The 72,089-nt window shown below is 35.4% G+C and overlaps 1 protein-coding gene across 3 annotated transcripts; it reads right to left on the reverse strand.

Moving 5' to 3' along the window:
• Positions 1-32,615: 32,615 nt before the first annotated feature.
• On the reverse strand, positions 32,616-45,328 carry LOC145046526 (P-loop containing nucleoside triphosphate hydrolases superfamily protein). 3 transcript variants are annotated; one of them, XM_078994812.1, is made up of 23 exons: positions 44,870-45,328; positions 43,897-43,963; positions 43,566-43,786; positions 42,597-42,663; positions 42,209-42,486; positions 41,649-41,715; positions 41,286-41,512; positions 40,598-40,664; positions 40,364-40,486; positions 40,104-40,285; positions 39,852-40,019; positions 39,453-39,764; positions 39,077-39,289; positions 38,912-38,971; positions 38,760-38,839; positions 38,404-38,675; positions 38,229-38,320; positions 37,028-38,140; positions 36,709-36,959; positions 36,470-36,637; positions 36,221-36,394; positions 33,244-33,278; positions 32,616-32,720 (listed from the first exon to the last, which is right to left on the reverse strand). In XM_078994812.1, exons 1-21 carry the CDS (start codon positions 45,098-45,100, stop codon positions 36,277-36,279), a joined length of 4,377 nt encoding a protein of 1,458 aa, XP_078850938.1. In that variant the 5' UTR covers positions 45,101-45,328; the 3' UTR covers positions 32,616-32,720; positions 33,244-33,278; positions 36,221-36,276. The 3 variants fall into 3 exon arrangements, with proteins under 3 accessions (XP_078850938.1, XP_078850936.1, XP_078850937.1); XM_078994810.1 differs by having other exon boundaries at positions 43,566-43,819; XM_078994811.1 differs by lacking the exons at positions 32,616-32,720; positions 33,244-33,278 and having other exon boundaries at positions 36,154-36,394; positions 43,566-43,819.
• Between the last annotated feature and the right edge of the window lie 26,761 nt (positions 45,329-72,089).

The raw sequence follows: 72,089 nt of genomic DNA on the forward strand, positions 1-72,089 counted from the left end.
TTAGATAATGGATGTTACCTGAAGTAGAGTCATACATCTTGGCTCTCCCATCTCTTAGATCTCTCAGGTAGTCAGGGCAGCTTGGTAACCAATGCCCCCTCTTTTGGCAGTACAAACATATGGATTCTTCTGGAATTGTACACGGGACTATCTCAGACTCAACCTTTCTCTTACGATTACCATCTCCTCGAGAGCCGAGTGCCTCACCTGGTACTCCCTCATTTCTGTTCATGCGGTGGTGAGGTCCTCATGGTGGCGATCAATGAGATGGCATGTCCGGGAGTATTCCCTCTCCAGTAGTCAAGTGCATGCGCCAGAGGCCTCAACAGCGGCCCCAACTCCATGATTTGGTTTGCCAACGCCCTGTTCTGATCTCTGAGATACGATATTTTCTGAACCATGACGGGGAGGGCCCTGGCTACCGGTCCTCCATGGCAAAGGTTATAGAAATCTCGCTACATGTTGTAGTGTGAACGCTGGTGTTGCTTCCTGTTCCATCCCCCAGGTCCTCTGCCCAACAGGACGTGGATCCTTGATAGTTCTGACGAGATGCAGGAACTCGGGCGGCGTAGGGTGGATTAAGGACTTCAGTCTCTGCATCTGAGTCCTCTTCTTCCTCCTCATCTGGATCCTCTTTGGGAATCCACTTCGGGTTCTTCTTCCATTAGTTACTCAGGATCCTTTTCGGGATCCTCTTCAGTCCACCCACCATTTCCCTGTTTAGGGAAATAGGGGTCTCCTGGCTTGTGAAATCCTGCCCTGATGTCTGTGCGAGAATAGAGATTTGAGAATTACATGAAGGGTTTAAGTTTGTGATCCTATGGTATTCTAAAATACTCCTACAGTATTTTTAATCTTTATGTTTGATTCTAGAGTTTCTTGGTATATCAGGTTGGTAAGTTTTAGATTCGTTGTCCATCGTGATCATTCCTAAACACATGTTGGTCATATCTCGCATACATATAGTTAATCAAGCTATATTTATCGCAGATACGATTACATAACTATTTAGGCTTAATCATAATGTCCAACTTATCTAAATACTTTTATATGTTTCTTATTACGACATTGTCCTAGTATGTATGCATGTATGTATACTTTTATAAAAATACTTATATTTTAAAAGTATAATTTTAGTCAGAGTGTTTTAGCCCCACTGTATTTATAGTTGTATATCTTACATGGTTTGATATACTTAGTTTAATATAAACAATGCTCTGATACCAATTTGTCACACCCCCGAACCAAAACGGCGAAAGCGTCCGGGGGCTGATAACGTCATTTTATATTATCACAACAATTGAATAATAGAGATCAAAGCATTACCACCATTACATTGATAAATAATATCTTTACATTGTATTCAAAACATTGTTTACATGAAATCATATGCATATGAAAAAAAATAACGTGATGTGATGACGTCTCATCCACCAAAAACTCTTGTGGTTACCTGTTTACTGGTTTCCTGAGAATACAAGTGATTTTGGAAAGTGTCAAAAATTAAGTTGGTGAGTTCATAAGCGTTTTGTATGTGAGTGAGTTTGTAATTGTTTCGTGAAGAATGACGGTGTATACTTCCAGAAAATCCAATATTTTCTTATAAAAATGAATTGCAAGTCTTAATCCGAAGACTAAAATGTAAGCAAAGTTGTACCGAAAATGGTGTTATGAAGTTTTATCTTTATATAAAACTACTTGAATATATGTGAAACTGTAAACCAGTTGTTTTTTAATACGCTGTGTGAGTTATTATAACCATACTAACGCGACTAGTTGTCTGAACAACGTTCTTCAGGTGTCTGAACTGTTTACGGCATTTGTCACCCCAGACCTGCCGGTCTAACTGTAGCTAACAGTTTAGGTGCGTGGTTATCAATCTCGTATAGATCTATACATAAGTGTCACACTCTCCCTCCATGAGACTCTTGTGATAATCCTGGTCTTAGTTGTGTAATCCGGTAGGTACGATGAAGCTTAATGTCTCACAACTCGTATCAACCAATTTCAGTGAACTGAAAACTCCTTTTTCTTCTAAGCTAAATAATTATATGTTTCTTCTGAATGATAGTAAAATGTTTGTAATTCCCAAACTATACATATTATAGTTTATCTTATTTGTTTGTTGAGACTATTTATATAAACTTTTATATACATACGAAGTTGTTATCTAGTCTAGTTTCAAAATGTAAGATCAAACATCATATTTTTGGGTTGTAACCCACAAAATAGTGAAATGGCTAGAATGTAATCCATTTTGTTAAAAAGACTATATTTTGGTAAAAAGTTTCCAAAAACCTTATAGTTTTGCAAATCATAATTTTTCTCATGATTTTTATAACATAGATCATGTTTTGTTTTTGTTAGTATTGTACTTAAAAACTATTACATCACAAATATTTGTACAAAAGCTAGTGATAACCACATATTATGCAAATAATGGCTTATACTTTAACATAAAGATGAAACATCAAATATTTGTATGATAAACAAATTTTGACTTGTATTCCCCCCACCCCCCCTAAAACATTAAAAAAAACTTGAAAATGTGGGGGTATGAACTCACCTTGAGTGGATTTGTGGGTTGTTTGAGGAGATGATGTGAAGATTTCAAAGCCTAAAATCTTGAATGGGGTTTATGAACTCTTTGAAGATGATATTTTCGTAAGAGTTTTTAACACATAATAATGTGTGTAAATATAATGAAACTAACATAAAAGTGTATAAAAACACTAGATTAACAAGAGGAACTTACCAAAATACTAAGAATGAACTTAGGGAATTTGAACTTGCAAAATTCTTGGCTTGCTTCTTGAGAGAGAATGGAGTAAATATTTAGAAGTGATTTTGGAAATGTTGAGGTTTTTGGGGATTATCACGGCCAAGGATAAGGAGGCAAAGTGATGGGATTTTTACTTCGGTAACTGTTGCATATTAACATTGATATTTGTTGAGTAATTGCGTGGGATACTGCTATGTAATATCTATTAGTGGAAATGGGTGAAATATCAAGTCATAAAGTCAAAACCTTCATTTCTCTTTATCACCACCAAAAACCCATTGAATTCCCTTTAGTATGACCGAAATCACATGTGATTTCTGTCCTAGTGCTTTCCTATCTTGTGATTTCGGTCCTAAATCTTCTCCCATGGTGTTTTCGGTCCTAGTGGCATTAATCTAGATGTGTTTTCGGTTTTGTAGTCCCCACTAAAAGGTGATTTCGGCCTTAAGCAACCGAAATCACTAGGGTTGTGGGGTCCTAGACCTATAACACTTTAAATGCAAAAATGAAATTTTGTATACACCTATACAAACAATGGCCTTTTGGGTGTTCAAATTTTTATTGCAAAAAAATCATGATGTGGTTGTACTTATACATAGCTACATTTTAAACCTTGCCTAATCCAAAATTTCCCAGTTGTCACACTCTAAAGCCTAAAGGATGTTGCTGACAGCTTTGACCCGTTGTCAGTTTTTTTACCATATCTCATGACTCGTAACTCTGATTGATAAGATTCAAAATGTTCCGGAAACTAGACAAAATTTCGGATGACTTTTATGTTTGTGAAGAAAGTATAAAATCAAAAATGCAATCGTGGAACCCAAAAATGCGATCGTATTTTCACTTCAAGGTTGTAAAAAGTTCAAAAATACAAGCACACTTCATAACATGACAATTCTAGAAAGTTTAATGCGATCATGAATTGCCTTACGTGCTCCAGAAGCTTCTTATTTGCATATAAATATAATCTCTTTAATCAGTTTGAAGCCTAGCCAATTCATGAAAGTCCAACTGACGAAAAAATTGATTACTGAGGCAATTTCTCTCTGATTTCAGCGATTTCTAAAGAGATGAAGATTGTAGCTCGTGTTATACATTTAGTTTACCAAGATTAATTAGTTAGTTTCTCTTTTTACTATTCCAGAATCAGTTTTAGCCATGTCTGGCTAAAACCCTAGTTTTCAGTTATGCAAAAGACTAGTGCTTTTCATGTGATCAGTTATCAGATTTGTTTTCATTGTGTGCTTCTATCTAGTTGTTACAGTTTTGAGCTTAATGAATGTTTGATTTTTAATTCTTGTTAGTGTGATCACCTAGCTAGGGTTTAATCATTTAATAGAACTTGTAATTGTTCTTGTCAACTGGTATTAAGTAACAATCACTACCTCCGTCCTAAATTAATTTTCTACATTTCACTTTTCAATCTTTATTTTTCAATTTTGACCTTAAATATTTTTCTTTTTGATAGATAATACTCGATGCTAAATACATGAATTAAATATATTTTAAATGTCTTTTCATTGTTATAAGTTCGATCAAGTAATATATAACACAAATAAAAATATTTAAGGTCAAAGTTGAAGAAGAAAGACTTCAAAAGTCAAAAGTGGACAATTAATTTGGGAAGGAGGGAGTATCCGATTAGTTCAGTGTTGGGATTTAACTCTGATATAAACTAAAATTTCATATCTTTACACTTCCAAGCTTATGAGAAGTATTGGGTATTGCTGGGAATTTTACACAGATCTTAATCAAACTTTTATGATCTTAATTAAAAGCTTGTTTAATTAGATAGTAAAAAGTTAGGGTTAACTAAACAACTTGTTTTGGTAACTAGGTAAATGTAACGCCCCAAAAATTATATGGTTAAAATTCATTTTTAATTCAACTAGAAATACGAATTATCTTTTTTTCTTTTTCAATCATTTGAAAGTATTTCAGAATAAAAACAGTTATCAGAGTACAATTCCAAAATCATATAGTTGCGGAAACATGGGTGGATGTGTTGCGATCCAGCTAGGTCTTTCCCTTTCGGATTGGAATTACCTTAAACCATAACCATAAAATTGTAAGCACAAAGCTTAGTGAGTTCTCCAAAATACCACATACCATACATATCATTGGGCCTAGCCCTTACATTAGGCCCAACCCGCAGTAATGGGCCTAACCCATTATAAAATAGGCCTAGCACGACATATAATGTGAGAGTCACAGAGACAAATAACATCCTACATAACATACCATGCAAGAGTCACAAAGACAACTAGCATAACAAATTCTATTGGGTCAACATTACTGCCTTCGACCCATACGTACAGTAAGGAGACTCACCTGAATCACAAAGCCGACCACAACAATTTGCTCTCATGCCAAAATATGGGTGCTCGACACCTCCTATCAATCCAGATAAGTGTAAACCCTAAGTTTACCTTCTAAAACCAAAATTTTACCAAAAGTCAACCCAAGCCAAAAGTCAACGGTCAAAATCAAAGTTAACAACGTATAATGTCAATTATCCATCCTCAGGTCGTGAGCAGCCGTTGGTCACGTTGTGAGATCTCACTGTTTGTGATTCTAACTCATCCCTACTCACTTTGACCGACTCAGTCAAGGAAAGTCAATTGAGTTGTCCTCACAACATGAGCAGCCTTATCTCACGTCGTGAGCTCCAAGAACTTACCTGAACGGGATCATCCACTCCTCACGTCGTAAGAATCAGTCTAAAGCAAAACTCCAACTTTTAAGTCCTTAATCCATTAAGCCTTACAATCCTACTTTCCAGAAGGCCTTATAACTTCTTAATACACTAGAAATTCGATGATTTTAAGACATATATGTCGAATATTTCTAGATCTCATTTGGATCAAAAGTTGAAGAAAAGACATCCAACTTTCATGCAGGGTTCCAAAACCTAACCATTCTCTAGATTTGAACTCCACGACATTCTGAAGACTCTTATAACCTATAAAGTTGCCAACTTTATGGTTTCCATTCATTTAACTTGCTCAACCAAGGAGAAAAGTGGAACAAAACTTAGATCTAGCCTCATATAACAATAAAAGTGGAAGCTTTGACACTTACAATGGTCTAGAAACAATGTAAGGTGACGATGATGATGATTCCTTGCAAGCCTTCACAAAAGATCATTTTTTCCCTTCTAATTTTATCCTTCTTCCAAACCAAAAAAAGCTCCAAAATGACTAAAGATCAAGCAAAGATGAACACTATGGTTTTTTTGAGGTGAAAGAGGGTTTAGAGGCTGATAAGAACCCTAAAATGAGATTATATGTGCTTAAATACGAAGGAAACCCTAAAAGATCATGGGCTTGGGATGCAACAACTCTCACGTCCTAAGCCTCTATGTCTCACGTCTTGAAACCAGTCTCGAATAAAGTTTTTATCTTGTCCCATCTTACGTCGTGAGCCTCTATGTCTCACGTCGTAAGGCTCCTTTTCTTCGAAAATCCAACCTTTTGACTCCTTGAAACCCTAATATGATTTATCCAAAAAAACGGGTGTTACAGTAAAAGAGATTATACTAAATCTTGTTAGTTTTTCTCAATACCAGCTTAGATAGAAAGCATTCTGAATAACCAGATTTGGGTTGATTGAATGATTAGGAAAGTAGTATCAGAACTGAATTTGTTTTTATTACTGATTTCATTTAGTTTATTTCACTACAACTTTTAGTTTTAGTTTTAAATCAAAATCCCCCTTTTATATTTTCTATTTTGACTATTATGTGCCTTACGCAAAGAAGCATTGACCATTAGGTAGTGTTCCTGAGGATTCGACCCTATTTTCCTGTGTTATCCTTTAGTGCAATCAAGTAGTGAAAATATTATTTGCCTAAATCGTGCGCAACAAAGGTTTAATAAACAAAATTTGAGGATGAAATATAATTTTAAGTGGGGGAGAGTTATAACACCCATTTTCCAGAACGAATCAGTTAAAGAAATAGTGGAGTCCATGCTATGGTTTTTGGCGGAAACCACATGTCGTGACGTGGAGGGGTGATGGACACGATGTAGCATGGAAACTTAATGGGGTTCATGTATGGCTTGGGTGCCACGATGTGGTAGATCTTGTAGCCCAAACCCATTTTTTTAGGGTTTTTTCCATACTTCAGGACCTTAAATTTAAGTGAGTCTAGACCCGTTAGCCTTATTGGTGCCATATACAAGATTTTAGCTAAGGTCCTTGCTTCCCAGCTAAAATCTATCATTGCTAAAATCATTAGAGTACCTCAATCTGCTTATGTTGATGGGCACAACATACTGGAAAGGCCTTTGATCATAAATGAAGTATACTTGCGGGATAAATCAGTGAATAAAAAATACTATTGTTCAAGGTGGATTTCAATAAAGCCTTTGATTTAGTTAATTAGGAATACCTTGATTCAGTCTTACTACAGATGGGCTTTGGGTGTAAATGGCATAAATGGATTGAAGGTTGCCTCTCTTTAGCAAGAGCCTATGTAATCGTTAACAGGTCTCCCACCATGGAATTTGAATTTGGTATAGGTGTTCGTCAGCAAGACCCCTTGTATCTGCTTTTATTTGTAATAACCATGGAAGGCCTAAACATAGCCATGAAGACTGCCTGCGACAAAGGAGTATTCAATGGTGTTAAAATCCCTAATAACGGACCTTTATTGTCTCACTTGTTTTATGTGGATGATTTGCTATTTGTTGGAGAATGGTCAAGATCAAATCTCAAAAACCTCATGGCATTTTAAGATGTGTTCATATCTATTTCGGACTGAAGGTGAATTTTAGCAAATCCAGAGTCTTTGGAATCGAGGTAGATAATAGCGAAACAACTACTTGATCAAATCTTCTTAGATATGAGGTGGGTACTCTGCCATTTAAATACCTTGGAGTGTCAGTTAGGTCAAATATAAACCTTCTCACAAACTGGAAGCCGATCATTGATCACTTCAAATCCAAATTTTCCATTTAGAAATCAAAAATTCTATCTTTTGGTGGTCGGTTAACACTTTTCAAAGCGATACTTGGGAATCTTACTACATATTATCTCTCCTTATTCAAAGCCCCAATAGGTATTCTACATACCCTTGAACGAATCAGAAGTCAATTTCTTTGGGTGGAGATCATGAGAAATCAAAAATAAAATGGGTCTCATGCGCAACGGTAACTGTCAATAAAGATCATGGGGGCTAGAAATTGGTTCACTATATACCCTTAACATCTCCTTATTAACGAAGTGGCGGTGGAGACTTATAAAATATGAGATTGAACTTTGGAATCAAGTCATTACTAGCATCCAAAACTTGGAAAGGAAACCAGTTGACTGTCTATCTAAGAGAGCGTTAACGGGAATATGGAACAACATTGTTAGGGCTAAATCTGAATTACTCAAAGATGGGATTCAATTCAATTGCATTCTAAAGAAAAAAATTGGTTCTAGGGAAAATATTCTTTTTTGGCTAGATGAGTGGACTGGTAGAGGAACTCTTAAAGTACAATTCCCTGAACTATACAAGATTGAATGCAAGAAACATTGCTTCGTATCAGATCGTATCACTAATGTAGGGGTTCATTGGGACTGGTCAATTGATGTTCATTTGATTGGACTGTACAATGAATTGTCCTCTCTAGTTTCACTTATTAGCTCGTTCACCCCAAACATGTCTAGAGACACTTGGTCTTTCATTCTCTCATCTGATGGCGATTTCACAATTGAGTGAGTAAGAGAAAAAATGCGTACTTCAGATCATCATTTGGTGTACCACAATATCAAATGGTTGAATATAGTACCACGGAAAGTCAATACGTTCATTTGGAGGGTAAATATGGGGATAACACCTTTAGCGGTTGTATTAAAACACCATGGCATAAACATTAAAGATATTAGATGTAAGCATTGCAGCATGACAGAGGAATGCTTACATCACCTTCTAATCAGATGTCGCTTTGAAAAAATACTAGAGAATGGGTATTTAACAAGACAAAAGTGGGTGAATTATTAGACTTTGCAGCCAAATTGGGACATTGCCCCAAGAAGCGAGAAATCCTATTCACTGTTTGCTATAGTATGTGTCGGTGGATTTGGAAGGTGAGAAATGATAGAATCTTCACACATTGAACCATTAACCCTATAATGGTAGCTAATAACATCATGGTAATGGTGTTCACTTGGTTCATATGTAAGGGAAAAATAAGGGAATTTATTGGATTGATTGGAGTATCTCCCCATTCCTAAACATGTAATATGTTTTTTAGCTTCATTATTTTTGTTCCTTTCTTCAATGTAGCTGTTCATTTGACTATTTTGCTCCCATCTTGCTAGTTTGGGCTTCTTGATACATATTTGCAGTTTCCAAAAAAAACAAAGTATTAATTTGAAAACATATCAGGTAAGTTGGATCATATGTGATGCTTAATAAATATGAGTGATCCTATGTTGAAAAGCCATGCTAACTTTTTTTTTGTTCCTTTTAGATAAAATTGCAAGTTTGGTCTCTGTGGTATGTTAGAAGTTGTAAGTTTGATCCAAAATGCTTCATTTGTTATGAATTTGGTCAAAGGGCTTAACAACTGTTTATGACTTTGTTTAGGTGAGGGTAAATCTGTCAATTCACATATTCTTATTTAATATCCAATTAATTTAATACCCATTACCCCTTATTAATATATGTCGACATCTCTTTCCCCCCTCATCGCTATTTAATCCTAATTTCCTTCTTCCATTCTCCTCCTTCTCTTGTTACACGAAATCGACAATGGTAAGGTGCTTTTGTGGTAAAATGGTGATAGTGCGAACGACGTGTACTGATAAGAACCCAAGGAGGCTTTTGGAGATATCCTAAGGAGGTTAGTATTTATGTGTTGGGTTGTAAAGATTTTTCACAGACCACTCAATTTCTTCTTATATTTTGCTAGGATTTGGCATGTGGATTTCTGGGTTTGACTTATCCACCAATGTGTGAACATTCAAAAGCAATAATACATGGTTTGTTGAGATCAATCAATAAGATAAAGTATGCACTGGAAAAAAATGAAGGAGGTAACTGTATGATCCCTTCAATCTCTTTCATTGTTTAACTTTTCATTCATTTTACAATTTTCATAATTAAAAACAAAAAAAAAAATATAAACCTAAAATAATACCCACATCCCATTGACATCCATTCAATCTTTATCTCTCTCTCTCTCTCTATTGTTCACCAGAGACCACATATACCGTCGTTGGAAACCACCGGTGTCATCGCCGGAAACCATCAGTATTGTCAGAAATCGCCTCCACTAACTGTTAGGATCTTTCTTTCTCCATTCGAAGGCGACTTCCAGATCTGGAAGGCGAAAAATGAGAAAACCTGTCGGAACCCTTGCTTTTAGGCGATGAAAATGAAACCCTTTCTCGATTCCAGTGAAGAACGAAAGAAACCCTAGCTTACGATTTCGTGTTTTCAAAAACCCTAGCTTTGCCTTCGTCTCTATCCTTCGTTCGCCACCTTTCCGATAAGGGGATTAAGAAACCCTAATCTGAAGCATTCTGCATTTCCGCTAGCGATGCTAGAAAGATGTTGCAGATCCCACGCTGGAGAGTGGGGTGAAGTGAATGCCGAGATAGTGGTGCTCCAGACACGATAATCGATGGAGCCGACGTTTGTGGCTCGAGTTTCCAGAAAAAGTCGCTATCGAATTTCCGATCTTTGTGTTGTAAAATGAAGACGCCAGAAAAACGATGACATTGAAGGCGACGGCGAGAACGGTGATTGGATCAAGGGTTTACAGATCGAAGTTGGTTTGGGTTGTTCGGAGTCATCCGTAGTGTTGCTCTCTTTTACCTTCTCCGACGAGAGGTGGTAGTCTGACGACGATGGTGTGCAACAAGAGCTAGTGGCTCGGTAGCATTGGAGTGAGTGAGAGAGAGAGAGAGAGAGAGAGAAAGAGAGAGAGAGAGAGAGAGAGTGTGTGTGTGTGTGAGCGAGTGAGAGAGAGAGAGAGATGGTGTTTGTGTATTAGAAGAGAAATCTAGGTGGGGTAATGTGACAACCCAGAGAATACGTCACCAACCGTTGTTAATATTTAACAATGGAACGTAAAAATATAATAATATATTCGAATTTTTCATCCCTAATTACGCCAACCATTAGGCTAAAAAATAAGTATGCAAAAAATCTCGTCACTTTGAGTTAGACTCTATAGGTTACCGCGATTCCAGAAATAAAATTTTCGTAAGAATCCGACACAATATGGATGAGATATGATATTTTTTGTAAATAAATATCTACCGTGTTAAAAAGATTACAACAACGAAAACTACAATGAGATTGGTCGGCTTTTGAAAAAAATCACCAACTAGGCAATAATAATCCTACTTAAAGTAGGAATTACGAGGCAAGTTTGTAATTTTAAATAACAAAAAGAAATGAAAATGAAATTATAAGGGGCAAACCTGTTATTTTAAATAAAATTAAAATAAATTAGACCAAAGTTTAGACCAAAGTTTTTTGGACTAAAAAACAATTGTTAACTAACTACAGGGATTATTTTTGTAATTTTATCAATATTTTAATTTTATGTGGTATTTCGTGAGAGATTCGAAGTGGTGGTATGACAGCCTTGTAAAGTTAGTGGGACGATGCTTAAGTTAGTGGTTTAGCAGTCCAACTGTTTTGACCACAAACACACACGAAGACCAATTAATACCAATCATATAAATTTCAATCCCCTCGCTTAGAATATGTATAACAATAAATGATTTAATGGTATTATTAGTTTATATTATGATTTAAGTTAGATATTTATGTTGATAAATGTTGTCCACAAGTGTATATAACACTTAGAATATGTTTTTAAAGAAAGAAAATAGTTGTGTAAGAGAAATATGAAGATATGTTGGGAAAATAATGGAAATCTATAAAAGAATGATGTAAGGTTTCAAAATAAAACAGTAGGAAGTTGTGCGTTTATATTAGATAAATATAAAATGTATCCACTTAATTACATATTTTTGATGGTTTCATCTTATCTTAGTATTATCTTTATCTTACCTTATTTTTTATTATTCTAACAAAAAAAAGGTCAAATTATGATGCATGCTATTTTATGATTTTTTTTTTCATTTTATTAAATTCAACATAACATAATATAATAATTGTAGTAAATATAATAATAAATTTAATTAATGAAACTTTTTTTTTAATTTTAAAATTTCTAAATTGATACCAATTATTTTGTTTTCTAGGTATCTAAAGTATTTATTTAAAATTACAATATAAATAAAAAAAGTTAAAAATAACAAATTGAACATTACATTTTAATAATTCAATATTTTACTTTCTTTTTAAATTCAGACTTTCTAAATTTATAGATCTTTATATATTTTTTTAATAAATATGTGTAGTAAACGGGTCTCACAACTAGTTTAATATAAAAGTAAGTGTGAAACCCCGCTCCACGGAGTTCGGTTGAGACTACAGCTTTAATCTTTTGTTTATCTGTTATGTATGTGGTGTAGCGATAGGTAGTGTGTTTTTATTTGTTATGTTTAAGTTTTTGTTATAGAACTCTTTAACAGAAACATATGATGATGGTATGTGGTAATATATATATATATATATATATATATATATATATATATATATATATATATATATATATATATAAACGTTATGTTAAAAGAGCTTTAAAAAATTGTTAAAAGAGAAAAATATGATTTACGAAATCGCCATTACACCAATTATGCTAAATAAAAAAAATAAAAAAATAAAAAAAAACTGGTGTTATTTTTATAAGGGAAAAACGACAAATATAACCTTTTCTCATGGAAAATTGAAAAAAATAAATAATTTTTTTCCAGTTTAACTAGTCTTTTTCTAATTAATTAGGTTATCACACAATTATAAGAAGTTGTTCATCTTTTCTTAGATCAAACATGTTTGTATAAAGATCAAGGGTACTTTAATTAGTATAGAAAAAAGTTACCAGCAACACCAAATTGTATTTTCCGTAATAAATGATCATGTAATGATGAAGAGCGATAATAACAACTTCACTTGAATCTCCACCTAACATATAAAATCAGCAATTAAGAGTTGTTGAATATAGCTACATGAGGCAACAGCAACGCAGGAACACGTTAAACCAATTACATGGTCTTTGAATCACCAATAGCCACAAAAGAGAATGAAACAATCGCTATTATATGTCATCATGTAGTTGAGTTCAATAACCATCAAGAAAGAGAGCATAAAGAAGAAAAGAAACCCATTTGGTATGTCATCAAAATTGTTGAAGAAAAAATTTCAGAAAATACAGTATATCCACTGCTATGAGTAAGAAAAAGCATCACAGTCACACTAAAGAGATACTTGGCAGCAAAAACCAATTTATAATTGAGTCGTTACACGCATTACATATATGAAAGTATTGTAAAGGCCAAATTCAAGAAAATCTTACTATGTTCATCTAGGGACATTTGTAAAGAAGTCTATTCTATATTATTCTTAGTATTGGGTGAGTTTTGGTTCAACCACTTTGAGTTGCGACATGTACCTGTTAAATATATTATCAGTTCACAAAAGCATGAGCATAACCAATTTGGAATATTGGATCTCATTACTGTTGGAATAGTGTCTAAGTCCATAACTATTTTGGTATGTACTTGACCCGATGGTGCATGGTCCTTTTGGGTTGCCTTCACCGAAGCAACTTGATTGGAGAAATATATAGAGAGAGAGGATAATATGATTTATTAATATGTTATAAGAATAATATATTAAAGGAGAAATCATATTTGTTTAATTACTATTGGTCAATAATTAATTAAGAATTAATTTTGTGATCAAGTGTAATTAATTAAACTAGAGGGGCTGAATTGTAATTATGTGATAGTTACAAAATAAGGTAAGGATTATCTTAAATATATGGTGAACGAATTTAAGGTGATAATGCCTTAGAATTCGACTAGGATAAGGGTTTCTAAGACTTATCTTATGGTTGCTTGGTGGACAAGCAACTAGATAAGGATAAGGACTAAAACCCTAATCCTAACCCTATATAAAGACCCCTAAGGCCTTAGAATTCGTGCACTTGATCCCTAGAGCATCTAAGAACGAATTCTAACCTCTCTCCTCTCTCTTTATACCTTCTCCATTTGCTCTTGGTGTTTGTAAGCCATTAGAGGAGTGACACTTGTGACTCTAAGCCTTCCAAAGTCAATACAAGGAGATTTGGGATTGTTATTGCTACATAACAATCAAGGTAATATTATAAACCTATTCTTATGTTAATATGATTACTTATATGCTAGTATTAGGGTTTCTTTATGTGTTCATAATGTTGTGTATCTAATAGTGAAAACATAGATCCAATTCTAGAGTTGCATGCACACATAGGATTGTTTGTACAAAACCCAACAGTGGTATCAGAGCCTTTGGTTAACTTGTTTTCAATTAGTATTATACAAATGTATGAACTTGAAAAATTAGGGTTTATGGCCAATAAACCCTAGGAAGCTTGGATTTTCGAAATTAGGGTTCTTGAACCCTGATTTTCGAAATTGGTTAGGGTTTCCTAAACCCTTTCCTTAGCCATCAAGTTTTCGAATTCTAGGGTTATCCAAACCTTGATTTTCGAGATTATCCTCCTCCCCAAGATAAGATCTTAATTTTTAGGGATTTGGATTATCCCATATCTTGTAATTATCCTTTAATGGTTATATATGGTAATTAAAGATTATGAATTATCCTATCCCATGATTTTCGAAATCTATAGAGATATTTAAGGGATTAGGATATCTTAATTGTTTAATTGGTAATCATCCTTTATGATTTAGATAATCCCTTATGATTTAATAATTTAAATTAATAGTTTAAGATAATTATTAAATCAAGAGTTTAAATATTTGAAATTTTAATTTAAATGGTATTAAATTTCGAAAATTTTAAAGTGAGATTGAAACCTAATTGTTTTGAAAAGTTTCAAAAACTTGCCCTCAAGTTTTGGAATTTAAATTTAAATTAAAAGTTTAATTTTAAAATGTTAAATTCTAAAACCCTAGTTTTGAAAAGTTCAAATTTCACCCTTATGGTTTTATTAAAATTGATTAAATGTATAATTAAGAGAGAGTTAATAAATCCATAATGTTATGGTTTACATTTAATTAAATTAAAAGTGTAATTTATAAAATTAAACCACCTAGTATTTTAAAAGCATAAAATACACCCTTATACTATGTACAACATTAAAAGTCTAATATTATATATGTATAACTTAAACTGCTAGTCTTACTGTTAGTAGGCCTCATTCACGAAGCTAGTCTATAAGGGGTGTTTAAGGAAATTGCCTATAAAATGGCGATTGAATGGGTATCCACTCTTACCCACCGCACTCTTGACTAGTGGAGGGTCGTTAGCCGAACGGGTAGGATAGGACGAAACCTTCTATTATAAGTATAATGAAGTACAAAAGTAACTAAATGTTTTTCAAATTCCCAATCTTAATTACTTAGGCAAAAGTGAATTGATGCAATTCCATGAAATTACACTTTGTGCCCTTGTGAAGACGTTAGTGGAGCGTGTGTGGTTTACCGGCACACTAAATGGTTCTAAGCAAAGGTAGTAAAGGGTGACTCAATGTTTGTCATAGTTCAGTGGAGCATGTGTGGTTTACCGGCACATCGAATAGGTGACTGTAACATGTGAGGGCACCATGTAGTTTGCATGGTTATTCACACCCGCTTTGTGATCCTCGGCATCCCAGTCACAAACTAGAGGGGCATATCGAGATTTAAACATGCAATTGAAATGTTCAATGAATCTCAAAGAATCTAGGAGTTTTCATAGATTTAAAACTTAAATTTATTTTTCGTTTTTCATGGTGGAAATTAGTGAATCGTCATTCACTTACCTTCAAATATTCTGCAACTAGATTACGGCATCCCTTTTCTAGGTTGTAGCATATTGTGTTGGGTCCTAGCCTTGAAATTTCATTTGGGTGATTTACCAAGGACTCAATCAATCAACTAACTTGAATTCGTTTTTCTCCCGTTTTGTAGATGTCAAAGTTCGACAACTATGGTCTTCCCGAATCCCATGGAACAAGTATTCCACATGAAGATGATATTCCACGATTCGATCGAGGAACAAGAAATCATGCTTCACTTCCTCCTCCTCCTCCTCCAATTATTCTCCCTAACCCACAAAATTGTAAAATTGAAAGGTTCAATATCACTCAAGCCCTTTTGGCAAGTAAACATAAAGAAGGAAAGTCGGTGTGTGCACACGTCCTAGGGATGAAGTCGCACATTGATAGACTAAGAATGATGGGATCCGTTGTTAGTGAAGTGATGGCTGTTGATTGGGTTCTTCAGTCACTTCCCAACTCGTATAGTGAGTTCGTAAGAGAGTACTATATGATGAACCACGACGTGACACTTATAGATCTCACCTACATGCTTATTGCTGCTGAATCAGCAATGGTTTGGCGCAATAGAAAAGCAAAGTTGATTGGTGAATCTGCCGTCAAGACCTCTATGGATATAGACAATGGCAATGAAAGACATGCAATGATCGAAAGGTTGATCATAAGAGAAAGGCGATGTCTGAAGTAGTTCCATGTGTTGTTCCAAAAGAGTCAATTTGCTTTTATTGCCAAGAGAAGGGGCATTGGAGACGAAGTTTCCCTAATTACCTAAGAGATCTAAGAGATGGGAGAGTCAAAAGTATGACTTTACTTTAGGTAAAATCCACTATATAACTCCATTAAGTTCCTATTCATTGATTCTTAATACATGATGTGATAAGATTGCATTTGAATGTTTTGCAGGATCGGTGAAAAGAAAGGAAGCTCGTTGAGAGAGCAAGACGAATCTAATCACCAAGAGATGGATCTCGATCACATGGACTTGAAGATTAGATTTTGAGCTTAGATAGTTATGATAGAGTTGTTAGAAATTTTCTTTTTACATAGTTTTCAATGGATTTTGCATTGTAACGACAAATATTTCCGCTGCTTTTATAAATAAAATAAATTTTGTTTGACTTATTTATTTATTTGTTTATTTCCTTGAAATGAAATCGTTATGAAAATTGATGTTTGCATATTTCTACAACGAATGGATATGATTCTTAGTTATGTTATTTATGGAAATGTCAAGAATTTACCAAATAGGGAGAGTTTCTCATCGCCCAAAGTTTCAATTGGACAGAAATTTGGAATCACGCAACTTGGTTGCATGATGAATGAGAAATTTCATATTTGGAAATTAAACTAATTCGTTGACAAAGTGTCAAGTGAAACTAGGAAATCAAGCACACAAAGTTGCGTGTTGATTAAGTGAACCATAAGAGTAACAAAGACTTTCGTCATGATTTACTAAAGGTTTAGTAAATATGGTTATACTTATTGGATTAAGTGTAATTTTGAATTGATTGAAAATGTTTAAATCAATAGCAAAACGAATAAGAAGAATCAAGTAGGCAAAAAGATAAAAGTTTCTCCATTCTAAGAAGAAGGGAGAGTAGCTTTTATACTTTATGATAGGTCTTAATGATTAAGAACCATATCTCAATTGATCCTTTAAGTGAGTCTTAGTACAATTGTATGTTTAAGAAGAGGAATCAAGGATTGAAGAAATGGTTAAATCAAGAATTCTATCATACTTCGTTCCAATAACAAGTCTTAAAGTTAAGATTGTGACAATAAGTGAAAGGTTTGAAAGGTTTATAACATTCATCAAATGTGGAAAGTTGTGATGTCTTGGATAAGACAAAGACCAACTACGACCAATTTATGAAGTGTTTTGATAAAAACTACACTAACTCTTGAATATTTGTTTGTCAAGAAATGTTTATTGACAAAAGAAGCTTATATGTCAAGGAGTCAGTGGGAGTCTTAATGGTCTTGAAAAGTTTCAAGAACAAATCAAATAAACCTTAACGATCATCACTAGCACACGAGTTGAGGTTTACAACCTATCGTGTTGACATTAATTTGTTTCTGTGCTATTCCAATTGAGTTAATTATGCATGTGAGTCCTATGAGTTCTCATTTGAATGCGTAAAAGGCAAGGACCTTGATCAATGAAAGGTGCATTGATAGGAAAAAGGTAAGATGCCTAACTACTTGGAAGACGTGGTGGGCAGCTGTGCTACCATAAGGCAAGAAATCAAGATTAAAGGAAGTTCGATCCATATGAGTTTGGATTTGTCGTAAACTTTGTTTTTAACAAATTCATTTGGATAGGAACACATACACCGTTTAAATCTAAGTGTCATAAGATTTCCTCCTTCATGAAAATGATTGTGAGGAAATGCTTTCACTAAGAAAGATTTTAAGAAGATAGTGATTGTAAAATTGCATTCTCGAATTCGATCATGGTTACGGTATCCCTTTCCATAATTTGAATTGTGAAGTTTGGCAATTAGTCTTAATTGTTGAGACACACATATGAACTATCTAAAGGCAAAGGTGTATAAGTTCAAGAAGCCTTGATAAAAGATTATCAAAGAATTAAGTATTAGAAACATGAACTTAAGAATTTCAATAAGTATTGTTTTTCTGGAAGTTAAGATGTTTATGAATACATGTCGAAGCTAGTGGGAGCATAAGTGTTATGTTTTATAGTAATCATCATGATAGTGGGAGCATAAAAGTTATGATTGTATGATTATTATGGAATGTATTGCAAGTTGGCAATATTAATTATAGAAAACAAGAGTTATACCTTGCAAGGTCGTAAGGGTTATAAAGTTGTTTTGCTATAATTAAGGGAGAGAATATTATGCTTCATTTCAAATCTAAAAGATTAGGTTGTGGAATGTTAATAAATTTAGTCAAAGGTACATAGTGTGTTCTTAAAATTTCGATTATGATTACGGCATTCCTCTTCACAATTCGAATTTTGAGAACATGGCAAATAAAACATTATGCGTCGTGTTCCATACGCTTCGGGTATAGGATCGATTGCAAATGTTTTAATGTTTGACCATTCTAAAATTTTTCCAAATGTCTAGCACATTTAGAGGGAAAAGCGACTAGAATTGATTTTGACTAAAATAATTAAACAACTATCAAAGGACAATTCAAAGTTCGACGAGAATTGGTCGCTTGTGAGTAGTTGTAAGTATAGTATTGGAAATTATGGAAATGTTTCCATATTGGATGGATCATATCGGCATCATTACAAATAGAAAAGATTTTATTAAGAATGAGTTGTCATGAGGAAAATATGGAAGCGTGTCCATATTGGGAAGTAAATATTGAAAATCTATGACTAGATTAGAAACTTTTATGCAAAAGGATGTTCAAAGGAATGTACTTTGAGTGAGAGACATCATATCTAAGGAATTGTCTTGTAACAATCTCTGTTAGAGAACTTTGTAATATCATTGGCAATAGTCTTTGTGACTTTGGTGCAATGACATTACGAAAGGATCGTTGCATAGAATGTTAGAATCTAGCATATTCTGTAAGTAGCAAGAATTTGATATTCTTACACTTATGAAAAAGGATTTGGAGTTGTGAAATGAGAATGATTGGAAATGTGCTCAATTTGTCTATTTCACAAAAGTAAGAACCATATGTAAACATTGTGTGCATGGTAGGAGCATGGGATAAGTGTAATAATTCAAGTACGAAGTTGATTACCCGAAACGACAAATAATGAGTAATCGGTATGGTGATAACTAAAAGGAGTTTTATTTATACTCAAAAGCTTGAGGCCATATGGTATTAGTATTATTCTTGTGTTTCACTTTGCATGTTTTGACTTCCAGAATAATTGAGTTTATTAAGAATAATCGAATTATTCGAACGGGCCATAGTCATTCATATGTTGGAAGTAGATATGAATGAAGACTGTCATGAATTAGTGTGTGGATTGTCTAGAAAAGTATTAGACATAAGCAAATGTTTGCTGCAACGTTCATGAGTGCTTACGAATATGATTTGAGCATTAGATTAAACCCACGCTCACTTGGATCACTCCATGAATTGTATCACGAGTGATTTGTGAGACGATAACATTTTATATTCTTGAAACCGAGATGTGTGAGTTGTATCTTGCGAATCGGTTGCACATTAATAATATGTAAACGCAATAGTAACTTGGTGTTATAAAACATATTGTTGTGTGTAATTCGGTGAGTGAGTGCAAGCGAGCATTGTATCAAAGTTTATCCGTTCCTTTTATCCAAAGTAGGATAAAAGTGATATCTTTGGTCCCCTCGATGGTTTAGTGATGACATACGTAAATGCTCGGTCGGGCTAGGGCTAATTTGATTTGTTCAATTAGTCTGTCGTCATAAATCAGAAATCGAGAAGTAGTACAAAGAGAATGATTTGAAATCATGTCTCATATGATATCTAGAATGGAGGAATATATGATCCCTTATCAAAGGACACGCGTATCTGATATGATCAGAGTTGACAGCGGCTTTGGAAAGCTACGATTGCAGATCAGGATCTAAAGTCATACGCAGAATAGTTATTAGACTTATCCAAGTGGGAGACTGTTGGAATAGTGTCTAAGTCCATAACTATTTTGGTATGTACTTGACCCGATGGTGCATGGTCCTTTTGGGTTGCCTTCACCGAAGCAACTTGATTGGAGAAATATATAGAGAGAGAGAGGATAATATGATTTATTAATATGTTATAAGAATAATATATTAAAGGAGAAATCATATTTGTTTAATTATTATTGGTCAATAATTAATTAAGAATTAATTTTGTGATCAAGTGTAATTAATTAAACTAGAGGGGTTGAATTGTAATTATGTGATAGTTACAAAATAAGGTAAGGATTATCTTAAATATATGGTGAACGAATTTAAGGTGATAATGCCTTAGAATTCGACTAGGATAAGGGTTTCTAAGACTTATCTTATGGTTGCTTGGTGGACAAGCAACTAGATAAGGATAAGGACTAAAACCCTAATCCTAACCCTATATAAAGACCCCTAAGGCCTTAGAATTCGTGCACTTGATCCCTAGAGCATCTAAGAACGAATTCTAACCTCTCTCCTCTCTCTTTATACCTTCTCCATTTGCTCTTGGTGTTTGTAAGCCATTAGAGGAGTGACACTTGTGACTCTAAGCCTTCCAAAGTCAATACAAGGAGATTTGGGATTGTTATTGCTACATAACAATCAAGGTAATATTATAAACCTATTCTTATGTTAATATGATTACTTATATGCTAGTATTAGGGTTTCTTTATGTGTTCATAATGTTGTGTATCTAATAGTGAAAACATAGATCCAATTCTAGGGTTGCATGCACACATAGGATTGTTTGTACAAAACCCAAAAATTACAATATCAATATGAACAATAAATGTGTCCACGGGAAGGAAACTTACTGATCCCATGATACTACTAAAGGGTCAACACCCATTCCAGTGAACAGTAAAACATTTGTTGCAAATTTCGGTAAGCTTTTCTTGACACCAGATTCAGTAACTAAGCTTGAAAATCAAATCTTTTATAAACTTTAATTCAAATCATTCTAATATAAATATTAAAATAGAACTTTAATTCTAACCTTTCCACATGTCATCAAAGTGTTGCCAAGAAGAAAGCATTCACTAATATTCACTAGAGGTGAATTATTGTTATTTACTACTTACTTGCTTTCCCAGGTATTACCAAAACTTTTTCCAACCTGAAACACAAAAAATGGATCAAATGCTTACCTCCTCTATTCACAAAATAAGTTGTCACACCCCAGAACCGGAATGGTAGAAACGCCTGGGGGTTTGGGTGACTTCATCTTGTAATATCATCACAGTGTAAATAATTGAATCAAGACAACATCATCATCACACATACAATAATACAACCGTCATTGTTTACATCAGTGTGTTAGTTTACAAATTGCATTCCCAAAATAATAAGTGTATGATGATAACAAAAATACAACGAAAACCATGAGTTCTTGAAGACCAACCCGCTTAACGATTTCCTGAGAATACAAGTTATTTTGAAAACGTCAACATATATAATGTTGGTGATTTCATAAGCATATTTGTATGAAAAGTTTGTATCACTTTGTAAACACCATAAAATCCAATATTTTCTGTAAAAATGGTTTGAACTCTTTGTATCATTCTTGTATTAAAGCATGTGTGTTGCTGTTTTGAAAATGTGTCAGAGATTATTCAATGAACATCCTATATTTTTCTGTTGTAAGTATAAGGTAATGTAAAATGTATGTTTCCCAGAAAATCTGATATTTCCTTCTTGTAAAAGTGTTATGGTCTTAAACCCTAAGACTGTAAAATGGTTTATATGTATAGTATCGTAACTGCAGAAATGTATATGTATTCCGTAAATTTTATAGTGGAGTTAATTCTTATGTGAATCATTATAACCATATTTGATATTGACTGATCTGCATGTCATGATGTTTTTCAGGCATCGACTTGTTTAAGGTAAGATATTTGTCAACCTAGACTCGCCTAGTCTAGCTATAGCAAACAGCTCAGGTACGGGGCTATCAACCTCGTATAGATCTATACACAAACTCTCGCTCTCCCTCCAGGACACTCTGGTTATAATTACATAACTAAAGGTTGTACGCTAGGTAGGTACGAATGAAAGAACGTCTCACAAGAACCTTAACTATGTTTACGCGAATATTGTAACACACTATTTAATGTTTTAAATAACGTTTTCATGTATGTATTTAGGTTACAAGGCCCAATGAACATGAAATGAGTATACAAGGTCCATCAAGTATGTGGATGGGTTAACAAGGCCCAATAAACATGTAAGGAGTATACATGACCTATCAATCATGTAAATGGGTCGCTAAGGCCCAATGAACATGAAATGATTATACAAGGTCCATCGAGCATATAGATGGGTTAACAAGGCCCATAAAACATGTAAGGAGTATACAAGACCTATCAAGCATTTAAATGGGTCACTAAGGCAAAATAAAATTTAATGAAAGTGTCAGACCCAATAAGCATATAAATGGACCACAAAGGCCCAATAACATGAAAATAGGTAAACAAGGCCCAATAAAAATGAGAATGACGTAACTAGCCCGTTTTTTATTTTATTGCTTGTTTTAGCTCAAATATTTATCAAAATAACATAAAAGATCCACTTTGTGTGAAAAAAAATGACATTCTTGGCACATAAGTCGAAAATTTTACAACTAAGGCACAATTTTTGGTAAAAATGACACTTTAGGCCCATTAAGGCCGAAAGTTTACTTTTAAAGGCTCATTTTGTATAAAAGGACATTTTCAACCCAATTTTGATAGAAATAACGTTTTTGGTCCAAATTTAATAGAAATGACATTTTCAGCGCAATAAACCAAAAATTTACATTATTGGCCCATGTTTGTTTTAAAATGACAATTTAATCCATAAAAACTTAATAATTACCTTTTTAGGCCCTTGAAAACGTGAGTAGCTAAATAAGACCCATTTTTGTGAAAATTGACATATTTAGCCCATATAAAACCGTGAAGGCCCAATTAGAAGCCCATTTGTGAAAATTTACACTTTTGGCCCCTTTGAAACCATGAATATCATAGAGATCCATTTTTATTTGAAAATGACTCTTTTGGTCCTCTCAAAACCGTGAGTCAATCATAATAACCTCACTTTTTGTTTATTTTGTCAAATATGGCCCCTTTATGCAATTTTATTTAGTTTTCTTACATTTTTAGCATGTTTAATTCTTTCCGCTTCATAGTAAGTCACATAAGATGGTTCAGTTTACAAACATCACCAAGTATGGTAGATATTTCAAGTTTAGTAGAGATCTAGCATGTTTTCATAATATAATCACAACATATAACATGAAAACACACATATACATGCATAAATACATAGATCTAACACAAAGAAATTTGTATCCTCCCCCAAAGCATAGTAAAAACCGAAAACAAGGGGGTATGAACTCACATTTGGTAGTTAAAGGGGGTATTTGAAGTGATGAGAAAAGAGTTTTGGTTTGATGAACTTGTGAAGATTATGACACCTAGAGTTGTTATCACATAACATTGTGTGTAAGCAAGAAGGATTTCAACAAATTAATGTGTAAGATCTCTAGCTAGGCACGAAATACTTACAAGAATCTAGAAGAGTTTGTGAAAGAATAAGGTTCATGGAACTTGGCTTGAATTCCTTGAGAGTGTTCACATATTTCTCAGTAAGTCAAAATGAGTTTGGTGGAATTGTGTTACATAGCATACGTTACCAAAACGATCAGGGTTGTAATTGTGTTACATAGCGTACGTTAGTTGCATTAGGGCATGTTCTATCAATGCCATATGTCACCATCCTACCAACATGAATCTAACAAAACCCACTCTTTCCCATCTTCCTTTCAATCATAGTATTTTATCAACTTGTACCCTCTGATGAGCTGTGAGCAGATTGGGTACGTAGAAACTTGTTACTAAATTACCAAATTCACTTAAACTTACACTAAAGAAATGAATAACTGAAAAATCTATTGTTAAAATTAAAGTCATATCTTATTTAGTGAGCAAATAAAACATTTTAGCTTTTTGACAACCCAATTCAGTAACAACATAAAATTAATGGTGTGAAAACATGGAAAAAGCAAACAGGGTCATGGTTAGAGGTCAAATATGGACTAGCATAAAATATTAATAAACTTACTCTTCTATATAAATCAATGAGTTTTGCTTCATCAAGTGTTGAGTATCCTGTAATGAGGACAAAAAGGAAAACTCCACAAGACGATATATCAGTGGCTGCACTATTCTAACCTTTTTGAATGAGCACCTGAAAAAGTAAAAAAAAAAAAATATAATTATCAACTTAATTAGTTTCTCACAACATTAATTCACTGAAGCAGATGTAATTTTACCATACAAAATTCATCTATATCAGAACCTTAAACTAACTGCTAGGGGAACATAAATAGGGAAAATCAAATTTGAAAAGAAACATAGGTTAAAGGAGGAGAATATAAATTGAATTTAGGAATTCCACCAACAAAAGATGCAAGTATAAAAATGACACAATTAATTAGAACTTACTCAAGCCATGGTTGTAGAGGATCTTCATCCTCTCACTCATCAATGGATTTAATTAGGTCTCTAATACAAGTTAAAAACAATAATAACTCAATCTATAATACTCATTTTGAATCATAGCTTCACTCAGGCATTTCGCCAAACACCTAATATGCAACTGCAGACACAACGACACGGTATATAGAAATCAAATGAAAATTTTTACTCACTCTTCTGATTTCTAAACAAAACTGGAACCGGACATAGCCATGACACCGCTACAAAACATTGTCCTACTTCAATCAAACCCCGACAAAGAATCCAACAATTTATGACAACAAATTAATGTGTATTTTCCATTTCCATTTCCCATCTTAAATAATCAAAATAAAGTGCATATAATTTAATTATATATACCAATTAAATTGCAAAATGGGTGCTTGTATCAAATTTAAATTGAAAAAATGGGATTTTTATGTACCAAAAAATCATCACTTCTTTGCTTCAGAATACCCACACACTATTGGTGTTGATAACTGCTGAAGGCATCGCGACTGTCAGCTCGGTATGCTTTCATATCGCTACTGCAACATGGATTCATTGAACTAATGAAGTAGTTCACAACAATGTCTGAAGTAGTTATTACCCCTGCACACAGCTAGTTTTGTTACCATAGTGTATTACTCAAGAAATTGAGCAACCATGGACATTGTACTTTATGGCACATGCGTTTTGATGCTTCCATTTAATGTCATGTTATGTTATCATAGTGTATCTAGAACTAAGCAGTTAACATTAACATAGCAAAATGAAGATGTGTGACAACCCGAAAGTTCTATCTTGTATGAACCCTACATTTCAATCAAAGTCAAACTTGCTTTTATTAACTTTTAGCACTTTTGGAGCCCGTTTGAGCATTCTGAGCTTAAATACATCAAAGGAATAAGTGAAAGGGAGTGTCAGTTGAACTTGTAAACTATCAAACAAGCCTTAAGCCCGCAAGAAAGGAGTTTACGGCCAAAACCTTTGAGTTTACGGCCGTAAACTCAAGGTGCCCGTAAACCCCTTGGTATATATATGGACCTTAGTCATTTTTTCTTCATTTCTACCTTTCAAATCCAAGAACTCGGAATTCTCTCTCAAGGATCTTGAGACTTTTGCTTCCAAATTTTCCAAAAATGTAAGTAAATCACTTCATCTTTGTGTTATACATCACTTCTTCTTGATTCACTCATGATTTCATCCATGAAATCCTTTCATTTTCATAGATCTTCAAGTGTTCTTCATTTCACCAAGAACACACACTAGTGTTGTTGGACTTTAAACACCCTTACAAGCTTCTATATTGTAAGTACTCGTACCTAAGCTTGTTATATGACTAAATCACTTAGTTTACAACTTGAAAACAACACAAAATCAAGAACATAAGAGAGTTTACGGCCAAGGCAATCTCCTTGGGTCGTAAACTCTTATGTTGGGTGCAGAGGAGCCCTAATTTCCTTCCTTAGCCTTAGAACTAGGTCTAGAACACCTCCAAAGTGAGTTAAGGATCGTAAACATCAAAATGGTACAATTTACCATGAGTTTACGATCATAAACTCATTAGGGCCGCAAACCCTTGGCCGTGAACTCATGGGGAGTTTACTATTGGGCCGTAAACTCCAAGGTACACCCCTACAACCCTTAGATGCAACCCTTTTGTACTTATAACAATTGAATCAAAGTGTTTTCCATGTTCTAGGTAGTCTATACTTGCTATATTATTTGTTTAATCACTAATTAGATGCATATATGTGTCATTATGTTCTAACTAGGATCTATGTGTGTGTGCTCAAGTCTTCACTTGGCACCTAGCATCCAATACCACTTGTTCATCCAATCTACTCACTACAGGTGAGTTCATACCCCTTAATCAACCTTTTAAATGATTTTAAATACTTTTATGGGGGGATACAAGTTGAAACATTACAGTTATTATATCAATCACATGTGATTAATAACTATCAAATAAATGGATTTACTATACTTTTTAACAGTTTTATCAAACAAACTACTTCAAACTATTTACCAAACTTGTTTTACATGTTAAACTCTTTATCAAACTTGTTTTTATACGCCAAACTGCTTTTAAATTGCATTATAAAATGACATCAAGTCATCAATATTTATTTAAAATCTTCAAAAGGTTTTACAAAACTTCTTTTTAAACTTATATATATTGTCAAAATCATGTCTAATGCATATATGGTTATATAAGTAATGGTTGAAGAACTTAGGACTAATAAATCACTTTATTTCATGTTCCTCGTTTGGTTGTGGACTTAGAGTACCCGGTTGTTTTTCTGAGTGTCGTTTGATCCTTAGTTATATATTATGTATATATGTATAAGACATAAAAGCTTTTATCTCAGTCAATACCCTTAGTCATACAAACAATTCTTCTAGTAAACTATAATATGTATAGTTTAGAAAAAATACTATTCATTACTTCTAGTTCAATGAAGCATACAAAGAGTCAGTTCATTCATGAGTCAATACTTACTATTATGAGAAACTATACAACTATACTATGATGATAAACTAAGAGAACTTACTATTATGAGAAACTATACAAATATACTATGATGAGAAACTAAAATAACTTACTATTATGAGAAACTATACACATATATTATGATGAAAAACAGATAGAGAATACTATAACGAGAAACAATACTCTAGTACATACAATACATATACAAGTATACTATAACATAAATGTGAACCACTGTTTCGGGGCATGTCATCACTGTCATGGCTCGATTTGTATCCAGAGTCTCCTGGAGGGAGAACGTGAATTTGCGTATAGACCTATACTGGATTCACTATCCTACACCTTGCTACTAGCTACAGTGGGACCTGCAGGTCTTCGGGTTCCAAATGTCATTACTTCTGGCGTCTTTCATCATCGTGTTTTAGCTGATAGTATAGTACAATCAAATCACATTTTACCTTGATAAAAATCCGGTTTAAGGTAGTTAGTACATCAGTAGTTACTTTAATACAACACTACAGTACTATATTATCTTCCTATTGCATTCACTTTGTGATCTTCTCACATAAACGGTAATGTATAAACTATATTTTGATAATGATAGTCACACTTGGGGAAAATTTTACACTTTTATAAGAAACGAACATTCAAAACAGTCGGGCCTTGGTAGAAGGCTACTTTTAGTAAGAAATATAGGATTTTCTAGGAGATACAAACATTTACAAACTTTTTCTACAAACATTTGCAAACTCATGTTTCAAACACTGTTACAAACATTTTGATACAAACGATGACACTAAAATGCTTATGAACTCACCAGCTTTAAAGTTGATAAACTCTTTCAAAATAACTTGTATTCTTAGGTCATCAGTAGACATGTACCGATGCCAGCTTTTGAGAAGATCGAGCACATGCAAGACTCATCTTGTATTTTGATTTACATTTTTGGTGACTCATAAACTATACAGAACACACTTGTATTAAAATACATTATTAATGCAATGAATGATGTTGTTTGCTTGTTTACTATTATTCTGTGTTGTGATACTGCACATGATGTTCTCCGCCCCCGAACGTTTCCTCCGTTCCGGTATTGGGGTGTGACAAGATGTTACTACTGATGGATTTGAGAAGAAAGTCAAGTCATTAAACAAATAAAACAGAGAATAGTTACTCATTGCATAATAATTTTTTAAGGTGGTTCATGAATATGAACGTCCATTCAATGTTTTCTTTTTGTCAAACCGCATGATTAAATTGTTAATCAAACTGAGAAAGCATCATTAACCTATTTCCAAGTACAGCATCGTCTAGGGGATAAACGAAGGGGTATTTTGACATTTTAATTAATACTTCACCTGAAAGTACCCCTTAAAGCCTCCTGCCTGTTTCAAATATCAATTTTCTTACATCTCATCGAACAACCAAAATTTTAAACCAACTACTCAAAATCCAAGGCATGAAATTAAAATCAATTTAATGTAAAGAATATATCGCTACTTAATAATTTGGGCATATCATCAAAAACTGTACAGTGCACATGCATTATGAAATAATCGTTTATGAAATAATTGTTACTTTCAACCAAAATAGATGTTGTTACCTTAGCAACAACAAAGTTTTTCAATAGACCCTCAGATAAGTGAGCGATATATGTATAGTCAGCCCAGAGTTTTTAAAAAGAAAAACATTTGCAGGAGATTGTGGGAAGAAATCAAGCACAAGTCGAAATCAGAACATGATTGAGGCATAAGTACCGGAGTCGTTAACGGAGGTTGGTTTGGACCCGCATATATTCCGACATCTTGAAGTTGATAACAGAGAGTAAGATCAAAAAGATGCTGGAAGAAGATATACATGTATGTGTCGGAAGGGAAAGCGTCTAGTGGTAGAGAAGGGTATAACTAATAACGAAAACAACCCATCGACGATTGTGGTGATCAGAAGGATTCACTTCAGCTTGTAACATCAGCAGGCGGTGGAGCAAAAAGGGGAGGACACACAGAGGCAGTGGAAGTGTCAAGAAGAAGTCTCTGAGGCAGTGGAAGCCGATGGGTTAATATCGATAAGATAATTGTGGATGTATCCAGGGTCAAAGTAGAGTTGTACGAAATTAGGGCTCGGTAACTTGTATAGTGGTGGAGACAGACTCATCGGAGTGTTCTCTAGCAGAGGCGGACTCGACGGCGTCAGCTATAGCAAGTAGAGTTGCACAAAATTAGTGCTCGGTGACTTCTACAGTGATGGAGGCAAACTCGTGGGAGTGTTCTGTGGTAGAGGCGAAGTCGGCTATGGCAAAGTCATAGAAACAAACAGACTAATCTATCGGTTGCACTCTCTGGAGGTATCATAGAGGAATCGACAACTCAGAACTCCTATGAGTTGGATTTGTGTGTGGAAGAAACCCAATAATGGAAGCTACTAGAACAGATATACCACGGATACAAAACACGATAAGATAATGATGAAATACAGTAAAACAACAGCAACAATGAACAACACATGTACAAAGAAAGCAACTAATTCCATAGAACACCTGTATGAGAAAATCAATCCCAAACTGCAAAACCAACAATAATAAAGGGACCATTTGTGCCAACCCCTTAGGAGGTTTACTGCTCCTAAGGGGTGCACAACTTATATATATATATATAAAATAAGGAATATGACTTATTAAGGTAATTAATTTTTCAGTTTGTTCCTTGTGGGCCAGGGAATTTGTGCCTTTGGTCCCTAACTTATTTTTTTAGGGAAAATTTCGTATATACCCTTATTAAAAGTTAAAATATCGTATTTGCCCAGCCTAAAATCTAAATATTATATTTTCCCTTCTTAACCATTTAAAATATTATATTTCTCCAAATATGTTTTTATAATAGTTTTTAATATTTTATAATCCTTTTTATATTTAAAAATCATTAAAATTGAAAAAATAAAAAAATAAAAAAATAAAAAAAATAGGACCACATTGTCATTGCCTTCTAAATCAGAGGAGCTCTTAACAGGATAGTAGGATTTTACCTCTCTACATCTTCTTCACAATCATTGGACCTCTCGGCTCTTGCTGTCTTCCCGCTTTAATATGATTTTTCACACCTCTCTTCCATATATGCCCTTCGTTTTTGGCAAAATAATCTGTCAGAAGAGATAGAAAGAAGCTCGATTAGACAAGAGTGAGAAAAAGTTTGACTTTTAGGTCCAACACCATGTACGTTCCATGATTATAATGTTAATAATTGACTTAAATTCATACTAACATGTTCGCATTATTCTTTGTGTTGGTTTCAATAATTACAACAAATGAAGAAAACTAGTAGCAAAAATGTGTTGAAGAATACTCAAATTTCAAAAGAGAGAAAATTCAGCATCAAGTCTAATTCGCCCAAAATTCAGATAGATCAAAAGCACATACCATAAGCATTCCTAAAATTTAATTCACTAAATTTTAAAAATAAGCTTAAATTGAGCCCCTAAACCAAATCCACTTAGTTTAAACTTTAAACTATCAAAGCTAATGCTTTTTGGGATTTGACATGATGGATGAATGTGCTCCTCTGTAGTGGTGTTTTCATTTGTCTAATCGGTAAACTAAAAAATTAGGACTTTAGATAATGGTGATGATTCTACTACTTCTTGAGGCAATATGTTTTTGCATTCATAAAAAACATGATTTAGAAAGTTTTCATTTTGTAGTGATTTAATATCTATAACTTTGAGTTCTTGGGGGAATACCTGATTATACATAAATATCATCACATTCAAACACAAATTGAATAAAATCATGAGCGCATATAGGAAAAGGGCAAAAAGAAAAGACGGTTACCTGCTTATACTCGATTGTAAGAAGAAAGATGGCTAGAAGGAAAGAAGGAAGACGACCAGAGGTAAAATCCGATGAAGGTGAGGAAGACGTCGAGGATATACTAAAATCCAATTATCTTGTTAATAGCTCGTAATTTGGAAGCTAAGGGCAATATGGTCCACTATGTTTTTTTTTTCAATTTTAATAATTTTAAAATATAAAAAATGATAGTAAAATATTAAAAACTATTAAAAAACAATTTTTGGTAAATATGATATTTAGATGTTAGACCGGACAAATATGATATTTTCGCATTTAGTAAGGATATATATGAAATTATCATTTTTTTAACCCGAATGGTCTCACTGTTTATTTTTGTTGCGTGTTTGGTCTCTGTATTACCTAAAAAAACTATTGTATCCTTATTAATTTATTTTTCAATTAATTTTCTTATTTGTGTATTTATTTTGTATATATTTAAAAAAAATTAATAGACCACACATATCTGTATCGCATTCTCCCCAACTTCTATTTCCTTTCCATCTTTAGTGACATCGACGTCTTCACCGTCCCTTTTTTTTCGGTCCTTCAACTCCGACGAAACAACATCATAACCCATTGTCTCTTCATCGGATTTTCCACCACCACAACCCAATGCATCACAAAAGGAAGGGATGGTCAGTTGTAGTGTTAGTTCGCCGAAGTTGAAGAACTGAAAAAAGAATGGATGGTGAATACGTCGATGTCACTAAAGATGGAAAGGAAATAGAAGTTTGGGGGATGAGATACATATATGTGGGGTCTATTAATTTTTTTTAAATATATAAAAAAAATACACAAATAAGACAATTAATTAATTAGGGCACAATAGTCTTTTTAGATAAGACAGAGACCAAGCATGCAATAAAAATAAACAGTATGGACCATCCGAGTTTAAAAATAAAAAAAAATAAAAAAGTTAGGGACCAAACGCATAACCATTATGTTTTGTTCATATTTAAAACGCATTAAAAAAAAAAAAAAAAAAAAAAAAAAAAAAAAAAAAAAAAAAAACTGTAATTTTTTCAAAAAGACTGCAATTTTTTTAAAGAAAACAGCATTTTTTTCAAAAAAAAAATTAATTTAAAAAAAAAACTATAATTTTTTCAAAAAAACTACAAGTTTTTTTTAAAAAAAGTTGCATTCTTTTCAAAAAAAAAAACTGCAATTTAAAAAAAAAAAAAAAACTGCATTTAAAATAAATTGTAATTTTTTTTTAAAAGTTGCATTTTTTTAAAAAAAAAGTAAATTTTTAAAAATCAATAAGTTTAAAAAAAAAAAAAAAAACTAGAATATTTTTTTTTAAAAAATACTAACTTTTTTAACAATAAAAATCAAAGTTTTAGGTGCATATATGCATATTTCTTATTCTATAATATTCATAAGTAAATTATAAAAAATCTCATTTTTATTAATTAATCTATAAACATAATAGTATAAATATTTTATTATATACAAAATAAATTATAAAAAAAAATGTTACAAGTTACAAAGTGGTTTCATGTCTTCGTGTCAATATTTCCTTATTTTCTTCAATTTATCATTTTTCACCTCTTCAATATTCACCATGATTTCTTCAAAATCTACAAGAAAATTACAAAAAAAAATTGATTGATGCAAAAACACTTAACAAAATACATATATGATTTTCATGTGGTTAACATATGAATTACATATGAATCACATTTACATATGACATCATATGTGAATTACATTTGATTTTCATATGAATCACATGTGATTCATATGTGATTTACATGTAAATCAAATATGATTAATATGTGAATCACATGTGATTCATATGTGAGTTATATGTGATTCACATGTGCATCACATGTGATTCACATATTAATCCTTTTTAATTTTCATATGAATCACATGTGATTCATATGTGAATCATATGTGATTTACATGTGAATCATATGTGATTAACATGTGAATCATATGTGATTCACATATAAATCATATTTGATTCACATCACAAGTATACTTATGTGACTGCATCTATGGTTGACAGTATAATTGGTTTTTCTCTTACACTAATTCACAAGAACCAAAAAGTATGGAAGTGTAACTACAAAACAAAATAAAAATGATCTCACATACCTCATTATGCTATAAATAAATGACTGGAAGTACACCTACCAAAAAAAAAAATCCATATAAGAATTAAGCATATGAGATAGAGGAGCGGATTTATAAAAATATTGAATATATAAAACAGAATCCCATGGTTGTACAATTTTGGGTTCCGGAAATAAATCAGATTTGTTTCAATAAAACAACTATATGTGATGACTAATTTCTAATAAGAAAGTCGAATCTCTAGTTACTAAATCTAGGAACGTCTGAAAACTGCATGACTAGGGACAATCTTGCTAAACCAAAGAAGGTATATGAGAAACCTTTGAATGTTTATAAACGAAGGAAACAAAAACACGATACAAACAATGAAAATTTAAAACCAGATAAGGAAGTTAAAACCTTTTCACCTATGGCTTCTCGAACCAAGCGTAGGTCATCTGTAAAATGTTCATAGGGGGTTGTGGATGCAACATATAATGTTAAGCAGATTAATGTATTTCATAAAAGAAAATTGGGTGATTATAAGTTTGATATATAGAAGTGGCCCAAAAAGAAAAGGACATGTAGAAATAAGAGACAAAATGCAAAACTAACAAACACCTGTTATATCTTTTGTAGGTAAGGGTGGCAATGATGAAATGGAAAAAGGGAACTTCACAAACACCTGTTCTATCTTTTGTAAGTAAGGGTGGCAATGATGAAATGGAAAAAGGGAACTTCAGGGAAGCTTTTTTCATGTCAAGTCTAAAGATGAAAGCACAATTTGCTTCTATATACAGGTCAACCATCTGGAAAGAAACTTTTCAAAGAGTTGCAAGTACATAAATCTGATGTTAGCGGCACTAAATGTGTTTCAATGAGGATAAAGATGATTCCAAAAACTTTAAATGAATTTGAACACTCATTCGGATCCATACCGGCTTTAGGTGGTGAGGAGAAGATAAAAGATTTATCATCAAATGGAAAGAACAAGACCTATTACAGATTAATGTTGTTTAGTTGATTTTTCTTTGAAATTGATGAATAAATTAAGTATAAACGTCAATTTATCGATTTTGAACCAGTTCATTCATTATCAAACTCATTAAAATTCTATACATTAACATAAGATCTCTATTTTCGGGCTAATGCATGTCAACTAAATCAGATTATAATGAAACCCAAAACTAGAAACAAATCTATACACAACAGGTGAGATTATAATGTTCTATGGAAATAAATTAGATAAGTAATTGTAAAACCTAAGGTGGAGCTGGAAATAAATGAGGTTAGATGAGAAGCGAGCATCCCATGGTCGTATAGTTGCAGGTTTAGGGCAATAATCAGATTAACGACTTCCTTTAAATCTAGCGATTAGGTTTTCTGATTGTTAATGTGCATAAGGAGGCAAGCAGAGAGGAGATAATCGATGAAGAAATGAGAGCGGGAGAGATCGTTGACTGATAATTTAGTTTCTATCATATCAAAAACCGATGGTCGATGCATTTATTACACATCTGGTGATCTGTTACGAATCTGACGATCTGTTACAAATCCGTCCAGGAGACTGGCAGCAACAGATCAACTACTGATGGTCGGAGCATCAGTTACAAATCAAACGATCTGGAGATTAAAGAGTGTTCCCGGGGGCAGGACGAAGGGGAGAGAGAGAGGAAGGGAGGGTAGCAGTCGGTCTGATAAAAGGTTTAACCTTTTTATGCCTGAAATGCCCTTGATTCAATTTTAATTAGATGCCCCGTGTCCTTTTTTTCCCCAAGTATTACAAAACTGCCACAATGCATCCTAATCTATTATTATTTTAATCTAGCGATCCTTGTTTAGTTTTCAGGTTCTTAGGAAACTATGAGTTGTCAAATAATCCTATATATATATATATATATATATATATATATATATATATATATATATATATATATATATATATATAAAGGTTAGGATGTTTATTATACATGAAAATCCATTGTTGTTTATAAGCTAAAAAAACAAATCTATACCGAAACAAAAATAGTTCTACTTAAACACAAATGAAAAACCACAAAACCAAGGATAACAACTTTTTTGTACACAATATTTTTCAAAAAAAAAAAAAAAACCTTATAAATTGTTTAAAAAGAACATTGCAATTTTTTTTGAAAAAAAAAACTTTTGATATTTATTGTTCACATTTATTTTTTTGTTTTTGTACATCATATTTCATCCATCTTATTGAAACAGCTCACATTGTTTTTGTCACCGAAATCATGAGATGTAGGTTACAATTTCAACTAGTTGAATGGTTTATTTTATTACACACACAATAAATAAATAAGAACAACTATATTAGTTTTACCTTACAGTTTCAACTACAAGGATAATATATAAACATTTAAAACGAATTAAGATATTAAGAGATCAATACAAAAGTTCATTACCCTTATAAATCATTTTTCTTCTTTTCAATGAAAAAATTGATTTTGTTTAAATTTAAATACATATTATATCATATCGTCTAATTTTACTATTCTATTCTTTTGAGCTTGATCGGTTAATATCTTAATTAGTCTTAATCAATTATGTATAGTACTTCTGTTATCAGTTTTTAAAATATAATAAATAATTTCTTGGACATTAAAAATGAATGTGATTTTTCATTCAAAGAGACGACTTTTTACTTTTCAGAAACGTTGAGCATCGGCCCTCCCTTCTGACCTTGACCATATCACACTATTGTACACCGTATCGCATGGGAGAAGACCCGATCTTCATATTTGTGTCATTTATTCTAAATCTATTGTGAAAAAATCATTGTACCCTTAGATTTGATTTCAAAGTTTTAAACAAATTGATTCACAGATTTTGGAAGAATTTTGTTTGTTTTTTTCTTTTGTTGGAGTTTGGTCCTATTTTGACTTGGATATACTTTTATAGCGAGGATCTTTGCATTAAGTTGCATATTTTAAATAACAAAATTACAATAAAAAAATGTAAGAGTAAAACAATGGTGAAAACAAAAGTTTACCTTCTATCATTAATCCGTCGACTTTTCTCCATCTTTTATTCTTTAATATTTCTACACTAAAATTTTGTTTCAGATGATTGTTTCTGGCAGCAACTATACTGCTCTAGCAACGAAATATCTTCACTTGATAACGATAATCCACCATTACTCAAGTAATTTCGAGCCACCCTCTTTCTGCGCAATATACATCAAAATGCTTAAATAAAAATATGATTATTGGGCAAGATATGCTTAAATTTATCATGATACCTTCTTTGGTTTGAACTGTTTATGGCTTCCGAAAAACGCAAAGATTCTGATCTTGAAATTTGGGAGAGTGTGGAGAGGTATTCATGGAACACATAGCCTTTCAGTGATAATTGTGACTTTAATGGAACTATCGATTGAACTGTATTGCAAATTGGCGATTCTAGTATGCTGGTAGATAATTTAGATTATTAGGTAAAAAAATAAAATAAATAAATAACCTACTCGAAATGAAATGCTACCTTTTCAAGGAGACTCCGCTGTTATGAATTTTGTTGTTTAAATTGTTTTGGTTGATTAATTTTCCCAAAGAAACAGCGTTATTCGATGCTGCCAGCATCTCCCGACTCAAATCCAGTTGACCATTTGACCCTTTTTTTGCATATAAACAGAATCCATGTTGACCTGTTGTTGACCCCATTTGCAGTTGGTCTTCATGCCAGCTGGATGAGTGTGATTTCTCGGGTGAAACCATCGATGGTTTTAAATAATCCTGTGATTAAAAACTCTTATCAAATTCAAACGATAATACAAAGTTTTAATAAATATATGTATACTTACACATGTCAATAACTGGCAATCTGAAAGTAATAAATCAGCTTCCGAGATTAAATTAGTTATTCCATGAGAAATTTGTAAAGCTTCTAAACTATCTTTTTCCTCATTGGAGACGTATTGCCTTAACTCATGCTCACAGTTACGTAGTTTTCTCCATGTTTCTTGTACAATATCTACGGATTCCAATTCCGATTCCGGTTCCAATTTCTTATTGAAATCAATTCGGCTACACTCATCCATCATTTGATATTCCCTCAGGAGACCCGCCATCGGTTCAACATGGGAATCACCCATTTCTTCCCCGTGAATTGGTGCCGAATCCAAACCGGAATCCGTTGCAACCGCCATTGATGGAGCTTTATCTTCTTCACAAGAATTATGAAACTCCATTGCCACAGTTCTTGATGTAATATCCATGCTCATGGCACCATCTTCGATTCCACCATCAGAACACATTCCATTCCCGAGTTCTGTCTCGGGAACAAAAGTGGATTCCGGAACACATGACACATCAAAGCACTCATCTTCGGAATCGGACAACATAACGGAATTGTATTTCCTCCTAATCCTTTTTTCAACGGCCACTTCTTCAATTACATCCTCAGGTACATCCAGTAAGCAATCTCCGGAATCAGACATTCCGGGGTCATGTTTTTTCTGAAGGGATCTTTTGGTGAATGCAACTGGGGAACTCGAGCAACTTGGAAAGCAATGAGCTGAAAATTTATTTTCATCTTGATCGGAGCAGTGTCTGCGTAGCATTTCGTCTTTTTTGGCCTCGATGTTTTCGTCTTCTTCCTCGATTATCTCCATCATGGTATTATCATATTTTTCTGCTAACAAACTTGATTTTGTAATTTCTTTTTCAATAATTTCAGAAAGCTTGGAAGTGTGACCAGATGGGATCAGTTGTGGTAGAACATGATGACTCGCATTAGTATCGAACAGCAGTGGAGCATATGTATTATGCATTTCATTATCGGGAACTTTTTTCCGAGTTTGCCCCTGGCACCAAAACTGGAGAAGCATAATGGTTTTACGAATATCGCCTTGGCAGTAGTCGATAAATCGTTCCAACAGAGAAGGGTTAATTTCGGCTTTTTCTGCAGTGCAAACCTGAAAAAAAATAACTGAATAATATTAAATAAAAATCAAGATGGACTGAAGATGAAATCATGAAAGAATATTTGCCAAAGTATGTTACCATTTTTGCAAGGCTGAGAAGGTCGTCTGATGATGGTATTCTAAAGCTAACCTCTATCCTATCTAAGTTATTCGGTAGATCAGGATCATCACCTATTAAAATATTAAATCAAACAAGATGATAATTAGATTCAGCAACTAGTTTTTATAAATATTTAAATAAATTGGTTTCTTACTGTTGCTGGTTAATATCATTGGTCGCTTTGCTGTTTCTGCAAGCTGTTGTATAGTGGAAATAAAACCACGATCTTCATATAGAGTTGCATCAATATCCTCAAAAAGAATTAGGGTTTTGATTCCGTTTTGAGAAGAGGAAATTTTATTCTCCTTGTCTATTGGTTTAACATCTTTTGAATCCTCATCATCTGATAATGGTATCAACTCAATAACATCATCTGATGACTTCAATTGATTCTTGTTATCTGGGTTTTCATGATTGGGGGCAGAACTGGAATAACATACAAATATTAGAAGAAATTGTTTCATAATCATGCATTTTATATACAACTAGAATAAAATAAAGTTGAGAAACCATTTAAGCCAGTGTGATTCTACAGCTTCACCAAACTTTTGCTTCACAAGTGCACCATTTCTCCAATCTGATGTATTCACCTGGATATTTTCATCATTAAAGATTGATTCGTATGGATTTCAAGATCTTTAAATAATTAAATATTAACATACCTCAATAACTTGAAAACCTTGCTCTTTGGCACATGCATAAATAGCTGCAGATTTCCCACTCTGAAAAAAAAAAAAATAATAATAAAACTCTTTGAAACTTGGAGATAATTTTGAAAGTAAAAAGAACCATTTAAGTAGATTAAAAAAAAAAAAGGAAAGGCATACCCCAACTGGGCCTGTAACTAAGAGGACATTTTTTAAACTGGTTTCTTCATCAGTTGACTCTGAATCAGAGTCAGTTGGAGAGTAGTTAAGGTCAACACCTTGCATGATCCAATTATCATTATCTGTAGAGCATTTACTGATTCTTGACCCTTTTTGATACCATAGACGTAACCATTCACTCAGAAACTTCACAGATTCAATGTTCCCACATATCTGCAGATCACATGAAAAAGGTGATAAGGGTATTTTAGGAAACATGGATTTTTGCTTGATTTCAAAGCGGGCAAGAGACAAAGAGAATGTAGCTTTATGCAAAATAAACGTTAATAAACTAATCATTAGAGTGAAACTGTGGTTTCAGATATCATATTCATACCTCAATGGCCTTTTCAGGCTGATACTTGGTTGTCCATAAGCTATTCTCAGGCTGAGAGTTACAATCATGATAATTTGGAGGTATGGAGGAGATTTCTTCAAGTTGGATAGGAAATTGACTCGAATACCCCTTGTTCTGACACGATGATATTTCAAGTGGAGGGGCATCAAGGAAATTATCAAACTGCAAGCAACTGACTGATCCTTCATTGATCAGCTGCAAACAAGCATCTTCTGCTTCTTGACTAGTCCTCATGGAGACACCTTCAGAAAATGTCCAGTTTCTCCAATCAACAGAAAAAGTTTCTTCACCCTGCACATGTGATATTCAATATTCAAGGAAAAAAAGATAGAAGAAAACACTGAAAAAATAACAAGTTAAGTTAACCACATTGTATACCTGTGTTTTCTCAAATATATGGAAAGTACTGAAATCATTGCTGCTTTCCTTTCCCTCAACATGACACCATTTGATCTCTAATCCAGTACTCTCAGTGTTTTTCTTGCCTGTTTTCCAAGAAGAAAAGAAGGGATGTATTTGCTTTCCTGCAAATATACGTGAATTTTCCTGATAGAGAATGATAAATATTTCAGAATCTAGAAAGAAAGAAAGAAAGTGATACAAGAATATGGTCATACAAGAAAAGGTTACCTCTGCAGTCATTTTTGCCTCCAGACGTAGATCAGGAAGTGGCTTAAGTGGACTAGTCAGCACTTTCTCTGATAAATCTTCATCTAAAGCTCCATTAACAGCATTTCTAGATGGCGTTGAATTCATTTTCTTTTTTGGTGTAGAGCTAGCTCGCCTTCTGAGCTTCCTAGGGCTCTTTGAATCTTCAAAGACAAATGAAATGAATACCACAAGGGTTTTAGAAGAATTAAAAATGATAAAATTGGAGAAAATCATCTTACTTGTAATGACATCTGATGGTGAACAATTCAGCTCAGCTTTTTCAGGTGTATGGGTAGGCAACTGCTCCTTTTTCTGTCTCCGTTGATGGCATCTCTCAGAAACTTTTAAGAAGAAATCACCTTCTGCATAAAAAAGGTATTATTTATAGTGAGATGCAATCTTGATGTCCATTGTCAATTTCACATGAAATGCCAACTAGGGTGTGGAACTTGTCCAGGTCAGCAATCACTTACGAACAGTAGCAGGAGAATTTTCTTCCCCAGTATTCTTTCCTCCAACCTCATTTCCATTTACAGCAAGCTGGTGTATAAACAATCATCATTTACAAGTTTCAAACACAAACAAAAAAAACAATGTAATAACATGTTGCAACTTGTGATTCCAAACAGTTAAACTCATTTACTCTTCTGATGCAATGGAAGTATTTGGTTCTTATGCAATATGTTGAGTAGTTTCGTATAACGTTCTGGTTGTGAATGGCTGAAGAGAAAGTCTAGGGTTTTATTCCTGGATCAATTTGTTGCTTGATAGCTGCATGTATGTAATTGCTAATCTTTATTCCCATGTGCTTATTTTATAATTATGAATATGCCGGGATGAGCTCACATTTGGAGTGATTAAACCCTAAAGACCTTTATGTGTTATTTGTTGTATGGATACACTAAATTATTTTCATTAGCATCAATAATCAGTTTTAATGGTAAAAAAGTCTAGTGTGATTTAATAATGTCATATTAGCTTTTGTCCAATATTAGTTTTGCAAATACCTAAGAATTGACAACCTTAGGATTACAAATATTATTGTGTGTGATCGTTATTGTGGAAACTAATCTACATAATGGGTATATTAACCGAAACATCAATTAGGGCCTCCATAGTACTGTAGTAAATTGTGTTAGATCCCAATAAAAAAATACGAACCTTTCTTGAAGCTTGTGATTGGGACACTGCTTTTGGCTTTCGCTTTTTATTTTTCTTGCCTTGACTCTGACTCCCACAATACTCATCATCATCATCATCATCTTCATGATCTACATCAGGTTCAAGATCTTCATTTTGTTCATTTTTATCAGATAAATTGATAGGCAACTGCTCCTTTTGGTGTCTCAGTTGACGTTTCTCAGAAACTTTCAAAAAGAAATCACATTCTGCAAAAAAAAAAAAAAATTAGAGTGAGCCACAATGTTGATGTCCTCTATTTATTGTCAATTTCACATGATGTACAGCCAAACCAAAGAATATATATGGAGGGTGTGGAAATTGTCCAGGTCAGCAATCACTTACTAACAGTAGCAGGGGAATCTTCTTCCTCGGTATTCTTTCCTCCAATCTCATTTCCATTTACAGCAGGCTGGTGTAAAAGAACAATCATCATTTACAAGTTTTTTTTAAAAAAACATATAACAAGTTTAAGCCCCCTGTGTCAGCAATGCAAGTACTCAGCTTTTATAAACCTGTTAATTGGTGTTCTTATAAACACGAGACACATGATGAGAAGTTTAAGTGTGTTTTGGATCTTGTTTAGCTAAGCATTAAATTCTTCTTCCATGAAACAATCAATTAGAAATATAGGGTGAAATATGCAGCAAAGCTTTGAATAGAATGGTCATGCTTTAATGTATCAATTGAGAATGGAATGGTTTGAATGTGATATTTGATTTAGATATTTGCTCACACTCCTATAAAAACAATCAAACTATCTCTTTGGTAAGTAAATAACTAATAATTCAGACTCTAATCTACTAGAATAAGCTCAATTACACTCCCTGATGACCTATTTATGTAAATCATATAATCATTGAACTCGGGTAGTTGTCAACTTTATTAAATCTAACATTGGTTACCTCTGCAGTCATTTTTGCCTCCAACTGTAGATCAGGAAGTGGCTTAGGCAGACTAGTCAAGATTTTCTGTGATAAATCTTCAGCTAAAGCCCCATTAACAACATTTCTAGGTGGTGTTGAATTCATTTGCTTCTTTGGTGTAGAGCTAGCTCGACTTGTGATGACATCTGATGGAGAACAATTCAGCTCAATTTTTTCAGGTGTATGGATAGGCAACTGCTCCTTTTTCTGTTTCTGTTGATGGCGTCTCTCAGAAACTTTTAAGAAGAAATCACCTTCTGCATAAACCAATATAACTTATAGTGAAATACAATCCTGATGCTCATTGTCAAATGCAAATGATGTGTTAAGTAGGGTGTGGAATTTGTCCAGATCAGCAATCACTTACTAACAGTAGCAGGAGAATCTTCCTCCTCAGTATTCTTTCCTCCAATCTCATTTCCATTTACAGCAAGCTGGTGTAAAAACACAATCATCATTTATGACTTTCAAACAAAAAGCAAATGCAATAACATGTTGGAGGATTTAAGTGCTATTTTCATTTTACTTCTCTTGGTTGATATTTTGTGTTGTGGAATTTGTTATTCAAAACCATGAAACTCATTTACTCTTCTGATGTAATTGAAGCATTTGGTTCTTTTGCGATGCGTGAGTAGCTTCTTATAGGGTTTTGGTTGTGAATGGTTGCAATAACAGTCTAGGGTTTTACTCTTGGGATGAATTTGTTTCTTGATAGTTGTATATTTGTGATTGCTAATCTTTATATTCTCATGCTTATTTTATAATCATAAACGTATCCTGGATAAGCTCACATTTGGGGTAATTAAACCCTAAACACTTTTATATGTTATTTGTTGTAGGCTACATTATTTTCATCCGCATCACTTGGTAAGAGCATATAGTGTGATTTTATAATGTCATATTAGCTTTTACGAAGATTACTCTTGCAACTACCTAAGTATTGACAACCTTAGGATTAAAAATATTAATGTATGAGTGTTGGTGTGGAAATTTAATTTACTTAATGGATGTCTTAACCAAAACAGCATTAGGGGACCTCACTAGTTAAGTGTTGTCAACTCGAATCTGAATTTGGTTATATATTTGCTCACCCTCCTTACCTATAAAGATACTCAAAACTCTCTCGTTTTATAAGTAACTAAAAGTAATGATCCAGACTCTAATGATCTAATCTAAAAAACCATCTCAACAACAATCCCTAATCTTTGGTGACCTATCAATGTAGATCATATGACTCGCACTTCAAGCATCACAACTCAGCTTAGGTTAGTTGTCAACTTCATTACATCTAACAGGCTAGTAAAATGTGTTAAATCCAATAAAAAAAAATCCACACCTTTCTTGAAGCTCGTGATTGGGACACTGCTTTTGGCTTTCTCTTTTTATTTTTCTTGCCTTGACTCTGACTCCCACAATACTCATCATCATCTTCATGGTCTACATCAGGTTCAAGATCTTCCTTTTGTTCATTTTTATCAGGTGAAGTGATAGGCAACTGCTCCTTTTGCTGTCTTAATTGTCGGCGTTTCTCAGAAACTTTCAATAAGAAGTCACATTCTGCAAAACAATGTGAACCACAATGTCGATGTCCTTTATTATTTTTAGTTTCATATTATGTGCAACCAAACCAAAGAAGACATATGGAGTCAAACTTAACAATCACTTACTAACAGTAGCAGGAGAATCTTCTTCATCGGTATTCTTTCCTACAAGCTCATTTCCATTTACAGCAAGCTGGTGTAAAAAAACAATTATCATATACAAGTTTCAATCAGAAAAACCAAAAAAGCATATGCAATAGCATGCTTAAGCCCCTTATGTCAGCAATGCAAGTACTCATATTTTATAAACCTGTTAATTTGGGTTCTTAAAGACATGGTGTGAAGTTTATGTGTGTTTTGGATTTTGTTTAGCTAAGCACTAAAATTCTCATGAGTCATGCCATGAACAATCAATCAGAAAACAAGGGTGAATTATGCAGAAAAGCTTTGAATAAGATAGCATGGTTTAATGTAGCAATTGGCAATGAAAAGGAAACTCTCAACATACACATGCTTGGCACGCAGTCATGTTGAATACAACATTTTCTCCAAGTAAATTACTTCCTGCTGATTCAAGAAAGTAACCTGGCAAGAAGTTGACATCTAACAGCAAATCATTGATGTTGTTATGATGTCTAAGTTACTTTTTTTGTTGTCCTTATGAAGTCTTATACGTTCTCACTGATTAGCATTGTCCATGACATGCTTCTTGTTACTTGCTAGTTGGTACTTGTTTAATATGATAATATGCCACATGGCTCAAAAAGTCAAAACACAATAACGCGATATAGTACAAGTGGGTGGCCAATCTATTTCTTTGTCGCAAAAGTGCAACCACTTGGTTTGTGGATGGCACTTGTTCCCTTAAGCTTAGATTGTTAACTAGAATCTAATATTTGATTATATCTTAAGTAAGTAAATAACTAGTTATCCGAACGCTACTCTATTAGAATCAGCTCAATTACACTCCCTGGTGACCTATTTATGTGAATCATATGACTAGCACTTCAGGCATAATCATTCATCTCAGGTGTTGTCGACTTTATTAAATCTAACATGTTAACAAACCGTTCGATGCAACAAAAATAAATATACGGACCTTCGTTGAAACTCGAGTTTGAGACACTACTTTTGGCTTTCGCTTGTCGTTTTTCTTGACTTGAATCCGACTCCCGCAATACTCCTCTTCATCGTCTTCGAGGTCTACATAAGGTTCGAGATCTTCGTTTACACTGACCACATTGTCTTGAGACTTGTGCGGGACCAGTGTCGATTGAATCAATCGCCGACGAACAGGGAGTTTGGTCTCCGAATTGGAGGAGATCTCCATCCAATCAGCTCAATTTAGGGTTTTAGAAACTTCCACGTTTTCTTCAAATTGTGGGATTTTGGGGTTAGAGAGAGATGTAGCCACGAAGGAATTGTTTGGGAAATTGGAATGGAGATTGCAAGGAGTCACGCCCAATTAGGGCTCGTTTCCCGCCTTTTTATTATCTATAGACGGATTGAAAGGAATCAGGATATTACAGGAACTAGGATAAAGCCCTAAAATCAATTTTGGGGATTTTAACATAAACAATCCGAGTCAATGGAGGTAATTGGTTTCGATTTCCCGCGCTCCTGCGATCAATACATATTTAATTTTTTTTAAAAGCTAATAAGTTTGTTTCCAATTGTTATTTTGAAAACCGTTGATATTAAATTAATAAATAGGGTATTGTCATAGCAGTCTTTTATGTTTACATAAAATGTACGTTTATGTACTATGTCGGTTTTCATGTTTATTAATATCTTATATTCGTCAAAAAAAAATATTCATTTTAACATTTTTATTAAATTTTATATCTTTTTAATCGGTCATCATTATGGTAAGATGTTAAATCCATCAAGCAAATTATACTTTTTGTTTGCAAATAAAACGTAATATAATAGTAAAAGGGGCATTGATCCTCGGATAAATTGTTGTATTCAATCACTAATGCAATCCAACGGAACTAGTGTAAATAAGCTAACTACAATTAAACTAAAAGGAGAGTGTTGTGATTGTTTGAAAACTAAATGACTTTAATAACTAAAAAGCTTGCAATTAAGTAAGATGGTAAGATGCTCAAATATTTGAGAGAATTGGTTAATCAAGGCAATTCAACAAAATGAACATTTGTGTGTTTATCATTAGGATTTAATACGAAACTTATCATTCATCCCAAATTGGTTATAGCAATCATGAAACATGATATGTCAGGATTCCTCATGGGTAGTATGGAGGTTGGGAAAACCCACAACACACCTTCTTAATCAAAATCAATGATTTAATTGAAACAATTAAATCCAAGAAGTTGATTAGCCTTAATAATGAAGGAATCATCAATTCCTAGAGGATGTCAATGCTTACATATCCATAAAGGAGTTACGATTCATAAGTTATAAATGATTTCTACCATCATAAAGCCCTTGTTCTAAGTAAATTCAATGATTCAATGCTAAACCAAAGAATAAACCAACGATTGCTCATTCAAGTACCAAACTCATGATCAAAGTATTAAACAAACATAAGAAATATGAACTAGAATCATAAACATAAGATAAATGATAATTAAGCATGAATCCTTCAAAAACCCACAAACATTCAAGGGTTTTAGCCAAAGTTAACCAAAATAGAGAAATTAGCTAGTCATGGCAACAAAATAACAATTATAAAAGTGTTTTTGCATCAAAATTTTACCAATTAATTAGAAAGATGAGAAGAATGAGTATCCAAGCTCCAAAATCACCTCTAATGCTCTTCAATGGTGGAAAATCGAAGCTTCTCTGAAAGATCCAACCCCCAAGGTAAATGATAAACAAAATGACCAAAATGCCCAAAAGTGTGTAGTTGCGCGGGTACTCGCGCAAGTGTTGCGCGACTAAGACTCCACCCTCGCAACTGTTGCTGGAGTGTTATTGGTCCATTTTTCTCCACTGCCTAATATTCCTTTGGTCCCCTCCGTGACTCACATGATTTGAATTTGGTCAATCACCTTCAAGCTTTAAATATGGATAGTTCATGTCCAAAATAAGAGTTCATGACCCATCTTCAAAAGCCCACTTCATCCAAATCTTTAACTTTTTAAGCCCAATCTCCTTTGATGGATCCATAAAGCCCAATAATGCATTGAAAAGCCCACCAAGCCCAACTCCAATCGAACCGCAACCGCAATAAGCTCCAAAAACCTACAAAACATCTCATGCAAAATAGAAAGTACCCGACACGATCCATGAAAAGAAAATAAAGAATATACAATGCAATATTAAAAATAAAAATAAAATTTTTTAAAAAAAAAAAAAAACTAAAAATACTAAAAACCTAACAGAAATAATGAAATAAAATAGAGTAAGTTACTGAAATCGTCCTTGTGGTTTGGTTAAAATTGCATATTTGGTCCCTACCTTTTATTTTGCACTCGGATCGTCCATATGGTTTGATTTTGTTGCATTTTTCGCCCCTATGGTTAGGTTAAAATTTCATGTTTGGTCCCTAAACTTATGTATGTAAGGGACGAAAAACGCAACAAAATCAAACCATAGGGACGAAGAATACAACAAAATCAAACCACAAGGACGATCCGAGTGCAAAAGAAAAGTTAGGGACTAAACATGCAATTCTAACCAAACCATAGGGACGATTTCAGTAATTTATTCAATAAAATAAGCCATGGTCTTATTCACCCCTACAACCCTACCATTACATCCTAACATTTCCCACCCGAAAACCACCATCAACGTCCCTACATCTGTCACCATCTGACACCCCTTTAAAAACCAAAACCTAATACCATAAGCCACCACACAAACACCTTAACACCATTCTTAACCTCCATTACAACCATCGTCCACCCACCTCCATAAACTTTCGATGATATGAAAAAAATGATAGATAATTTGTTGAATTATTATTATTCATTGATATATATAATTACCTATAATAATAGTGATATTAGATTACTCAAAAATTATCGTATCTACATTATCGTCATTCATTTTATGGGTTTTATGTAACATCCATAAAATCATGCCAAATTTGAACTTTTTCAAAACATTTCAATCCATTAGTTATTACAAAACTTGTTTTCAAAATAGTATAATATCATAGTATCCCATGAAGAAGTCATAAACATGAGGAGTTGTACGATCACACATTTGCCTTTCCGCGATCATCTGGTGTACCTGAAACAAAAACTGAAACTGTAAGCCCAAAGCTTAGTGAGTTCCCCCAAAAACTGATACATAACAACAATACACATAATAACAGCATGTAATGGGTCCACTGTCCACTGCTCTACAAACCGGATTACCCCATGGGCCCACAGTGTGAGTCTGACTTGCCTTTCACAACTCACATATGGCCAGCCTCCGAGCCCACAACATCAGTCTAGTTTGCTTCCGAGCCCACGTCTTATGACTAGCTTGCCCCTGCAGTCCTAAGACTGAAACATAATTGATCTACCCTCGGTACGAGTCTGGCATACCACTTGGTCCTCAGCTTGTATCTGGCATGCTAACGAATCCTCAGTATGAGTTTGGTATGCCTTCCCGACCCTCAACTCATATCTAGTATACTCTAGGGTTTTGTAACAACCCAAAAATCAAGAATAAAAATTTCATTTTTAATATAGCTAAAACATTGATACCATTTATTTCAAACGTTTCAAATCATCGTAAAGTAAAACATTTATCAGAGTTCATCCCAAGATCATTCATTGCGGAAATCATAGGTGTGTGCATTGCGATCAATCTGATCTCTTCTTTTCCAAATCGATGATACCTGAAACCAAAGTTGAAAACCGTAAGCACAAAGCTTAGTGAGTCCCCCAGAGCATACCTTACACACAATCCACATAACACATATCATATTAGTTGTAAAGCCTATCTCTACCACATAAACCCTGCATATAATCATATAAGGAAGTCATGGAAACCCTCAAGGGTCTTACACCTAGTGCCACAGGAACCCCCATGTGGTCTTATCTGCCATGGGAACCCCCACATGGTCTTCCTGCTAAACAAGACATAATGCAAACTATACATACAAACATATGAGCTAAACATACAAACATATAAGGATGCCATGGAAACCCTCCAAGGTTTTACATCGGATGTCACTGGAACCCCCATGTGGTCTTAGCCAGCTGCCATGGGAAGCCCCACATGGTCTTAGCATGGAAAACCATGGTAACCCCCACATAGTCTTATATCCGACTGCCTCGGGAACCCCCCCCCCCAGGGTATTCCATGCAAGTATCACAAAGACAACTAGCATACCAAATACCACACAATTAACTAGCATACTACATATATAACTATTTGCCATGGGAACCCCCACATGGTCTTCACATAAATACATAATGTATTAATAGCACCACAACAATCATCACAAATAGATAAATGGGTCGGCCTTGGTGCCTTAGACCCATTGGTATGGTGAGAAGACTCACCTCGCACTGTAGAAGCTTCCCGCATGAATTCCTTAGTTGTTGTCCCGCCAGCTTCCCGAGCTATCACTACCAATCAATATACCCAATTATCAATTGGGTCCCATACCATAATCCTTAATCCATGTATGGGGTAAAATGACCATTATACCCCTGGCCCAGTATGGTCCAAAAATAAGGCCCAAACCCAAACCAAAAGCCCAACAATATAATGTCCATAACACCATCAATGACCCAATTTTCCAAATTGGGCCCAAACCACTACATGGTTCTTGCCAAGAGGCCCAAACATTCCCAACACACTCATAAATCTGTTGGTCCAAAAACCCACAATCATCAAGGCCCAGTTGTGGCCTGTTTATAGCCTAATTTTCCAAATTAGGCCCAGACCTTCCCGATGGGCCTTATCGTCAAGTCCAATAATTTTCCAACTGGACAATAAGGCCCACAACAACCTAGTCCAAGAAATGGCCCAACCCGAAGCCCAAATATGTGAAGTCCCATCTGACTGAGTACGCAGGGCGTACCCAGCACTACGTTGTGCGTACTCGCTTAACGGCTTGCACGTTGTGCGTACCAGCTTGTACGCCCATCGTACTTCCCTCTTAGTCCCTCTTTGCCATTGATCACTTAATGTATTAATCCATGAGTCAAAACCATAGATATAAGTACCAAATAACGTCTAAACCCATAAAGTAACTGACTTGGCGACTTAACATGCCCCAAATGACCAATTAGCATTCTACTTTCATGAAAATGACTCAAACTCCAACATAGATGGTCTTAAACTCTAAAGTTGACAACTTCATAGACCTTGAACCTCAAAACCACTAAGAGGGGCAACTCAAAGCTTTTGGAACGAAATTAAGACCACTAGATCTCATATTTGGGACCAAAATGAACCAAAACCCATAAATGGTAGATCTAAGAGATGAATGACCAAGTAAATGAGTCCCAAAAGCCAGATCCATAATCTCCTCCTTGATCCCCTTCTATGGAACAAGCACCATCTTCTTGAAAATGAGCCAAATACTCCAAAAATGGACTCCATATGCTCCAAAATGCCACCATATATGATGTATGACAATTTATAGGGTTTTAGAGGGTGGAAGCTAAAATAGGTTTCTGATCTGACTGGAGTACGCCCAGCGTACTCCAAAGAACATTCACGACCATCCTGGTCAGTACGCCCAGCGTACCGCCTTTTTCACTAGTATGCCCCGCGTACCCTTCGTTTACACCCCACGTACTCGGCTAAGCCCGAAAACCATGAAACTTCCAAAGGCCATAGCTTCTTTGTTATGAACTTGATTCCAACGATCCTTATATCTACGAAAAGGTAACGAGAAGCTCTACATTTTTATCAACTCATCCCTTTCATAAGACATTCCCAACAAAAATCCATTTTCCACAAAAGGCCGAACTGACACTTAACCGAAATACCCCTAGGCTCCAAAACACAAACAGAACACCCCAATCCCTTCTAATACATCATCTACATCCCAAATGGGCCATTATCTTGCCTTTTAAAAAGTCATAATCCTTATGATGACTGATCTTCGGGCTACAACCTCATACTAGGAATATATTTAGAACATGATGTTACAGGTTTGTTGGTCACTACACGAGGCAATGCAACCTCAACCCTACATACACAACATGTCTACATATACAGTTAATTGCACATACAAACAATCAAATGGTAACACATGCAGTCCTACAGATCTACCTAACCGACATGGTAAAGTAGCATGTATAACTATCTCATACTCAACACATCATCAAACAACTGGGATATCAAATCCAATGGGCCGACCTTGGTGCCTTAGACCCCTTAGTATAGTGAGGATGAATCAACACTCAACTGTCAAATTGAAGTGATAACTTAAACTCTCGAACCACGACCACGAACTCCACCACCTATATTTACTATAAGACCTTTTCCATAAATTTCCAATTTTCCATAATACACCATAAGTCAACTCGTCAACCCTTGGTCAAAGTCCAAGTCAATGGTCAAGGTCAACAGTCCATGTTAACCCGACTCGTCGAGTGTAGTTCATTGACTCTTCGATTCCTTCCTAAAATCGAGAAGTCGTGAAATCCCCAGCTGACTCGTCGAGTTTCCCTGAAACTCGTCGAGTTCATGCATGTCTAAATGTCGGGGAAACCCTAGCTAACTTGCCGAGTCACCCTACCGACTCGTCGAGTCCATGCATAAGTCCTTGCACGACAATCTTCATTGGACTCGCCGAGTTGGCCATGTAACTCATTGAGTCCCTTCATTCCTTTATCCATTAAGATGCCTTTTAAGCCATTCCACAACTCCATATTCCATATCAAGCTTCCTAAGACGTATTTATCACGTAAAGTTGCAAACTTTACGTTCATGCAAGGCTCTAAAGGCTTAGAATGTCAAATCCAAGCTTGTAATGGGGTTTACCTGACAAGAGAAGGTTCATACTTGATAAATATGGAGACTTTATAGACTTAGAGACCAAGGTAAGCTCATATCTGAAGTTGAAACTTCAGATCATATCCCATACCCAAAATGGCTAACATAAATATGATAAAAAAGCCCTAATCTTCAACATAATGAGATCTATAAGGAAAAAAGGTCAAGGTAACAACTTGTTACCTTTAAACTGATGCCAAGAAGCAGAAGAGTCAGATCCACTAGCTCCTCTTGCACTACTCCTCTTATACTTCAAGTCTTCTCCTTGCAAAACACCTTCCAAGCTTGAAAATCACACAATAATGGAGCACACACACGAATTAGGGTTTTTGGACTCACAAGGGGCTGCAAGGGAGACTAAGGAGGCTAATGACCCTTTAAATAGGGTGCAAAACCCCGAAAATTAGGGTTTCATCCTCCAGCTCCAAATCGTCGATTCATGTCTCTGACTCGACGAGTTGGTCATTTAAAACACATGGTCTTAAAAGTTCATACTCGACGAGTCAGGGTATCAACTCGTTGAGTATACCTTTCAATATGAAAAATAAAGTTGTAAAAATTAATACATGAGAGTCGGTGAGTTACATTTTTAAATATTTAAATGTTGGTTTTTAATGTTAAGCTATTATATTCATTTGTGTAAAATTCCAAAAAGTGTGACAAAAGTTTTCACTTTTAAAAGACATTTTCATAAAACCATAAGATAGTAAAACCTTATTCTCAATAAAATACATATGAATCAAAGTATTAAAATGATATCTCAAAACATAAAAACAACATAAATATGTGTAAGATCACGCATTCGCCTTGCACCGATCATGTAACATCCTAAAAATTCCAATAAAATTTAAACTTTTCAAATCAACCCTTTAATGAAAGAAGTCTTTACAAAAATTGTTGCTTCCAAAACATCATTTAAAAATTAGAATCTCTTTCAACATAGTTTTCAAAACATTCACATTATCAGAGTTCCCCAAAATTCATAAGTCCAAAACGTGAGCAAGTGTACGGTCATGCCTTCACCTTGCCATGATCCACTGAAGTACCTGAAACCATAAATCAAAATTGTAAGCACGAAGCTTAGTGAGTTCCCCCAAAGTACCAACACCCAACCCTATAACATATACAAATAACAACATACACACAGAACCTTTAGCATGTATGGATCGCTTACATAACCTTCAATATGTCTGGTCCGTCTCACCGGGCATTGAGCCTGTTTGGACCATTCTCTAGGTCTTCAACCTGACTGGTTCACCCTACTAGCCTTCAGTCTACTCGGGATGCCCTTGGTCTGTTGGCCTTCAATACTAAGCAGGTCCACCTCAACCCAACCACACAACCATATCGACATAGACATAACATATAAGCAACCATATAACATACAAATATAAATATTATAGGGTTTGTTGACTGGCAACACAAAGCAGTACAATCTCAACCCAACCACACTACATCAACACATGCTACTAGAAAACATATAGTCGGAACAGATAACAGACAGATCTAACATATCACTAAGCATAACATCATCCTATCTACCACGATACCGATCTAATAGATCACTACAACATGCCAGCATACGATAAACCAGGATAACATTCCAAAGGGTCGCCTCGGTGTCTTCGACCCATAAGTACAACGAGGAAAACTCACCTCGAATGCAGAAGCTCACTGAAGAAATCCTTAGTTGCTGTCCTACCGGCTTCCGAGCTATCAATACCAACAACACCCCTAATCTACAATTGGGTTCCATGTCATAATCCATAATCCATACTTGGGGTAAAATGAGCATTTTACCCCTGAGCCAACATACACCAAAAATGAGGCCCAAAACCAATAGATCCACAATAGCCCACTAATGGCCTAATTTTCCAAATTGGGCCCAACCTCATATGGGTCTTATCCTAAGCACATATTTTCCTTAAATCCAAATCAGGTTATCACAAACACCCCTCAGGACAAACTTGGTCAATGACATAAATCGAAAGTCAAAGTTAACGATCTAAGTTGACCTAACTCGTCGAGTTTTTCCATCAATCTGCACAGACCGGGAAAACCCAAGTTGTAACATCCCAAATTTCAAGACCAAAATTTTCATTTTTAATTTAAAGATTTATAAAACAAATTACTAAAAATCAGAGGCGGAGCTTGAACGTATAGATTTTTTTTTTTTTTTTTTTTTGGGGGGGGGGGGGGGGGGAAGTATTAGAAACTAAAATTAACGTTACTTAATTTCAGCAAATAAACACCAAAATACCTAAAATTACCGTGATTGTATCTATAAAAATCAAAATGGAGGAAAAATTCATTCAAAATCAGCCCTATAACTTAAATCAAATTTAGGACAATAAAAATCAAATATTAGATAAACAAAAGAAATGATCATAATTCATCACTCGTCAACTCAATTTAGACAAAACATTACAAATTTCTGCAAAAGAGAACATCAAATTGTGTGTGAAATCCTAATTAGTTGATTCCCAAATTCCAACGTAACACCGTAAATTTTCAAATAAAAATTTCATTTAAAATCGCATAATTATCATAACACATTTCACAAAGTCTCACTTATTTAATTTACAAATTCGCAACTCCATAATTGTTTGATTAACATTCAGGATCTTCAAAACATAACAATCTCACTGGTGTGTACAATCAGGCCGGTGTCTTCCCGCGTTCCTGAAGAAAACCTGAAACACATAACACGGTAAGCACGAAGCTTAGTGAGTTCCCCAAAATACCACATACAACACATTAGCCACTCGAGGCTGTAACTCTGTAAGACCCTCCGGTCTATGTGTCTTAGTGGCACCCTCCAGTCCCACGGCTCGTTAGACCCTCTGGTCCGGTCTCAATGAGGACCCTCTGGTCTCACAGCTCGTTGGACTTTCCGGTTCGGTCTCAGTAACACATAATATAGCATATATATAACACACATACAAATTCATAACTCAAGTAAGAACATAAATGTCACACCCCCAAACCTGAACGGCGGAAACGTTAGGGGGTGGATGACTTCACGTGGTAGCGTAACAAATGAATACATAGTAAAGAAAGCAGTAAAACCATCATATATATATATATATATATATATATATATATATATATAATTGAAAGTTTACATTTGTCAAAAGTTACATGTTCAAAACCAATTACAATATGATGTCAAAATACGAGATTAAACTGGCGCCGCAACATCCCTTCATCAAAAGCGAAATGAATACCTGAAATTACTGATTTCCTGGGACATACAAGTAATTTTGAAAGAGTAGCTCAACATTTAAGCTGGTGAGTTTCATAAGTATTTAAGTGAAAATGTTTGTATGTTATGAAATGTTTTGTCCTTGTTTGTTTGTGTTTAGAAAATCCTATATTTTCTACTAGTATAAAAGTAGCCTTCACTCAAGACCAATGTTTGTTTCTAAAAATGTATGTAAGTGTAAAACAACCAATGTGTTTGAAAAACTTGTAAATCAATGCATTTTTAATACCCCATGTGAGTTTTATAACCATACTATTGACTCGGAATGCCTATACACAACGTTCTTCAGGTGTTGGAATGTTATGACGTTTGTCACCCCAAACGGTGGACTGCAGCTAACAATCAGGGCGCGGGTTGTCAAGCCCGTATAGATCTATACACAAACACCATGCTCCCCCTTCAAAGGATTCTGGTATATAATACAGGACTTGAAATGTGTACTCGAACGTACATGAAGTTAGTGTCTCACAAAACCGTGGTATAAAAGCAGATCTACTTGTTAAAATGATACGTTTGTTCTTGTATACGAAAGTGACTTCTTGAAATTCATGTTTCTAGTACATAAGAGTTAGAAATTTGTTCGTAAAACTATACCTATTATAGTTTTCTAAAAGTGTGTCTCGTTTGTTTAAAAATACCAAGAAAAGGAATCATTTGTTATGAAAGCACAGATTTTCGTTGTAGAGTCTAAGAATGATAAGTATAATCTAAGAAAGTTTAGTTTATACATGCATTACAACAAATTTATATTTCAAAAGATAGGATGCTAATTTAACATATGTTATATATATATATATATATATATATATATATATATATATATATATATATATATATAAAGTTCCTTAAAAGTTTGTAAATCGCATGTGATTTGGATATATAAAAGCATATAAAAGAGTTCTTTATGTAACACACGATAATACTCGTGTGTTTTACTTGTAATCCCCCCCCCCTTGAAAGCATATAAAAGAATTTATAGAACCTTTAAAAGGTAAATTAAGGGGTATGAACTCACTTGAAAGTTTGGAGATAGCGAGATGGAAAACCGGGCAGAGTTTCGTCTCGGGAAACGGATTTTCTCGGGATTCTCGGGAATCTCGGGAGTAAAATCGACCCTCGGGACTTGAGCAAAAAGACCAGAGCTTCGGGTTTGAACGGGCACGGAAAACGAGGCAATATCGTGAAAGAAAGGAGAGAAATGAGAATTTTTCTCGGAAGCCTTCGCATGCTATTTATAGGGGGGCCTGAGAAGCCTCGTACGCGGGGCGTACGCTTGTACGCAGCGCGTATGCGTACGTCATGCGTGACCGAAGCCTCGACTGCCTCGGCTTCGGATGGGACGGATCAGTCTGCCGGGTCGGATGGGACGGCGGGTCGGACGGGCGGGTCGGTAGCCTCGCATAGGGCGATGTGGACGATTTGAGACCAAGTTCCTCGGGTATGCAGGGCATACAGGAGTACGCAGCGCGTACCTCGGATGAGGACGCTGACTCCTCTTCGGATTATGCTTGAATTTTGAATTAAATAAATATATAATTTATTTAATAAACTTCAAAAAATCATATCTTCTTCATACATACTCCGTTTTTGATGGTCTTTATATCCACGCGTAGGTGAGACTACGCTCTACAACTTTCGTTTAGATTCCGTTGGCAAATTCCGAAATTATTTTTATTATTTATTTATTAAAAGGACGTGATTAAGGAATTTCTTTCAAAAATTCATAACTTCTTTATCTGACGTCGGTTTTTGCCAGACTTTTTACCGTTAAAATACCATTGCCGAGACCTTCGATTCTCGTTTAGGTCATTCCGGCCAAATGTCGCTCGATCTCCGATTCGAGTTTTTAGCTGTCTGTTGCTAAGCTGAACTTGGAAAAATCATAACTTCAATATACGAAGTCGGATTTGGGCGTTCTTTTTACGTACGGTCATGGTTTAAGGATATTTAAACATAGAAGAATTTAAATAGAAACTTTTTGGATATGTTATTATCAAAGTTAATTTTATTAACTCAAAAACGTTTACAATACTTGACCTATTAGGCCATTACAAAGAGTTGAAATATCAGGTTGTCACATCATCCCCCCGTTAGAGAGAATTTCGTCCCGAAATTTAAAGTAGTAAAGATACTAGTGAACATGAAAGAGATGAGGGTACTTTTGTTTCATCTGATCTTCGCGTTCCCATGTGAATTCAGGTCCCCGCTTGGCGCTCCAGCGAACCTTCACGATGGGTATGCGACTTTGTTTTGTTTGTTTGACCTCTCGGTCCATGATTTCTACGGGTTCTTCCACAAAGTTGAGGCTCTCGTTGATCTCGATCTCGTCGAGTGGAATAACAAGAGTCTCGTCGGACAGACACTTTTTCAAGTTTGAGACGTGGAAGGTTGGATGGATGTTACTAAGTTCATGCGGTAGGTTAAGCTTGTAAGCCACAGGGCCGATTCTGGCAAGAATCTCGAAAGGTCCTATGTATCTTGGATTTAGTTTCCCACGCTTTCCAAAGCGTATTAAACCCTTCCACGGTGAGACTTTTAATAAGACGTGGTCTCCTACCTGGAATTCCAAAGGTTTCCTCCTTTGGTCAGCGTAGCTTTTCTGTCTGTCTCTAGAGGCTTTCAATCGCTCACGAATCTGAACGATCTTCTCTGTCGTTTCTCGTATGATTTCCGGACCGGTGAGAGTGCTTTCAGGAACTCTTCCTTTAGCTAACTGGGTATCGCCAACTTCAATCCATCACAGAGGGGATCTGCACTTTCGACCATAGAGGGATTCGAACGGAGCAGCCTTTATGCTTGTATGATAACTATTGTTGTATGAAAATTCTACAAGGGGTAAATGGATATCCCATGCCTTTCCAAAGTCAATCACACAGGCTCTCAGCATATCTTCTAAAGTCTGTATCGTTCTCTCACTCTGCTCGTCTGTTTGTGGGTGGTAGGTTGTACTCATGTCTAGCTTAATCCCCAGGGAACCTTGTAGTGACTACCAGAATCTTTAAGTGAATCTACTATCTCGGTCGGAGATAATGGATATCGGAACACCATGCAGTCGCACTACTTCCCTTAAGTAAGTTCTTGTAAGCTTTTCCATTTTGTCAATCTCCTTGATGGGTAGGAAATGCGCGGATTTGGTCAACCTGTTGACGATGACCCATATGGTATCGAGTCCACCCGTCGTCTTGGGCAACTTGGTTATGAAGTCCATAGTGATCTGTTCCCATTTCCATTCTGGTATCTCCGGTTGTTGTAGTAATCCTGAAGGTTTCTGATACTCGACCTTAACCTTAGCGCAAGTAAGGCATTTACTTACAAAGGTAGCAATTTCTGCTTTCATGTTAGGCCATCAGTACAAGTTTTTAAGATCCAGATACATCTTATCTGAACCCGTGTGAACGGAATACCTCGTGTTGTGTGCCTCAGTCATTACTACGTCTCTGAACCCGCCATGTTTTGGCGTCCAGATTCGGTCCATAAGATAATATGCTTTGCCACCCTTGACTTCTAGATTCTTTTCCATTCCCCGCAGGGATTCACCCGCCACGTTTTCAGGTCGCAAAGCTTCCATTTGTGCCTCTTTAATTTGGGTGGATAAGTGGGAATGGATAGTCATAGTCAGAGATCTGACCCTCCGACCAGTGTATTCCTTTCGACTGAGGGCGTCAGCTACCACGTTGTCCTTGCCAGGATGATAACAAATTTCGCATTCGTAGTCATTGAGTAACTCAACCCATCGTCGTTGCCGCATGTTGAGTTCCTTCTGATAAAAAATGTGTTGAAGGCTCTTGTGATCGGTGAAAACAATGCTCTTTGTTCCGTATAAGTAGTGTCTCCAGATCTTCAGAGCAAATACCACTGCTCCTAACTCAATATCGTGTGTCGTATAGTTCACTTCGTGTGTCTTAAGCTGTCGGGAGGCATAAGCAATAACTTTCCCTCTCTGCATAAGGACACAACCAAGTCCTTGGTTTGACGCATCGCAATACACTACGAAGTCTTCTATCCCTTCGGGGAGGGATAGTATCGGTGCGGTGCACAAGTCTTGTTTCAGTGTTTGGAACGCCTTCTCTTGTTTTGCTTCTCAGTCGAAGGCTATGCCTTTCTGGGTTAATGTAGTAAGAGGTTTCGCAATGCTAGAGAAGTTCTTTATAAATCTGCGATAGTAGCCAGCGAGACCTAGAAATTGACGAATTTCTGTAGGTGTCTTTGGTGCTGGTTCTCGATGGCTTTGATTTTGGAGGGGTCCACGTGTATCCCTTTCTCGCTAACCACGTGGCCCAAAAATTCGACTCTTCGAATCCAAAATTCGCATTTAGAGAACTTCGCATAGAGTTTCTCCGATCGTAGTGTTTTGAGGACTTTTCGTAGGTGTTGACTATGCTTTTCCTTACTTCGGGAGTAGATAAGTATATCATCGATAAAGACGATGACGAACTGATCTAAGTAGGGACGACATACCCTATTCATTAGGTCCATAAATACTGTTGGTGCGTTGGTTAATCCAAATGGCATTACGACAAATTCGTAGTGCCCATAACGAGTTCGGAAAGCTGTCTTGGGAATATCCCCCTCAAGTACCCGTAGTTGGTGATATCCGGATCGTAGATCTATCTTCGAGAAGTAGTTTGCTCCTTGAAGTTGATCAAACAAATCGTCAATGCGGGGTAGGGGATAACGGTTCTTGACAGTAAGTTTGTTCAGCTCTCTGTAGTCGATGCACATACGGAACGATCCGTCCTTCTTCTTTACGAACAAGACCGGTGCTCCCCAAGGTGAGAAACTTGGCCTTATGAATCCTTTTTGCAGGAGTTCGTTAAGTTGACTGGAAAGTTCTTGCATCTCTGCTGGTGCCAGACGGTAAGGCGATTTCGCTACTGGGGTAGCCCCTGGAACTAAGTCGATTCTGAATTCGACTTGGCGTTGTGGTGGTAATCCTGGTAGTTCTTCTGGAAAAATATCGGGAAAATCGTGTACTTCTGGAATGTTCTTGATGTCCTTTAGTTCCTGGCTTGTATCGACGATGTGCGCTAGGAATGCTCGATAATCCTTCCGTAAACATTTTCGAGCCTGGATGCACGAAATGATACGAAGGTTCGTACTTGATTTGTCACCGTAAATCACTAATGTTTCGTTGTTAGGAAGATTAAGGCGAACTGCTTTTTCAAAACACATAATGTCGGCGCGAAGAAGACTTAACCAATCCATACCGACTATGACGTCAAAACTTTTAATAGGAACCGGCATAAGATTGATTGAGAAAGAATAACCGTCTAAAGTTAACGTACAGTCCTTGTATATGTAGTTAGTGTTTTTGGTTATTCCGTTGGCCATCTCTACACTGAATGATTTTTCTAGTTTGCTTGGTTTAGGTTTAAGTAAGTGAATAAAGTTTTGACTCACGAAGCTTCTCTCCGCTCCACTATCGAATAATATGCATGCATATGAATTATCGAGGAGGAACGTACCAGCAACTACAGTTGGGTCTGCTATAGCTTCGTCGTGGCCTATAGTCAAAACTCGTCCTACGCCGCCGGTGCCTGCTGTCTTAGGGCAGTTCCTCCTGTAGTGGCCCACCTCGCCACAACCGTAGCAAGTCTGGCCTATACCTGCAATGGGGACTTGAGTGATCGGCCTTGCGGGATCCTTGCAGAAACGGGCTGTGTGTCCCTTTCTGTTGCAGTTGGCGCACTGCATTTCCCGACAAGGTCCATGGTGGTGGTAAGTGCATTTGGTGCACTTTGGACGGTTACCTTCATAAGGCTTTGTTGGGTAGGTGTTTGTAGGAGTTGTAGTAGGTACCGTGACAGCATTTACCGCAACCAATTGTTTCTTTGCGGGTTCTTGGGAAGACCCACCCTTCCCTTTATTCCATACTCTCTTCCTGTTGTTGTTGTTGTTGTTGTTGTTTCCTCTCTGTGGTTCTGGTGCAGAAACAGTTGAGTTCCGATGGCCTCCGTAGTCAATCAGAGATTGTGCCAATTCCTTAGCACTTTCAAAGGTGTCAGGTTTGGAGGCTAACACGCTTGACCGTAATTGGGTCGTCAGTCCCCATATGTACCTCTCTATTTTCTTGCTCTCAGGAGCAATCATATCTGGGCAAAGGATTGCCAGCTCGCAGAATCTGTTGGTATATGTTGCGATGTCGGTACCAACCATTCCGAGAGTCCAGAGTTCATGTTCGAGCCTTTGAATCTCTCCCCGTGGGCAGTATTCTCTCATCATCATGGCTTTGAGGCTCTCCCAACTTATGGAGTTTGCCACTATTAGAGTAAGTACTTTAATGTGGCCGTTCCACCAAGTCAAAGCCCTATCAATGAGTGTGAAGGTTGCAAATTTGACCTTGTTGTGCTCGGGGCAGGAGCAGATATCAAAGATTGCTTCTGTTCTTTCAATCCATTGTCTTAGAGCCATCACACCACCAGTTCCATAAAACATACGGGGTTTTGCAATAGTAAAGTCCTTATATGTGCATTCTCGGGGTTGCCCATGACTCTCGCCATGGTTAGAAAGGTGTGTGCCAGCTCTCGAGTCATTGGTACTCGAGTTATTCATTTGTGACATGGCAGCTGCTACCGCTGCGGTGACTGCTGCTTGGAACATGACAGCATCAAATTGAGGAGGTGAAGGTGAAGGTGGTGGTATCGGTGTTTCATTGATAGGGTTATGCCTTGTATTCCTGCGTGGCGGCATCTTTAACTATACGTTTAAAAGATGATGATGTGGATAAGAATAAGTGACAAATGAATGTGTCTCATGAACCAAATTGCCATGGTTCAACAATAGATGATATCATATAAAAATGAAAGTTATTTGTAAGACTGAAAGTATGAAACAAGTACTTGGTTTCTCGATGATTTTTCAAGGTTTGAACGAAACACTCAACGTAGTAATAATAGTGTCACTTATATTAATATAAAAGTTGATACAATGATTATGAAAATTTGACCCTTATAAGGGTCTCCGATTACAAAGTTCGAGAAATTTAAAGACTTTTAGCCGAGGTCCTAAGTTATAACAAAATTTGAGGTTTCCACAAGTACTACTTGCGACGGGTGTTGCGCTTGGAGCTCGATTCTGCATCTGATTGCTTTGACTCCATAAGACGCCTATCAAGGGCGGCTTGTTGTTCCTTCAATTATGCGAAGGCTGCATTCGCTTGTGCTTGGAATGCTTCGGTGCGAATGTGGATGTCGTTCTGCAACATCTCTAGGCGGTTGATATCGGCCGTGTGGATTTGTACTTCCACGTTAACCTCTCAGATTCGGTTTGCCTGAACCCCCGATTGGTAGGACTGATTGGCGAGTTTGCCCACCATAACCGGGAGTGCCCGATCGGCTAAACCTCCATTTCGTACATCGTAGAAATCTCGGCACATGCCGTAGGGAGAGCGTATACTTTGTTGTTGGCTCCAGTGGACGAGATGACTTCCCCAGACGGGAGTCGGTCCTTGAAAGTTCCTCCTAATGGGTGGAGGGTTGACTATTTCCGGTTCTGAGTCTGTCCCGGAGTCGTCCCCGCTATCCAACTCAATGGGCTCTTCGTCTTCTTCCGGATCCTCTTCAATCCATCCTTCGTTGCCCTGTTGTGGGTAGTAGGGGTCTCCATGCGGGTGAAATCCAGCCATTTGACTATACGAGAATAGGGTTATAGGATTTGAATAAAACCTGAGATATGTAGTACTAATTTATCTAACGTATGTACCAAATACTCCTACAGTATTTAAATCCTTGTGTTTGATCTTTGTGATGTTTTTGGTAAGTTTTGACTTGTTGCTCACTACGAGCGTTCCTCGATATACATTGGTCCGATATCGGGCAAATATAGTTGATCACGCTATATTTGTCCCACATCCGATTACATATATCGAGTCTCAATTGTAGTGTCCAACTTGTCTAAATACTTGTTGTATAGTTAATATCTATGAAAATAATGTGTTGTATGCATGTGTTTATACTTACGTGAATTAACATTTTTAAGTTTACATGAAACGCGGCTTAGGCGTAAATAAAATCCTTTTGTCAGAGAGCATTAGTCCCTTAAGCATTTATAGTTTGTATATCTTATGTGATTCGATATACTTAGTTCACTATAAACATTGATCTGATACCAATCTGTCACACCCCCAAACCTGAACGGCGGAAACGTTAGGGGGTGGATGACTTCATGTGGTAGCGTAACAAATGAATACATAGTAAAGAAAGCAATACAACCATCATATATATATAATTGAAAGTTCACATTTGTCAAAAGTTACATGTTCAAAACCAATTACAATATGATGTCAAAATACGAGATTAAACTGGCGCCGCAACATCCCTTCATCAAAAGCGAAATGAGTACCTGAAATTACTGATTTCCTGGGGCATACAAGTAATTTTGAAAGAGTAGCTCAGCATTTAAGCTGGTGAGTTTCATAAGTATTTAAGTGACAATGTTTTTATGTTATGAAATGTTTTGTCCTTGTTTGTTTGTGTTTAGAAAATCCTATATTTTCTACTAGTATAAAAGTAGCCTTCACTCAAGACCAATGTTTGTTTCTAAAAATGTATGTAAGTGTAAAACAACCAATGTGTTTGAAAACCTTGTAAATCAATGCATTTTTAATACCCCATGTGAGTTTTATAACCATACTATTGACTCGGAATGCCTATACACAACGTTCTTCAGGCGTTGGAATGTTATGACGTTTGTCACCCCAAACGGTGGACTGCAGCTAACAGTCAGGGCGCGGGTTGTCAAGCCCGTATAGATCTATACACAAACACCATGCTCCCCCTTCAAAGGATTCTGGTATATAATACAGGACTTGAAATGTGTACTCGAACGTACATGAAGTTAGTGTCTCACAAAACCGTGGTATAAAAGCAGATCTACTTGTTAAAATGATACGTTTGTTCTTGTATACGAAAGTGACTTCTTGAAATTCATGTTTCTAGTACATAAGAGTTAGAAATTTGTTCGTAAAACTATACCTATTATAGTTTTCTAAAAGTGTGTCTCGTTTGTTTAAAAATACCAAGAAAAGGAATCATTTGTTATGAAAGCACATATTTTCGTTGTAGAGTCTAAGAATGATAAGTATAATCTAAGAAAGTTTAGTTTATACATGCATTACAACAAATTTATATTTCAAAAGACAGGATGCTAATTTAACATATGTTATATATATATATATAAAAGTTCCTTAAAAGTTTGTAAATCGCATGTGATTTGGATATATAAAAGCATATAAAAGAGTTCTTTATGTAACACACGATAATACTCGTGTGTTTTACTTGTAATCCCCCCCCCCCTTGAAAGCATATAAAAGAATTTATAGAACCTTTAAAAGGTAAATTAAGGGGTATGAACTCACTTGAAAGTTTGGAGATAGCGAGATGGAAAACCGGGCAGAGTTTCGTCTCGGGAAACGGATTTTTCTCGGGATTCTCGGGAATCTCGGGAGTAAAATCGACCCTCGGGACTTGAGCAAAAAGACCAGAGCTTCGGGTTTGAACGGGCACGGAAAACGAGGCAATATCGTGAAAGAAAGGAGAGAAATGAGCATTTTTCTCGGAAGCCCTCGCATGCTATTTATAGGGGGGCCTGAGAAGCCTCGTACGCGGGGCGTACGCTTGTACGCAGCGCGTACGCGTACGTCATGCGTGACCGAAGCCTCGACTGCCTCGGCTTCGGATGGGACGGATCAGTCTGCCGGGTCGGATGGGACGGCGGGTCGGACGGGCGGGTTGGTAGCCTCACATAGGGCGACGTGGACAATTTGAGACCAAGTTCCTCGGGTACGCAGGGCATACAGGAGTACGCAGCGCGTACCTCGGATGAGGACGCTGACTCCTCTTCGGATTATGCTTGAATTTTGAATTAAATAAATATATAATTTATTTAATAAACTTCAAAATTTCATATCTTCTTCACACGAACTCCGTTTTTGATGGTCTTTATATCCACGCGTAGGTGAGACTACGCTCTACAACTTTCGTTTAGATTCCGTTGGCAAATTCCGAAATTATTTTTATTATTTATTTATTAAAAGGACGTGATTAAGGAATTTCTTTCAAAAATTCATAACTTCTTTATCTGACGTCGGTTTTTGCCAGACTTTTTATCGTTGAAATACCATTGCCGAGACCTTCGATTCTCGTTTAGGTCATTCCGGCCAAATGTCGCTCGATCTCCGATTCGAGTTTTTAGCTGTCTGTTGCTAAGCTGAACTTGGAAAAATCATAACTTCAATATACGAAGTCGGATTTGGGCGTTCTTTTTACGTACGATCATGGTTTAAGGATATTTAAACATAGAAGAATTTAAATAGAAACTTTTTGGATATTTTATTATCAAAGTTAATTTTATTAACTCAAAAACGTTTACAATACTTGACCTATTAGGCCATTACAAAAAGTTGAAATATCGGGTTGTCACAATAAAACCCTTTGGTCACATGTAAATACCACTCTAGGTAAAGTATAGTGAGAAGACTCACCTTGCAAGCAAGCACACAATTATTCTCGAACTCGAATCTCGAATTAGCCACCGCCTGACACACAAGGTACATATCTCTAATTAATACTCAATTCTCGACTATACGTAACCAAATGTTATTCTTCTCTTTCTAACTATTGAATTGGGTAAAATATCATTTTACCCCTCTATAGCTTCCAACACTCATGTTGACCAAACCCTAAAGTTAACAGGAGTCAAACTTGAGCCAACAGTCCATGTTTGACCCGACTCGTCGAGTCCCCTCGTTTCCTCAGAAGTCTCAAGAAAGTCCAACTCAACTCGTTGAGTTGACCACCAACTCGCCGAGTTATCGCACGATCAAGCTCATCAGGACAAGCCCTCACCGACTTGTCGGGTCAGGCTATTGACCCGACGAGTCCATTCAAACTCAATCCTCATTCGGATGATACTAAGCATATCTACAACCTCACACTCCATATCTATCCTCCTAAGGCTCTAATAGCACATAAAGCTACAAGCTTTACATTCATACATGACATATAGGGTTCATAATGCCAATACATGTGTAATGCCCGTAGATCCAAGCTAGTCAATTTAGAGACGATAGGCGTCAAAAATGAATTTTCAATGAAAGATTATTTAGAATGAGTAATCTTAACTAAGTTATAGTATATGTTACAAGGTTTCCGTGCATATAAAGAACGTCAAAATTTGAGTTATAACGAAGAAGTTATGACATGTCGAAGTTTCGCGACAGAACCGGCACGACGCTGAATGATGTAAAAAGTGAATTTATGTTATAGTGATATTTAGCCTTAGCAATCTAAACGAAAGTCGTAGAGTTCGTTAAACCATGAGCGTGCATAAAAAGAACGTCCAAATCTGACTTCGTATGAGGAAGTTATGTTTTTTCTAAGTTTCGACTTAGCGGTATGCAACCCGAATACTCGATTTGAGATCGAGCGGTTTTTAGCCGAATCAATCTAAACGAGAATCGAAGATCTCGTCAATTGTAGTGAAACGATAAAAAAGATAGGCGAAAATAGACGTCGGATGAAGAAATTATAAATTTATAACGGAGTTATCCTGTCCCGGCCTACTAAAAATAAATAATAAAAATAAATTCAAAATTAACCGACGGAGTCTAAACAAAAGTTGTAGAGCGTAGTCTCACCTATGCAGGGATATAAAGAACGTTGAAAACGGAGTTTGTATGAGGAAGATATGAATTTTTGAAGTTTATTAAATATTTTCGGTATTTAATTTAAATAAATATTATTCGATATTATTCGGGGGGGGGGGGGGGGGGGGGAGTCAGCGACCCTATCCTCAGTACGCCCAGCGTAAATCGAAGTTCCAGCCCCCTATAAAAGGACGTCGAGGGCAGCCGAGTTCTTTGCTCATTTCTTCCCTTTCTCTCGCGTTTTTGCATCATTTTTCGTGCAAGAAATATCCCGAAGCCCCGGTATCATTCCCGAGACCCGAAGCCCCGAAGATCCCGAGAAGTGCAATTTCCAAGCCGAAGTTCTGCCCGCGAGGAGTCCAGTTTTTGTGAAGATCTTCCAGATCTACCGAAGAATACTACTTCTACAAGTCGTAGTGTTGTCCGATCATCTTCTAATCAAGTGAGTGTATAGTTACTTTCTTCTAACACATAAATATTAAGTATTTGCTATAAAATACGTGCTACATGTGTAATATTTTGTTGTTTATTTGAGATGATTGTGGAATAGGTGAATTATATAAGTTTTAATGAGTTAAACTATATACGTATTTTGTATCTAAAGATATGTTGGGTAGAACATGAGTATATGAGGTTGTTGGTAGGTGATAAAAGGTGGGTTGGACCATTAGATAAAAGGATAAAGAGATAAACTTGTTTTAGAACTTGATGTATGGATCAAGTCAGGAGGTTAGTTTTAGATCCGAGAGTATGGATCAAATCAAGAAGTTAGTTTTAGATCCGAGAGTATGGATCAAATCAAGAAGTTAGTTTTAGATCCGAGAATATGGATTAGGTAAGGAGGTAAATTTTAGATCCGGGAGTACAAATTATGTATTTTTGAATTATGTGTTCATACGATAAGGTATCATGCGTATAGTCCCTTTTAGGAACGTGATTTTTATACGTGTATTGATTAAAGTATGAAATATACATATGTATATAAAGTATTTGTTATTGTCCGAAATACGGGTTAGATATATTTGATGATATGCAACGTGCGAATCAGTTATGGTTCAATATGTGTTAAGATGTGAATATATGATATTATTACTTAAAACTCTGTGTTAATTATACACTGGTTAGCATTGCCTAAATGGAGTTAATATCAAAAATTGATTATAAGCATTGTAGGATTGCCTGGTGATGGGTTAAGGCTTAAATAGGGATGTTTAGTCCAATTAAGTTTGGACATTGGGTAGCCTCTTATTAAGAGTACGTGTGTTGTGAGATTGATGATCGGTGGAGTACATCCTACGTACAGAAGTACATTTTATGTATGAAGTCTTTTTCAAAGCTCTGTGTCTTGGGTGCTGCTTGTGCCAGGGTACTATTATGTTCTCGGGTACGATTCTTTCGCATACCAAAGTACTATAATGTGCCAGAAGTACTATCATATACAAAGTCTTTTTTGCAATTTTGTGTGTCGGCTACGGGAGCGTACGGGAGTACTCTAGTAGTATTTCCCCATACTTTTATTTTGAGAGAGCTTTGGAGTCAGCGTTTCTTTTTTGAGGTGATCGACCGAGCTTCATATGTCAGCGTTTTCTTTCACGAAGTAATTAAGGGAACTTCGTAGACTGCCTAGTAAAGTGTGTCGGTAATAGACCACTACTAGGTATGTTTGGTGTTATATTGCTGGATAGGGTGCGTCTGGGGGTTAAATACCTCAAGTATTCAGGCCACTGCTAGGCAAAGTTCGATGTTGGGATAGGTAGAGTCTAGGGGTATAATACCTCATGATAGTCGGACCACATTGTTATCTAGATAAGTACCCCTGACTTAAAATGTATTGTGGTTCTTTCTTTTACGAACGAAGGTTCGTGGTGAAACTTATTCCATTCCCCTCAATTGATGTCTTTATTGATCCTCGTTTGCTGCCAGGGAACTTCCGAAGCAGCTTCGTCAGTTTGTGGTTCATATCGATTCCTTAAGCTAGATCTCGTAATATCATTGTATAGGTTAAGTATGTGGGGATCGATGGGATGGGATATATTTTTTTAGAAATATAATTTATATATGTTTATAACATTAGTGGTTTCGCAGGATCTAGATATACTTTATTATCACGTTGTTTGAACTAAGAGCTTTCATACTCTGTGTTCCTTAGGTGATTAGGTTCACCAGAGATATTCAAACTAAGTGTTCATTAGATATTTAAACTTAGTGTTCATCATGGATAATTGAACTAAGTGTTCATTGAGTGTTTGTGAACTAGGTGTTCATTGGGTAATATTGGAACTAAGTGTTCATTAGGTGTTATTGAACTAGGTGTTCATTAATTATTGAGAATTGCGGGTTCACTAGAGGTAATCTAAGAACCTTGGCAGCACTAGACTTTGTGCCAGTTCCTTAGGGAAATCCTTAGGAATGAATGGGAGAAGGGTAATTGGTTCTTAGGATAAATCTTTAAGAAATAAATGGAGATAATGGGGGTGGGTATTTGAATTGATTGTTTGATAATTAAATATAATAATTATATTATTGTGGGTTGAAAACCCTATATGCTCACTAGGCTCCCAAGCCTGAACCACTCAGTTTTCTTTGCATTACAGGTAATGACACAAAAGTATAAGTTGGTGGACTTGACGATAGATTTTGGATTATAGGCCAGTAGTTATGAATAACTGTTGTAAGGTCTATTTTGTTCTGTTTATGCTTTTGGTCTGTATTGAACATGACAACCCGAGATTTTGTTATATAATGAAAATACATTTATTTAAAGAAATGCTTTGATAATTTTTATCATATTTTGTTTTGGGAACAAATTCTGCAATTGTTTTCTTTAAAAGATTACTCTGATTTTATAAAACAAAGCATAAACAAATCGGTCTTTTCTGGCCGTGAAAATGGGGGTGTCATAACATGCACCAACAAGAACTAGATGCACAAGAGCTTGCCTCCAGCTCAATAAAGCTCGAGTCTATGGACTCACAAGGCCACTTATAGTCCAGATCTGAGGTTCCAACCTCAAGCCATGCACCAATCACTCCATGACACAAGATAAATGGAAGAGAACCCTAAAAATTCCCTAAAACAATAGCCCATAAGGAAATGATCAAGCTAGCATCTTTTTACCTCCAACTGAAGCAAAACTCTGAAGAATCTTTGGATCCAAAAGTCCCTGCTTGATCCAAGCTTTATTGCTATCCACTTCTTCTTTCAAAAGGTCACAACATGCCCAAACTTATGTTTATTCTCTCTTTTAGCTCCCTCTAAGCGATTAGGGTTTCTCTCTAAAAGTAAGGAGGTTGATGAGGCGGCTTAAGGTCCTATAAATAGGACCCAACCCCGAGAAATTAGGGTTTCTCTACCCAACACCTACTCGGCGAGTCGACTCTCTGACTCGTCGAGTCCATTCATTAATGTCATGCGGACAACTTGATGAGTTGGACTCACAACTTGCAGAGTCACTCCACAAATCTCAAAAACAAAAAAAAACACACACACACAATAATATACTTGAAAGTTCATATGTTACATCCAATTGTTGGATTAATGTCTAAGTCCATAACTATAATTGATAAGACTTGACCCGACTCGACATGGTCCATTAGGGTTGCATGACATCATGCATTTGGATAGACTATAACGAAAGAAATAACACTTAAGGTTTGTTAATATATTATAAGTTCTAATATATTAATAAGATTATTTAACTAGTATTGATCAAGAATTAATCTAGGATTAATTAAGTGATCAAAAGAAGACTAATTAAATATATAGGTTGATTGTGTAAATCATCCATACTTGTATAGTGGGCTAATGTTTCATGGATTGTCAAATTGGGCTAAAACCCATAAGATGCTCCATGGATGCTCCATGGTGTATTTTGTACCCATGGATAATGGAAATGAAAGGCCATGACAATTAGGGTTTACATGGTGTAACCCTAACTATATAATGATCTTATTCTTGGAGAAAATCAACCACTATGGGTAATAGAAAGGGCTAGCCGATTTCACGAAGTGTGTATGTTCTCCCAATTTATTTCAAGTGTATTTGGTGCTGTGTGAACCATTTGAGGTGTCACACTTGGGGCACTAGGCACTCAAGCTTCATGAAGACAATCTACATCAAAGAGGTATGTAATTCTAACTTGATATATTCATTTGAATCAATGTTATTATGCTAGTTAGGATGAATACCTTGGAAAGATCATATTTGCATGTATAATAGAGAAAACATAGATCCAAAGTATTTAGGGTTGCATGTACACTTAGGAGTGTTAGAATGCTCAAAACCCAACAATGGTATCAAAGCCTAGGCTTGTTTTCAATTATACTTGATGCAAAATGCTGAAAAAATCGATTTTCTGGCTCTCTGGGAACTGGACTCGCCGAGTCCACTGATGAACTTGTCGTGTCCAAGGCAAAACTCATCCTACTCGTCGAGTAGGTTGATACACTCGACGAGTAGGAGCCCCATACATCATATTTTCGAGTTTTTTTTGCTAGAAATGGACTAGGAACATTACCATAAACTGTTTTTGGACTTATAAACTTGTTTTTGACGTGGTAATGTTCATGCTAATCCAATTTCAAAGATAATTGTGAATAGATTCATGTTTTGTATTAGTTTAGTGATTAGACTAATTACATGAAAAAGTTTGATTTGAATTATCTTGTTCTTATGAGTTGCTTAGATTAATAGAAAAGTTAATTGATTATGTGTTTTCAATCCATTTTAATCTAAAAGTTGATTCTAAAATGTGTTTTTGTAACTTGCCATCAAGTTATATGAAAATCACATTTAAGTTTCATAAAACTTATAAAAGTTGGCAATGGTTACAAAAAATGAGGAGTTTGTCCTCAAGTTATGGAGGTTCAAGAGTCACTTCATTAAGTAATAAAATGTGTAACCTTAATTAATTCCATAAGTTATAAAATAATGAAAAGGTACATTCTTTTATTAGTTTAAAGTCTTCCATAACTTGTCCTCAAGTTATGGAACTTGAAGAGTTTTTTATTTAAAACTACTTTAAACACATAAGTTATGGAATTAATTAGTTTTGAATAGTTTCAAAACTTGCCCTCAAGTTTTGGAATTTGAAAAGTTTTCACTTATGAATACTTTAATTCCAAGTTAGCCATTAGAATTTTAAAAGTTAAAATTCAACCCTTATACTTTATAATATTATAAGTTAACAATATATATATATATATATATATATATATATATATATATATATATATATATATATATATATATATATATATATATATAAGAGCAAGTCAGTCTTACCGTTAGTAGACCTCATTCACGAAGCCGATCTATAAGGGGGTATAAGGTTACTGCCTATAAAATGACAGTTTAATGGGTATCCACTCTCACCCACTGCTTCCTTGATTGGTGGAGGGCCGTTAGCCGAACGGGTAGGATAAGGACTAGAATTCTCCCTTCATTAAAAGTATTAATGATAAATACTAAGTAACTAAACTCTTATTA

The sequence above is a fragment of the Lactuca saligna genome, chromosome 5 (assembly GCF_052625555.1).
Source record: "Lactuca saligna cultivar CGN05327 chromosome 5, ASM5262555v1, whole genome shotgun sequence".
Classification (NCBI taxonomy): Eukaryota; Viridiplantae; Streptophyta; class Magnoliopsida; order Asterales; family Asteraceae; genus Lactuca; species Lactuca saligna.

What these genes read in the sequence shown, in the direction of transcription:
- LOC145046526 (XM_078994810.1), bottom strand. Translation starts at nt 45,100, where the DNA reads ATGGAGATCTCCTCCAATTCGGAGACCAAACTCCCTGTTCGTCGGCGA. An exon ending in TAGTTACAGGCCCAGTTGGG is followed by an intron (nt 38,972 to 39,076) that starts GTATGCCTTTCC and finishes TTTTTTTTTCAG; the next exon opens with AGTGGGAAATCTGCAGCTAT. An exon ending in TTCTCAGCCTTGCAAAAATG is followed by an intron (nt 38,141 to 38,228) that starts GTAACATACTTT and finishes ATTTTTTTTCAG; the next exon opens with GTTTGCACTGCAGAAAAAGC.